This window comes from Zootoca vivipara, chromosome 7 (assembly GCF_963506605.1).
Source record: "Zootoca vivipara chromosome 7, rZooViv1.1, whole genome shotgun sequence".
NCBI classification, from domain to species: Eukaryota; Metazoa; Chordata; class Lepidosauria; order Squamata; family Lacertidae; genus Zootoca; species Zootoca vivipara.
In genome coordinates, this window is record NC_083282.1 from 94,276,444 (window position 1) to 94,337,546 (window position 61,103).

Below are 61,103 nucleotides of genomic sequence, written 5' to 3' on the forward strand. Positions count from 1 at the left end.
CACTGATCAAATTGTCCTGTCCCTTTTACAATTGGAAGCATCTGGAAAAGGAATAACATCCTTGACAATAAGTTCATTTTTATAGTGGCTATTCTTCCCCACAGTGATAAGTTCAAGTTTTTCCTATCCAGATCTTTCTCAATTTCTTTCCAAATTTTCTCGTAGTTGTCATTAAATAAGTTTGTTTTTCAGAGTCAACCAAATTCCTAAATATTTTATTTTTTCACCACCATAATGCCAAATACTTTTTCTAAATTTTCCCTTTCTTTGCTTAAGTTTTTCACAAACATTTTTGTCTTCACTGTATTCAATTTAAAGCCTGCCAGCCTCCCAAATTCCTCCATTTCCTTCATCATTTCTTTTATACTATCTTGTGGATCTTCCAATGTAATTATAAGGTCATCAGCAAAAGCTTTTTGTTTGTATTTTTTTGCTCCTACTCTTATTACCTTAATACTCCTGTTATCCCTTATACTCTTCAACAAAAACCCCAGTACCGATATAAACAGTAGGGGTGATAATGGACACCCCTGCCTGGTACCCTTCGTTATTTGCAGATCTTTTGTTAATACGTTATTTACTATTACCTTTGCCTTTTGTTCCGTATATATCACGTTAATACCTTTCAAAAATCTTCCTACCCCCATACTATCCAAATTTTTCTCCATAAACTTCCATGAGATGTTATCAAAAGCCTTTTCGGCATCTATGAATATTAAGGCTGCTTTCTTACCTATGTTAGTTTCCAGATATTCAGTTATGTCAATTACTGTTCTTATGTTATCCCTCATTTGCCTACCCGGCAAAAATCCTGTCCATAAGCTTTAATTAGCTTGTGTTTAAGTAAACAAAGTTACCGGTCCAGTCGCGCTTCCGGACGTAAATCTTCTCTTTCAGCAGAGCTTTTTTAGCACAGCGGCAAAGAGTAAAGCTTTATTTAGAAAAAACGTAACCTGGAGATAAGGCAGACATTCTTCATCTCTGGCCAAGTAAAAACTTAAACAAAACTGTGCCTCAGTGCACAAACTTGAGGCATGACTCCTACACACAGCAACCAAAACTAAGATAACGCTACTGAGAGAAAAAACGCTCCTAAGAGAAAGAACACATGCAAGAAACTGACTATTTATACAGGCTGTCTTACATTCCCGGATGCTTAATTAGGTTCAGCTGCTCAGTGTTCAGAGCGATTAGTGTAACTTAACCCTTTAATACCAACAAATCCCGACTGGTCCTTGTGTATGATCTTGTTTAACACCCCTTTCAGTCTGTTTGCCATAATATCCGCAAAATGTTTATAGTCACAATTTAGCAAAGATATTGGACCTTTGGATTCGTCGCCGGCTCGATCGGTCGCAAGAGAGCCAGCTCCGTGGCTTCTCTTGGCGTTCCGAGGCAAGGGGCCATCGCGACGGCTAAGCGACCCCCTAAAGAGCCATGGGTAGAGCTTCCCGCGGACGTGGCTTCTTGGCAGAGGCTCTCTGTGCCTCCTCTGACCCCAGGACCCCCTAATTTAGGGGAGGCTGCGAGCGGACGGAGTTGGAGGTGCGGGCTCCCCAAGACTTCTTGCTTTCCTCGGACGCAAAGCCGCTGGTACCGAAGGGCTTCGAGCGACAGATTTCCTCCAAATTCAAGCAGAAAAGGAACTTTGATTAGCCGTGAGTAAAAGGCTTTTAAATTTGGAATAATTTGAGCTAATCTGGACACGGGAAAACCCTTAGAAACGGAGGTCGGGTTTCCCTTTTAACGGCAAAGAGAAGCAGTGCTGCAGCCGCTTAAGAACTGACAGCTGACAGCTTTAAATCCTGCTAATTAAAGAGGAGACCCCCACTGGGACAGGGAACAGTGGAGAGAAAGGACTTTTGATATGTTGATTTTCCTTGAAAGACTGAATTGAATAAGAAATGGGAAATCATCTCTCTCCCTGGGGCGGGGCTGGGACCGGTCAGTAAAACAGTAATTGAAGTAGAAATCGTTACTTTGAAGCATTACTCCAGCCTGTGTTGACAGGCAAGCTAACAGGCAGACTGCCTTTTAAACCAGTGCTCCCCAACCTTTTTATTGCCACAGACCAGTCAACGTTTGATAATTTTACCGCGGCCCGCTGAGGGGGGGATTTTGATTGTTTATATTTTATTTAGATTGCTTTGATTTAATATTTTTAATTTAATTGTATTTAAACATGCCTTCAAAATAAAATAGTTACACCAAAAATGAATATAAAGTGATTTAACATTTTAACTCACTAGAACGCTAAATCAATGAGAACCCTGAGCTTGTTTCTTTGCAACGAGACGGTTCCATCTAGGGTAATAGGAGACAATGACACCCGAAGTGTGTTGCTTATGTCCAGTTTATTCCGTTGTTTTGTTTTGGTTGCTGTCAATGCAGAAAACCTCGCTTCACACAGATAGGTTGTCGGAAATGGCAATAGGGATTTAAGTGCTGTGGTGGCAATCTCAGGGTATTCCGCCATGACTTTAATCCAGAACACCGGCAGAGTTGTTGTCTCGAACGTAGTTTTAAGGCCGTCATTTGCAATCTCCAGCAGTTGTTCTTCTTCTTGCATAGACATGCTAGATTTGCCTGATTTGTTGGCAAATGGGTCGCAGATCCATTCCTTACCAGTTCGTGGGTCTTTTGTGGTTGGGAAGTAGCGCTCAAACTCTTTTAAAAGCAAAGACAGGTGCACCAACTGGGGGAATGAATGTTCAGGCTCAGTCTCGCCTAAAATCCCCGCCTCACTCCCCGCGCAGAGAAGCAGCAGCGAGAGGCGTCGCCAAAGCTCCCCGTCAGCGTGCAAAAGCCCCGGAGAGAGCAAGAGCAGGGACAGGAGCCTGCTGTGCAGAGAAGAAAAGCTGCAGCCGCTTACACGCTCTTACTTGCACGCTGTGGGCAGCTCTCCTGCTGCTGCCTCTCACTAGGGCAGGCTTGGGAGCTTATCTCCGCCCCGGGATAGAGCAAGTGGCGGGGGGGAGGAGGCTGCGGCTCCCCTCCGGGGCTGAGGTCTGTGGAGGAATGGCAGATGAAGATGTTGGACTGTATGGAACTTGCTGACCTGACCGGAAGGCTACGCGACCGGGGAGAGGAGAAGACGGAAGAGGAGTGGAAGAAATTTAGAATTTATTCTAAAAAATATTGTAGAATTGATATTTGAAGAGGATTATAAGCAATTGTGTAGGTTGTAGGTTAGGAAATAAGGGTGTAAAATTATATAGGTTAGATATGTAAGTCGGACAGTTGAATTTAAGGAAAAAATGTAATTATAAAAAAAAGATGAAAATTTGATTAGAACCTGCTAAGTTAGAGATGTAATGAACCGTTAGAAGGGATTCTCGTGGAGGTCTATTATTGAATTATGAAATTAGGATATTGGAATGCTGATTTTTATTTTTACTTTTATTGTTAATCATTTTTTTTCTCTTCCTTTTTTTCTTAAAGTTGGATGCAGGGGCGTACCCAGCACCCGGCAGGTTAGGGCTCCTGCCCCCCTCTAGAAGCAATAAAATAAAAATAAAATAAACACCCGACACGGCAGCTTGCCGACCAGCGCCCTGAAAAGCGGCTCCTGCCCCTCCCTCCCCGCCTGACTGTCGGGCAAGGCAGCGGCTCGAGTCGGAAGAAGCAGCCTCGGCAAAGCTGCTGTTCTCCCTTCGGCTCCTTCCCTATCTCGCAGCCCCAGCGGGGCTCCTTCCCTCCCAGCAAAGTGGCTTCCCCCCCCCCCTCCCCACCCGGCAAGGCAGCGGCTGGAGTTGTGAGCAGCAGCCTCAGCAAAGCTGTTCCTCTCCCTCCCTGACTCGCTGTCAAACTGAAGGAGGTTTTCCTGCAAGCTCTTCCTTCCTTCTTCAACCCTCCTTTTTAGTTCACATTGGTCTTGCAAATTGTGAAAATTATTACTGTATGATAAATGGCCTCAAAAGTTTTGCTTTTTAAAATATCTTTTTTGCAGCAGCTCCTCCTGTGCCCAGCCCATTGCTGTTCGTTTGAGCTCAACAGCCACATAAAGAAGAAGCTGTGAGCTCAAATCCAATTCACACCCCAAGTAGATTTGCCTGGGGGCAGGGATTTAATTTGCATCTTGCAAATCCCTGACATTCTTTTGTTTCAAAGGAAGAACCTGTGTATTTCAGTTCTTCACCTCAAAGAAATGCAAGCCCCTCTCTTGAGCTGGTTTAGGTATCCAAAGCTTGCCAAATTATAGCAAACTGTTATTGTCCTTTCTTAAGTGCTCCTCTGGTTCCTGGTTTATGCTTTCTGGGCTGTAGCTCAGTATAGATCAACTGCCTTGCATTGCCCTAGGACGGTTCAGTTGCAGGCATGTCCAGGTAGAGTCAGAAACTCCGGAAAGCTGCTGCCAGTCAGTGTAGACAATACTAAACAAGATTGACCAATTGACTTAGTATAAAGCAACTATAAACAAGCAGCTAAGCAGTTTACATTAAATAATAGGATGAATGGTTGACTCAGTGGATCATGTACCTGTGAGTACCATATTTACAGTTTATCAGGTAGTAATTGACAGCATGTACACGGAACAAAACTGAAAGGCTATGTTGCTGAAGGTTGGGTCTATGAGAGCATACTTATTGCTATGGCAGCAAAGCACATTATTGGTGGGGCGGGGGAGTGACCAATATGATCCAGGGGTTGGAGCAATTCCCCTATGAGGAAATGTTACAAAACCTGGGGCATTATAACTTTTAGAAAAAAGGCAAGTAATTGGGGGTGGGAATGAGAGATTTTTATCCTTCTCATAATACTAGAACCAGGGAATATCCAATTAAGTGGATGTGAAATTCAATCTATTTCAGCATTTTAACTTTTTGTATGTTTTAAAGGGGGGGAATCAAGTTTTGTAAGAACAGAAGGCACCTCACCTATCAAGTCTTTGCTGGAGAGAAAATATGTCTGAAGATCTGCATATGACCTTCTCCACCTGCCCCCCCTTTCTTATTTATCTTCTTCCCAGGAGGGGTGAGGGGTTAAAATTAGGAGCTGGGTTTGATTTGATCACTGGCAGTTTATTAACCTTTAAATCCTACCTAAGATAAAATGAATCAGCCCTATAGATAGGTATAGATAGATCCCCAGCCAAGCTCTCCTGGGCAGCCCCATTGCCACTGCAGAGCACTCCTTCAGCTCACCAGGTCTCACCTGGTGAATGGGGCTTGGGCTAGAGGGTGGTTTGGCAGGGCACATACCAAACTTTCTGTGGGACGGCCGCCCCTGGAGCCCTTTCCAGTGACTGCCACAGAGAAGCCTGTTTGTATATTTCTTGGAGTATTTTAATCATAGGATCACAGAACTAGATGGTTGGAAGGGACCCCCGAGGGTCCTCTAGACCAACCCCCTCCAGTGCAGGAATCACAGCACAAGCATCTCCCAAAACAAGTTTGCTCTATCTTTCCTGTGAACAGCCCTTCAGATACAACAGAATCATTCACATAGTTGGAAGGGAACCACCAGGATCATCTAGTCCAACCCCCTGCAATGCAGGAATATTTTGCCCAACATGGGGCTAGAAACCACAACATTAAGAGTCTCATGCTTTACTGACTGAGGTTTGTTTATGTTTCCTGTTTTATTTTCCCAAGCAGAGATAATGTGTAAGAGTGGTGTCAGCTCCCTAAAAAAAGGTCAGTTTCACCTGGGCTCCGTAGCCCCGCCCACATTCCCACTTTGTGGCCCCTCCCCTCCCGTGTATTGGCCCCGCCCCTGAATGACCATGGCTTGCCCCCCCCTAGTTTTGATCCTGGGTACGCCCCTGGTTGGATGGTTGAAGAGGATATACGTTATAGGAGAATATTATTTCTTTTTTCTCTTGTTTATAAGTTGGAAAATCTCTAAAAATAATTTTAAATTTTTTTTTTAGCAAAGATATATGTAAAGCAAAGTTCTTTACATTCATTACATCAGTGTTTTCTTTCAGTATTAAGGTAATTACGCATCTTTCCACGATTGTGGCACTTTTCCTTTTACAAAAACATCATTCATAACCTTTACTAAGGTTGGAGACACTTGTTCTGCTAAATCCTTGTAAAATTTGGCCGAAAAGCCATCCGGCCCTGGAACCTTTCCAGATTTTAACCTTTTTATTGCATCTTGTAATTCTGATAACGTAAATGGAGCATTTAGTTGGCTGTTTTCTTCAGTTATTGTCATTGGCTTATGGTTTTTAAGATATTTTTTCCATCTCTCATTCTCCTCCCCTCTTTGATATATCTCTTTATAGAATTTATGAAATTCTTTTCTTATTTCGGGTTTTCAACCACTGTCCTACCTCTCATTTTATTTATAGTGTTTTGTTTTTGCTGTCTTTTTAATTGCCACGCAAGCAATTTACCACTTTTGTTAGCATACTCAAAGTTTCTTTGTTTCATCCATTTTGGTTTCCGTTCCACCTCTTGGTTTATTAACATTGAGAATTGAGTTTGTAACATTGCAATATTATGTCTTATTTGTGTATTCCCTGGCTTTGAAATCAATAATTTTCCATTTTCCATAAGGTGTTTCATTATTTCCTCTTTTTTCCTTTCTCTTTCTTTTTTATGCTGTTTTGTTGAATTAGAAACCCTCTCATTACCGCCTTCCCGGCGTCTCATACCATATTTAAATCAGTACCCTTATTTATATTTAATTCAAAATATTGGTTAATTGTCCTTTTGGCCTTTTCTACCATACTCTGATCATTAAATAGGCCTTCATTCATCTTCCATCTATAAGAGGATTGTTCCTCCTTTAATTCCAAATAAGTTGGATTGTGATCTGATAAGGTCCTCAGGTAGATTTCTGTTTTATTTACTTAGGTCAGGGAATGTTTGTATAACAACCTTACATATTTTGCTTCCTGATGTACTTGTTGGCACAGATACTTACTTTATCAACTCTTCTCTTGTTGTGAGAGCATCAGAATATTGACCAATAATGGCCAACTGAGCATGTGATGTGACATCAGTAGTTTCAAGAGAGATCGAAAAATATTTACAATTACTTATATTTACAATTACTTATGTCTTTCTTTAATTGCACGTTTGTGTTCAGTCTCATTATTCAGTCTTTTATGATATTTCTACTGAGTGGTAACTCAGATATTCTCTTAATAATTGCATCTTTATTCTGCATAGCGTGAAATAGAACTGGTGTACATCTTAGGAGAGTTTTAGAAATTCTCCCTCACTGAATGCTTTTCCATGCTGAGCTATGGAGTGAGCAATGCTCAAACTTGCAGATGTTGAATTTAAGGATGGAATTCGATTGGCTCTTATAAAGGTGTAGGTGCCTGGAAATGTATTCATTTCATCCACACTTTTTTTTCAAGAGCTGGGAATGATTAGCTTCAAAATGTCTATATTCCACGTTCTGCTTACTACCGTTTCAGTACATAAAATGCAGAATGATTGCCATTTTTTTCTATAATGCCATACATCTCGGTCCATATCTCTTAATCACGTGTTTAGCAGCCTCCCCCTTTTGAAGGGTAGCCCATACATAATGAGAAAATGTAGAACTTAGACTTCCAGTTGATCGCGGTGCCATAGAAGTTGGAGATTCTCTCAGCGGAGAGAGTCTCGGCGCTCTAAAGGAGGGGGATACTGTCCCAGTGAGACAGACCCCTACAAAAACTCCAAATTGTGCGTTTTGGAGGCAGACGCTTGGCGGATGTCAAGAGCGGGCTCTCCCCTCCCCCGGCAAGGCTACCTTTTGGAGCCCCTGAGAGCGGGGGGATCGGAGCTGCGACGCGGCAAGCACACACCGCTAGCTTTGGAGCGCAAAGCTGCCGGACTTCGTGGCGGAGGTGGCCAAATCTTCCAAAATTAGAGACCAAAGAGACCGAACCGTGAGTGAACTTAAGATTTAATTAAATTTACAATTCGGAACGCGGGAAGGACGTTAAAGAACTTGGAAGTCCGTCCTTCCCGACACAGAAAGCGATTGAAGTGGCAGCAGCCGATTGCGGAACTATTACAGCTAAGCCCATTCCCCTTTTAAAAAGGACAAACCCTGCCAAAAGGGCTAAGGCAGGAGAAATTCTTAAAACTTTACGCTCAGAGAGAGAATTTAAAAGACTCTTTTCCCACCGCGCTCGCTCCTGTGAGCGGAGACCCCAGGAAGACAGACAGGCATTGTGACGTCACAACGGGCTTCATTGTGCTGCTGAACTGTTGAACTCTGCTTCCTCTTAAAAGGCTTTGAAGTTACCTACAGCAGACTGAACTGAACTGAACTGTTAAAAAGCATCAAATTGACTGGGAAACTACCTAATTTGTGCCTTATAGGTTAAAAGAGACTTTGTAACTCCTAATCCAAGGCAGACCTTTTAACATCACAGTAATCCAAGTTTATGCACCAACTACCGGTGCTGAAGAAAGTGAAATTGACCAATTCTATGAAGACCTACAACACCTTCTAGAAATGACACCAAAGAAGGATGTTCTTCTCATTACAGGGGATTGGAATGCTAAAGTAGGGAATCAAGAGATAAAAGGAACAACTGGCAAGTTTGGCCTTGGAGTTCAAAATGAAGCAGGGCAAAGGCTAATAGAGTTCTGTCAAGAGAACAAGCTGGTAATCACAAACACTCTCTTCCAACAACACAAGAGAAGACTCTACACATGGATATCACCAAATGGGCAGCATCGAAATCAGATTGATTATATTCTCTGCAGCCAAAGATGGAGAAGCTCTATACAGTCAGCAAAAACAAGACCTGGAGCTGACTGTAACTCAGATCATCAGCTTCTTATAGCAAAATTCCAGCTTAAACTGAAGAAAGTAGGAAAAACCACTGGGCCAGTAAGATACAATCTGGATCAAATCCCTTATGAATACACAGTGGAAGTGAGGAACAGGTTTAAGGATTTAGATTTGGTGGACAGAGTGCCTGAAGAACTATGGATGGAGGCTCGTAACATTATACAGGAGGCAGCAACGAAAACCATCCCAAGGAAAAGGAAATGCAAGAAAGCAAAATGGCTATCCAACGAGGCCTTACAAATAGCGGAGGAGAGGAGGCAAGCAAAATGCAAGGGAGATAGGGAAAGATACAGGAAACTGAATGCAGATTTCCAAAAAACAGCAAGGAGAGACAAGAGGGTCTTCTTAAATGAGCAATGCAAAGAAATAGAGGAAAACAATAGAATGGGGAAAACCAGAGATCTGTTCAAGAAAATTGGAGATATGAAAGGAACATTTCGTACAAAGATTACCATAATCAAGGACAAAAGTGGTAAGGACCTAACAGAAGCAGAAGACATCAAGAAGAGGTGGCAAGAATACACAGAGGAATTATACCAGAAAGACAATGCTACCATTCAGTGGATTTGTAACTGGCTTACTGACCGAACCCAAAGGGTGCTCATCAATGGCTCCTCCTCATCCTGGAGAGTAGTGACTAGTGGGGTGCCACAGGGTTCTGTCTTGGGCCCAGTCTTGTTCAACATCTTTATCAATGACTTGGATGATGGGCTTGAGGGCATCCTGAGCAAGTTTGCAGATGACACCAAATTGGGAGGGGTGGCTAACACCCCAGAGGACAGGATCACACTTCAGAATGACCTTAACAGATTAGACAACTGGGCCAAAGCAAACAAGATGAATTTTAACAAGGAGAAATGTAAAGTACTACACTTGGGCAAAAAAAATGAAAGGCACAAATACAGGATGGGAGACACCTGGCTTGAGAGCAGTACATGTGAAAAGGATCTAGGAGTCTTGGTAGACCACAAACTTGACATGAGTCAGCAGTGTGATGCAGCAGCTAAAAAAGCCAATGCAATTCTGGGCTGCATCAATAGGAGTATAGCATCTAGATCAAGGGAAGTAATAGTACCACTGTATTCTGCTCTGGTCAGACCTCACCTGGAGTACTGTGTCCAGTTCTGGGCACCACAGTTCAAGAAGGATACTGATAAGCTGGAACGTGTCCAGAAGAGGGCAACCAAAATGGTCAAAGGCCTGGAAACGATGCCTTATGAGGAACGGCTTAGGGAGCTGGGTATGTTTAGCCTGGAGAAGAGAAGGTTAAGGGGTGATATGATAACCATGTTCAAATATATAAAAGGATGTCATATAGAGGAGGGAGAAAGGTTGTTTTCTGCTGCTCCAGAGAAGCGGACACGGAGCAACGGATTCAAACTACAAGAAAGAAAATTCCACCTAAACATTAGGAAGAACTTCCTGACAGTAAGAGCTGTTCGGCAGTGGAATTTGCTGCCAAGGAGTGTGGTGGAGTCTCCTTCTTTGGAGGTCTTTAAGCAGAGGCTTGACACCCATCTGTCAGGAATGCTTTGATGGTGTTTCCTGCTTGGCAGGGGGTTGGACTGGATGGCCCTTGTGGTCTCTTCCAACTCTATGATTCTATATGGAGGTCTCGTACACCCCAGGTAGTGTGGTTGCTGACCTTGAGCCAGACATCTTGGAGAGTGAAGTCAAATGGGCCTTAGAAAGCACTGCTAATAACAAGGCCAGTGGAAGTGATGATATTCCAGCTGAACTATTTAAAATCTTAAAAGATGATGCTGTTAAGGTGCTACACCCAATATGCCAGCAAGTTTGGAAAACTCAGCAATGGCCAGAGGATTGGAGAAGATCAGTCTACATCCCAATTCCAAAGAAGGGCAGTGCCAAAGAATGCTCCAACTACCGCACAATTGCGCTCATTTCACACGCTAGCAAGGTTATGCTTAAAATTCTACAAGGCAGGCTTAGGCAGTATGTGGATCGAGAACTCCCAGAAGTGCAAGCTGGATTTCGAAAGGGCAGAGGAACCAGAGACCAAATAGCAAACATGCGCTGGATTATGGAGAAAGCGAGAGAGTTCCAGAAAAACGTCTACTTCTGCTTCATTGACTATGCAAAAGCCTTTGACTGTGTCGACCACAGCAAACTATGGCAAGTTCTTAAAGAAATGGGAGTGCCTGATCACCTCATCTGTCTCCTGAGAAATCTCTATGTGGGACAAGAAGCTACAGTTAGAACTGGATATGGAACAACTGATTGGTTCAAAATTGGGAAAGGAGTACGACAAGGTTGTATATTGTCTCCCTGCTTATTTAACTTATATGCAGAATTCATCATGCGAAAGGCTGGACTAGATGAATCCCAAGCCGGAATTAAGATTGCCGGAAGAAATATCAACAACCTCAGATATGCAGATGACACAACCTTGATGGCAGAAAGTGAGGAGGAATTAAAGAACCTTTTAATGAGGGTGAAAGAGGAGAGCGCAAAATATGGTCTGAAGCTCAACATCAAAAAAACCAAGATCATGGCCACTGGTCCCATCACCTCCTGGCAAATAGAAGGGGAAGAAATGGAGGCAGTGAGAGATTTTACTTTCTTGGGCTCCTTGATCACTGCAGATGGTGACAGCAGTCACGAAATTAAAAGACGCCTGCTTCTTGGGAGAAAAGCAATGACAAACCTAGACAGCATCTTAAAAAGCAGAGACATCACCTTGCCGACAAAGGTCCGTATAGTTAAAGCTATGGTTTTCCCAGTAGTGATATATGGAAGTGAGAGCTGGACCATAAAGAAGGCTGATCGCCGAAGAATTGATGCTTTTGAATTATGGTGCTGGAGGAGACTCTTGAGAGTCCCATGGACTGCAAGAAGATCAAACCTATCCATTCTTAAGGAAATCAGCCCTGAGTGCTCCCTGGAAGGACAGATCGTGAAGCTGAGGCTCCAATACTTTGGCCACCTCATGAGAAGAGAAGAATCCTTGGAAAAGACCTTGATGCTGGGAAAGATGGAGGGCACAAGGAGAAGGGGACGACAGAGGACAAGATGGTTGGACAGTGTTCTCGAAGCTACGAACATGAGTTTGACCAAACTGCGGGAGGCAGCGGAAGACAGGAGTGCCTGGCGTGCTATGGTCCATGGGGTCACGAAGAGTCGGACACGACTAAACGACTAAACAACAACAACAACTCCTAATTGAAACCTTTAGCAACAGGGTATTGGGATTTTAGCAAGTTCCAGCCAGGACTGTAACAAAGAGTGACCTTGAAACAGCAGCTGTTATGGCTGGAACTGCAAGAAAACAATCTTTCAAATCAATAATAATCACTTGAAAGTCCCTAGGGAAAAGGTTGGGGTTGGGCATCCCAGTTTGCAACGAGCCCATTGGCTCTATAATCATATTAATCATCCTAAGGTCATGAAGGAGGCGCCACTTGCCTGAACTTTTTTTAAAAAATAAATAAATAACAAAAACAGGTGTATTAAAAGCGCTTTGGGAAGGTTGAATATGTCCTGCATCCAATTGTTCTTTAACCAATTTCTTTAGAATTATAACTTTTTCTTGCGTGAGTGGCCACTGTTCAACAGCAGATTTTGAGCAACTCATAATAAATTTTAATCATCAATCACCAATTTTGTTTGAAATTGAATAATAAAATCTCTCCCCCATAGGTTAACATGAATAGGGAGAATAACAGGCTTTAGGGCTGCGCGATTCCCACCAGGGGCTGTTACCGTGAGCCACTTGGAACTGCGACGCGCTGTCTGAGAACCTCCGACACCCCACACCGAAGGGGGCCAATCGGAAGACCAGTGAGTGGCAGCCGCCACAGAAATGTCTGCTCTGGAATCTAACACCCCCTCAAAGGACCTGTTATTTTACAAATATACACGGGTCGGCTTGGACTTCTTTATAGTCTGTTACAGCCAGAATGCTAGGATGTAAAGAGTGAGGGGGGGTCAGTAGACCCGAAACCTCCTGTCCCTCGCACAATGGACGGTCCCCCAGCCGGCAAGACATGGAATAATAATTAACTGCACAAAAGATTCACCCTGCTTCAGTGTCATGGGCATATTAGTTTCAAATTGAATTTGGATGATCCCCTCATAATCCGAATCCACCACCCCTGGAATTACAAAAATACCTTTCTTCCCCGCAGAAGACCGAGGAAGAACCAAGCCTACAGTCCCCTCTGGAAGGGGTCCTTTAATTTGTGATGGCATGAGAATAACAACTCCAGGGAAAGGGATGTATCGATCGTCCTGATTAATTAGATCGATCCCTGCACTACCTTTCGTGGCCGCTCTAGCATTTGAAACATCAGTGGTGGAAATGGCAGCATTTGTCCTGGGGCGTGCTGCCCGCCCGCTTTCTAGTTTCCCTGGTGGTGCCCTGAATAATCTTGCGGGTTTTTCACATTGCGACAATGTTTAGCCCAATGATATCCTTTACGACAAATGGGGCAAACCTTCCTAGGTCTTACCGCTTGCCCCATTTCGTTGTTGCCAAAAGCTTCCCCTTCCAGGAAGCGTACATTGAGCGCGATAATGACCGGGATGATTGCAATTGAAACAATTCCCTCTGCCCCCCTGCCTGTAACCTTCCTGCCTGTTGCCTCTACGTAAAGCAGCAGCTAAAACATCCATTTGAATCACATTGGTTCCAATGTCTGAACATGCTTTTAGCATGCCAGCAAGTTGGTAAGTTCTGCGCGCAATCACAGACTGTAACACTCTGCGGCAATCTGCATTAGCCTGCTCATAAGCCAATCTCCTAAGCAGCTCCCCACAGGCTCCCCACAGGCTCCCCACAGGCTTCAGGGTTATCCACTTGTCTCTGAATTGCTGTCACGGTCCGGTCGGCGGGCGTCAGGACCAGAGGCAAGATGATGGTGGTGTAGAAGCAGGAACAGGTGCAGGGCTGAGGGTCCAGCAGCAGGCAGTTGCAGGGTCTGGGAGCAAGGCAGAGGCAAAGGTCTGGGAGTCAAGGAGCAAGGCGTCTGCAAGGCAAAGGTCCAAGGAGCAAGGCGAAGGCTCAAGGAACAAGAAGCAAGGCGAAGGTCCAAGGGTCAAGGAGCAAGGCGAAGGTCCAAGGGTCGAGGGTCAAGGCGTCGGCAAGGCAAGGGTCCACGGAGCAAGGATCAAGACGTCAGCAAGGCAAGGGTCCACGGAGCAAGAATCAAGACGTCAGCAAGGCAAGGGTCCACGGAGCAAGAATCAAGACATCGGCAAGGCAAGGGTCCACGGAGCAAGGATCAAGGCGTCGGCAAGGCAAGGGTCCGAGGAGCAGGAGGCCAGATGCAACCAGGCAGGGAAAGCGTTGCTGTGGCAAAGAGCTGGAGGGAAATGCTGGGCTTTTATCCCTCCCAGCTCCTGCCACCAGGTGCAGTGAGGTATCAAGTGGCCTCACCTGAGTGACCACTCCTTGCCTCTCCAGCACAAGCTGAGGTCTTCACCTGTGTGGCCACTCCCTGCTTCTCCAGCACAAGCTGAGGCAGGCCCCAGTCCTGCAAAGCACTACAGGCCCCAGAGCCTGACTCCTGCCCATACTCCTGACAATTGCATCCTGCAACCTATCCACAAAATCAGAAAAAGACTCTGAAGCTCCTTGTTTAATACTAGAGAAGGACCTTAAGGGTTTTCCAGAGTCAGGAACCTTGCGCAGCGCTTTAAGCACACACATGGAAATAATGGGGTAGGCAGCAGGGGAGGGGGGTGCCCGCAGCCTGCTGGTCTAACGTGGCAAAATTCCCCACACCATATAACTGGTCTGGAATGTACTGCCCAGCTCCATTATTTCCTGCCACAATAGCTTCTCTTTGATATTCAGAATCCCACACAACATATTGAGCCGGAGTCGACAACATGCGAAAAAGGTCTTTCCAGTCTTGCGGTATCAAATCATAAGAATTACTAACACTTTCAAACAATCCCATTGTAAAGGTGGAATGCAGCCCCGTTTCCTTCAGACTCTTCCTAAGTTCCCTCATAATCCGGAAAGGCAGTGCCGTCCAATGATACTGCACCTCCCCCTGGGCATGTAAGCCCTGTGTGACCAGAAAAAGCAGCAAGCCCTTCTTCCAGTTCTTCTCTAGTCAGCATTCCCAATTCCTGCTCTTTTAAATCTAAGCCGAACAGCACCCCCCACCGTCCTTTCCTGGGACAGTGGAGAGGTGGCCGATAAACCAGAGGATTCGGAAGGCAATGGCGAAGCCAGAGCCTCCGGAACTGGGGTTGGGAGGTCTGTAGCAGCAGCCTCCACCGAGCGATGAGATACAGAAAGGGAGGTTGCCTTATTATCTTCCATAGAGACCCCTACCAACTCAATCCTTTCCCCTGAAGTGTTGTATTTAGCGTGTTTAGATGGGCTGTCTTGTCTACCATAAAATGTAATTTTTCCAGCCACTCTGGCTGTTCCAGCTCAGCAAAGGTGAGCTCTTTTTGCTGGCCAGGAAGGTTTTTACTTCTTCCAAACATGTGACAAAGTGTTTTAGCACCTCGCCTCTGGACAGCCACCGGACCTTGTTGTGGAGCAGGAGGTCGGAATATGTGCTTTCCACCTCATCCAATAGCAAACGAAACCTGCGGTGGTTTAAGCCCTTTGCCATTATCTTATTAACAATCTGAATGACCACATCCATCACTTTTGTGCATTCGGGGGAAATGTTTGAGCACACAATGCCTCTTGGTGCAGGATGCAATGAAATGACAGCGTTCTACCCAGCGCCTTCTGCAGTAGAGCCACAAAGCCCTTCTGTGCTCCTCTCATGCTCGGTGCCCCATCAGTAGCCACTGAGACCAGGGTGGTTGGTGTTTTTTTTTTTTAGCACTTAAAAAGTCCAGGATAGCCTTACAAATATCCTCACCCCTTGTTTGGTCTTTTAGTGGTATCAGCTCAATCAGTTCTTCCTGTGGACCAAAAGAGTTCACATATCGGCAGAACAGCGCTATTTGTTCAATATCACCTTTATCTTTGGACTCATCACAGGGGATGGAGTACGCCACAGCTTAATTAATGTCTTGAATTTGCTGTTTATGTTTTCTGCAATTTTTAGGGTTCTGTCTTTAACAGTCTTTGCAGAGAGAGGCATGTCTTTGATTTTCTGCACAATTTCATTCTTGTTTTTGAAGTCCATGTATAGATGTTCCGAAATCTTAATGAATGCTTCTTTTATATACTCTCCATCTGTGAACGGCTTCCCGTGCTTGACTATTTCCTGAGCGGCTACAAAACTAGCATATGTTGTGGAATTTGCAGACTTCACCCACTTCTTGAAATTATTTTTGCTCCTATCAACCTTCCTCGTAAGTTCTGCAACGGCTTTTCATCTCTCATCTCCATCTGGATATTTTTCAGCAAAGGCTGTGTGTTTATTCTGGAAATGTCTTGCAATATTCGACTTTGTTGTTTGCAAATTTCTCACCACATATTAAGCATACTGGTAAACCAGTCTTGTCAGTACAGAATGCAAATGATTCTGTCCATGTATCATTAAACACTCTGTTTTCTTCAGAAATTTTTCTTTTCTTGCCTTTATCCATGGCTGTTGGAGTTCTTGGGAAAGTCCAGAAATAAACGATAAATTGCAAGAACTCAGGCCAAAAGAAGATGATTTCAAAAAAATCTTCACAAGGTTTTATTGATTTGATGCGGAGTTTAAATGGGAATCAATCCCAATGTTGAAGGCAAGTAAGGATAAATTCCAGTAAACATCAGGACAAGGCCCTGTTTCGACTATTCTTCATCAGCTGGAATATTGAGAAAGTTAAAATAAATCTTAGAATAATTCTCCTTGTGATGAAAATTCATCCAACTCTCTAAACATAAAGTTATATCATATATAAAGGACAGAGACTATATTTAAATGAACATAACTGGTATATCTGAGTGACCGACCTTACATCAAACTTAGATTCTGTTTTCTAAATAAGGGGTTAAATTGCTTATAATATACAAAGAAAGCTTGTCTGTGCTTTAAATAATAAATCCTCTTAAAAAAATAATCCTTATTTCAGGAATACATGTAATTTTCTAAATACAAAGTTATATTACTTGTAATAAACAGAGGTAGCTTACCAAAGATTCACAGGTCAAAGTGTACCAAGTATGTTTGCCTTGTTAGCTCAAATTGTTTGCAGCACTTAAATGATAGAGGAAATGAGGTTATAACAAAATTAAAGAGACAGTATTACATCTATGCATACTGAAAAGTGTTAAGACAATTTAAAGGCATAGGGTCATAGTTGATTTCAATGTTGCTTCAAAATGCAGGAGTCAGGAAGCCTGGGGTTCAAGAGTCAGGTTACCAGGAGTCAGGAAGCCGAAGCACAGCTAGGTGGGTAGTGTGCTGCTGTGGCAAAGAGCCAGAGGGAAATGCAGGTCTTATATACTGCTCCCGCCCTTGCCACCAGGTGCTCCAAGTCTTCTGTCAAGCCTCACTTGTGCGGCTGCACCTTGCCCATCCAGGCCAAATTCAGGAAGGCCCCAGTCCTGTGAGGTCCTACAATCGTTTTGACTTCTTACAGTCAGTTGCCCGGGGTCACCCAGTGGGCTTCCTGCAGAGTGGTCTAACTCCTGCACCACACTGCCAGAAGGGGCAGCAAGAGAGAAAGACCTGGTCTCAGGAGCAGGGACCCTTCTGAGGGCTGTCGCTGGAGAAGCAAAGTTGGAGCTCACTCTCTATTTCTCTTTTTTTTTTACTGAAGTTTTAAAAGAAAAAGAAAGCAGAAGAGAAAGTAGAGGAAATGCTGATGAAGGACTTTTTAATTAACTCTAGACCCTTATTCCACACAACAAAAGGTGATCTCTCCCAGGCCTCCAACCCTGGGAGGTATGCGTAACTTTCCTGCTCAATCAAAACATATTTCTGTATTCCTGTTAAGCTGTTTGGGTGGGCGCCTGCAGAAAACCACTGCCACTACCATTTCTATTAAATACCAAACTTTATTTGTTGCCTTGGCTTTCAGCAAAAAGTGCCAACAGTTAAAATGACAATATTTCAGGTGAACATTTTCTTTACTTTTTTTATTCGGTTTTTAAAATAGACAAATAAAAACATAACAAACGCATACATTATATAATGCTATAGGACAAAAGCATTATATATAATATATATAATACTGCATGTTTTTCTTTGACTGTCTCATCATGGTGATGCTGCATAGAGGAGATGGTCGTATGTTAAATCAAAAAGATTCAATCTGCATCCTGTGTTTGATACAATTCAATATGATTCAGTCATGTCATAGCCTTTCTCATTTAAATGATACCTTTCCATATGGATTGAATCTATACTTGTTTTATTAATTGTGGTTTGGTGGACTTCCGTCTACCTCGTAACGGTTCATTTCATCTTACTAGATTTCCCCCCTGTATTTAATATTTTCTCATCTTCGTAGGAGGAAGCAATATATCCCTATTTACAGAGTTATTCCAAACACAACCAAATCTTAGAGGTGGAACCTTGTTTCCTTAAGTAGTTGCTGAAGCATTCTCAATCTTTTTTCATATGATCTATTGACTTATTATTGATTCTGTCATTTTTGCGAGTTCCAAGTAGATTCCCACCAATAAAAGTTTTTCGCCTTGTGCTGTAACTTCCACTGCAATTAGTCTTCCTCCTTCCTCCTTGAATATCAATTTATGTTCAAGTCTCTCTTTAGCATAATTCACGTAAATGCGCAGCAAAGCAATCTTATTGCAACAACGCCGCAATTTACAGGAAGGAAATAACAGAGCATTGTGTAGCAGATCATATTGATGCTGTCTCAGAGGACATTTCCCTTTTTCTTTCAGGGTCCAGTGTGCTTTGAAGATGTCGCTGTTTGTTTTATGGACAAAGAGTTGGTGGACTTGGTCCAGTGATGCCAACTTTTCAAAGTCTGATTGTTACTTAAACTTCTAAAACTTTCCAGAAAACTTCTAAAATGAAACTACAACCCTAGTTTTTGTTTCTGGTTTGGACTCCCTGGTATTTAACTAAAATAAACAAAACAAAAAGCTTTCCCCGAGGAAAAATCATCACTTCAAGGGAGGTGAGCCACTGTAACAGTGAACTACCCTCCCTCCCAACACACACCTGAAGAAGTGCAGAATGTCTGCAGTCTCAAAAGAGCCGTATGGGTAGGAGAACCTTCTCATTCCATGTTCCTGTTACCACTACAACATTACGTATGAACGGGAGCTGCTCAAAATACTTATGAGAAACCCAGAGGGGCACAGTTTTAACAGTGTTCCAGGAAAACTCAATAGGTCATGTTCAGTGTCTGGAGCCTGTTTCACCTCTGTTAACTGACTCACTGCTCTCTCAAATACATGCCTGAGTGTTCATAATAAGCAGTGGCAGAAGGACCTGTACCATGCAAGCCAAGTACAAAATAATGGATAAATTGCAAGAACTCAGGCCAAAAGAAGATGGATTTCAAATAAATCTTCACAAGGTTTTATTGATGTGATGCGGAGTTTAAATGGGAATCAATCCCAATGTTGAAGGCAAATAAAGGTAAATTCCAGTAAAAATCAGGACAAGGCCCTGTTTCGACTATTCTTCGTCAGCTGGAATATTGAGAAATTTGAAATGAATATTAGAATAATTCTCCTTATAATAAAAATTCATTCAGATCCTAAACATAAAGTTTTATCATCTGTAAAAGACAGAGACTATGTTTAAATGAACATAACAGGTATATCTGTGAGTAACTAACCTTACATCAAACTTTAGAAAACAGAATGTAACTTTGATGTAAGGTTAGTACCTCTCTCTGTTTCTCACAGTCTGGAACAGAACAGAACGTAAACTTCAGTTTATTTTGTGCAGAGAACAAGCGTAAGGTTTCTTAAATTGTGTTCAGACAATATATTAACTTAGTTCCTATACCTTCCTATAATTTCTTCACCCTTGTTCACAATTCAAACCAACCTCCTCCCAGTTTCCACTTAAAACTGCTAGGTTATCTGCTGTTCCTCTCAGATGCTAACTGTTTCTGACTCAGATTTGTTTTTTCTCGCACAACTAACCAACCCACAGACTCCCTCGTCTCAACTCAACCCCAACTGAACTTCAACTGAACTAACTCTTTAACTCCCCCCCCCCCGGCTTCTTTTATAGCCTAACTGACTCCGCCCCCTGGGTTCCTATTGGTTAAACAATTAACTCTTTCACTCTCAGCACTAGCTGCATAGGGCTAACGCCACATACCCCCCCCCCTAAGAAGTTTAGATCAGAAGGGATAACTGATCAAAGTTACTCGCCTGATCCAGTTTTCTGTAGGTACAGTAACTACACATTTTCTAAGTTTGATACCCCTAAACATTTGTTAACATCTCAATACATATTTCCTTTTTGTGTTTTCAAACATGTACATAACTTGTTACAGCTTATGATTTCATATAAATACATTTCAGGAATTTATTTACTGTCCATGTTTACCCTTCTCCTTCCGGTTGCCTGGGTAAGGCATCTGCAACAATGTTCAGGGATCCTTTTACACTTTTTATTGTAAAATAAAAGTCTTGCAGTAATAAGGCCCATCTCATTAACTTACTGTTGCTCTTCATCGACCTCAGCCATATCAAAGGTGAATGGTCAGTACATAAAACAAATGGTCAGCTCCAGATGTACGGTTTCAGTTTCTGGAGTGTCCACACGATCGCAAGGAATTCTTTTTCTTTTCTTTTTAAAATTTTAAACTTTATTGAAATTCAAATCAAAAACATACTATTAAATATATAAATCATAACCTAAATCAAACAAAAGAAATCAAATTTATCAAATAAAGCAATTCCTTTTAACTTTATATATACTCTCCTTGTAAACAGACTTCCACTTGTCATCATTCCGGGCTAAAAAAAAATCTCATACTTCCATACTACTTCCCTTTTCCTTTTTTAAAATAATTTACTCCTTAATTCTTCTTAAAACTCGTGTTCACTTTCCATTTTTATTGGGATCAATAGGGAATATTAGAAATAAATCCAAGTCTTCACAGAGGGGCATTGCCTTTTTATATAATCCCCAAACTTTTCCCAATTCTGATTCAGTTTCTGGTTACTGCATCCTCTAATTGAATTTGTTAATTTAGCCAATTCTTTTTTTATTTTTATTTTTTTTATTAAGGATTTTCTTGGTTTACAAAGGTAGTACAATGTCTCATATTTTTCCCATGTATCGTTTTTACACATTAATCTTGATTGTTGAGACGTTAGGAAGAAAGGGGGGAGGGTTGGGTGGGCTGGGGAGGTGGGTAGGGTGGGGTGTCGATGTTTCTCTTTTTTCCTGGTATGTGTAGAGGTTCAGTGTCAGCGTTGGTCGTGCAGGTTCTCTGTTGTTCGCTTGTGCTCCTTTGTTGGTGAGAGAGGTCGGGGGTTGGCGTAGGATGCGCTTGTTCATTTGTGTTTGGCTGTGATGGTCTTTGGTTTCATGTGTGAGTGGGGTGGGTGGGTGTTTTGGTTAGGGTGGCCATATTGATTTGTATGCTGATGGTAGGTTTTTGTCATTGCCTTGTTGGGCTGTGTAGGTGATGAAAGGGAACCATATTGGGGTGAAGGTGTCTTCTTCCGTTTGTCCCCGTGTCAGTTTTAGCTTACTGTTGGTTTTTCTAGTAGGGCTGTTTCCCATACTACTTGATACCATTGGTTCATGCTTACTCCTGACAGGTCTTTTCAATGTCTGGTTATGATGTTTCTGGTTGCTGACAGTAGGTGGGTTATGAGTTCTTTGTATTCTGAGTGGGCATTGTTGTCTTGGAAGATGTTTAATAAGGCCAGTTCTGGGGTGAGTTCTAGCACTTGCTTAGTTATCTTACAGATTTCTCGTATGGTTATTGTCCAGAATAATTGGATTTTGGGGCACTCCCACCACATGTGGAAGTACGTGCCTGTGGAGGTGCACCCTCTCCAGCATTTCGATGAGGTTCCTGGGCGCATTAGTGCTAGTTTTCTTGGAGTTAGGTACCATCTGTAGGTTAGTTTCGGGGACAGTTCTCTTCTTTTCATTGATATGGATTTGAAGGGGGGTTTAGACCACATTCTGGTCCATTGGGTGGGATTTATTTCATATCCTATGTCATCCTCCCATTGTTTTTTTATTGCGTCTAGGGGATTCATGGGACTTTTGAGTAGTATTTTGTATATTGCGGATACCATTCCTTTGCCGTGTCCCTTTGTCATTAGGAGGAGGTTTTCAAAGGCAGTCGAGGGTCTAGTTGCTGCTGATTTTGTTGCTGGGTTTTTTAGGAGAGCCTGTATTTGGTTTTGTGCTAACCAGGGTATTTGGGTGTCTTCTAGTTTGTCCTGTATTTCTTGTGTTGACAGGGGTTTGTTGAAGTCTGTTAAGCGATATAGGCCTTTGGTTTGCCAGGTTTTTATTTGGAGGTTTTGTGCTGTGTGGTGGAATAATGGGTGGTAGGCCAGGGGAATTAGTGGGGATGGGGTTGGGGATAGTTTGTCTATTTCTGGTTTCCATGCTTTGAACATGGTTTGTGTGTACCTGTTAAGCGTTGTGGGGATTTTTCTTAACTTGTTTGGGAGGAATGGGTATGCTGTGGTACTGATATTTTCGATTGTCTCCCTCTCAAGGTGCATCCATTGTTTTGTCTCGTCTTCCAGTATATATGGTATTATATGGCATATTTGGTTGGCACTGTAATATGCTTGTATGTTGGGGATTCCCCAACCTCCTTCAGAGGTGGGGAGGTGTAGGTATTGTAGTGTAGTGGGTCTTCAGTGATTTCAGCTCAGTGCAAATAAGAAGCAGGAGGCGAGGATCTGGTACAACATCTCCTTACTTCACAGAACAAGCAAGAGCCAGAACACAGGGAATGGGGAAAACTGGGACTTATATAGTAACAGAGAACTAGCAGGGAAAAGATACATTTTGGCGGGAACCAATGGCAAGGATTCCCTCCAGCGTAAACCAATCCAGCAGCGGATCCAAATCCTGCACTCTGAACCAGCAAATGATATACGTTCCCGCTGGAACTTATGCATTCAAATAAACTCTGCAATACAATACAATAAACTCTATACTGTATATTATATTACAATACATACTTGGCTGTGCTATTACTTCAATACACAACAGGTATTTGGTGCTTATTCTTGGTTTTTTGTGTGTGAAGATAAAGGAGTGTAGTTTTTGCTGCCATCTGTGTAGTTGGGTTGGGAGGGTTTGGAATAGGTAGGTTAGTTTTGGGAGGGTGTTCATTTTGATCATGGCTATTTTGTCTGAGAGGGTGACGTTCATTTTGCTCCATCTCATTAGGTCTTTGTTTATTTGTTGCCACAGGGGCTTGTAGTTGTGGAGGTATAACTTGTTTAGGTTTTTGGTTATTTGTACCCCTAGATATCTAAACTTGGTGTGACAGAGTTTTATCTTGGTGATGTTAGTGAGTTTTCTTTGAATGTGTGTGGGGGTGTTGAAGCACATGGCTTCTGATTTTGTAAAGTTTACTCGTAGACCCGACACTGTTGTGAATGTGTTGAGTTCTCTAATTAAGGAAGTTGCTGTGTTTAAGGGGTCTGGTGTTGTGACCATTAGGTCGTCAGCAAATAGCCCTACTTTGTAGGTTCTGCCTTTTACTTCCACTCCCTTGATGTCTGCGGCTGCTCGAATTCGGATTGCTAGGGGTTCTAGAGCCAGGATAAAAAGGAAAGGAGATAGTGGGTGTGACGATGGGTCCCACTCTCCGTTACTATCAATGCGACACAGGAATTCAGAGGGGAAAACACCCACCCTCTTCTCCTGCCGCCTCAAAAATAAACCCCTTTTACTTTTGGGTTTCTCAGTAAGGAGAGCCTTCCAGCTTACATGGCCTGGTACCTTAAGAAACTCTAGGCTGTCCGATGGAATAACCTCTTGCCTACAGTACAGGGTCTCCCTCAGTTTGATTCCCCACTGTAAAAGTTTGCCCTTTTCACTCTGGCAACTTCTTGGCGCCTCAAGTTACCCTACTAAGCCTCCTCCGTTTAACTCCAGGACACAAACTGCCACCTCCCTGCCTGAGGTGAGTTTTGCCCTCTCTTGAGCCACCACGGCTCTGAGTCCTGGTACCCCGCTGGAATAATAAAGACGAACCTTTTTGGCAAAACAGAGATGAAGTTTTATTGTCTTAAAAGCATAAGTTTTTCTTTAACGTGTCATGTATTTATCTGCCTTGTTTCAGTTGTACAAAAAAAAAACTCAGTCAAACATTCAACTTCAAGTTTTCCTAAATCTTATCTAAATTCACAGACTCCTGACCTCTCCACTTTCTTCATATAACCTCACCACACCAAATCACATCACATCACATCACATCACACCCTCCTCCCTCTCCCTAACTGACCAAACCGACACTCCCTCCTTTTGAACCGGGCACAGTCCCGCCCCCATCAGAATTCTATGTCAGTCAGGCTGGAGGTGGCTTAACTCTTTGCCAGCCAGGTAGGAATAAACTTTTCAAAACTGCGTCAATTTGCCACAGTGGGCATCCCTGTTTTGTGCTTCTTTGGATTGCTATGGTATTTGAGTCCATATTGTTGATTCTGTATTTTGCTGAGGCTTGGGAGTATATTTGCTTAAGAGTTTGAAGGAAGTTGGGGCCAAATTTCATGCTGTTTAGAACCGCTAGTAGGTATTTCCATTCTAAGCAATCAAATGCTTTGAGGATGTCTAGGGACATTTTTAGCCAATTCTATATATCTGAATATTTTTTCCTGCCACTCTCCAATTTTGGGAATCTCTTGTTTCTTCCAGTATTTGGCAATTAAAATTTTTGCCGCCGCCATTGCATATAAAAATACCTTCTCATCTTGTTTATTTGCTCATCAACTATTTCCAATAAGAAAGATTCAGGATCTTTTTCAATTCTTCAAATAGCAAGGCATTCTTTTTTGATGGTCGAAAGATTTTTTCCTTCGGCAGTAGCTTTTTACTGATGTAGGCGATCGGATGCAGGTCTCCCTTCTGCCCCAGTTGGCGTAATATGGCCCCAATTCTGGCATTGGAGGCATCAATGAAGACAGTGAACTCTTGATTGTAATCAGGTGCAGCAAGAACGGATCCTGACGTCAAAGCTCTTTTCAAGAGCATCAAAACTCTTAACTCCCTCCCCCCAGGGCTTGTTTTATAGCCTAACTGACTCTGCCCCCTGGGTTTCTATTGGTTAAACAATTAACTCTTTCACTCCGCACTAATGCCACACCCGCCCTTCCAGCACATTCGGTGTTGCTCAGAGCAACTTCACAGCAATTAAAAGGGTGGGTTTTAAACAGGCATCGCGCCCACCTGTGATATTTTATACACATTTGTCTGTGCTCACATCCCCCACTCCCGGTTTATTTAGTTTGATTCAATAAAATGGATGGACTTGGTCCAGTTGTAGCAGGGGCTCAAAGGGCCCCAATTAAGGTAATAATGTAATTCCCTATAAATCCTGGAATATGCTTATTAGTGAATTATGGTAACCTGTTGCTTTAGAGAAACTGATGATTCAGCAAGAAGCCGTCCCTACTGGGATAGAAGGTCAGCTAATACGTAAATCACAAAGAAGCAATTCATAAACTAGAACAGGGGTCCCCAGACTTACCGTGCGGCGGGCCGGAGGGCGGGGGAGTGCGCGCCCATGCGCACACGCACACGGGCGGGGGAAAAATCGCTGAAAATCGCTTGTGCGCATGCGTATGGGCCTCCCCCGACCCGGAAGTGCACCAGAAATGACCTCTTCCGGGTCGGGAGAGGCCCATACGCATGCGCACAAAGGATTTTCGGCGATATTTTAGATCGTCGCTGCACCGCGCGCCGTGAGAGCGGGCGGCGGCAGCGGGCGGCGGGGGTCGTCGCGGGTCGGATTGGAAGGCCGATTGGGCCGCATCTGGCCCGGGGGCCGTAGTTTGGGGACCCCTGAACTAGAACATAAATAGTTACATCCACATGTAACACAGGTTCCCATACATGCAAACTAACAATATGTAACAGATCACAGTAAGAATCAAAGTTTAGTTAGCAACGCTTATTGCGCATGCGTATTAGATTACGTAATGACGTACGTATTAAATATGAAATGAGGTGATGAATATTAAATATTAAAATGATGTAATGATTTATGTGATTGGTTAAATTGAAATCCTTTGTCTGAAATGTTATAAATACCCCTGCCCGACCTTTGGGCGGGGTTCCAGTATTCCGAAAAGATTCGACTGTAACCTTATTGCTTTGCAATAAACATAATGGACTCCTAACTCCTCTTGTCTCTGAGTTTTAGTGGCTAACTCAGAAGATAAGCCATTTTTGTCTTACAACACAGTGATGCCAACTTTTCAAAGTCTGATTGTTACCGTAATGTCTCCAGGAAACCCTGGACTTCGGCAGTAAGGAAGCAATGCTGCTAAAACAGTCTTTACTAAACTGCAGTCATAGTTTATTAGTTTATTAAAGAGTTACACAGGAACGACATCCACCCTGCAGCCCTAACTGTTCACCTACATCACAGTTACTTAAACTTCTAAAACTTTCCAGAAAACTTCTAAAATGAAACTACAACCCTAGTTTTCGTTTCTGGTTTGCACTCCCTGGTATTTAACTAAAATAAAGAAACAAAACACAAAGGTTTCCCCAAGGAAACTAATCAAGGGAGGTGAGTTACTGTTACTTTTCCTTTTACTATAGGAAAAATAATCACTTCAAGGGAGGTGATCCACTGTAAGAGTGAACTACCCTCCCTCCCAACACACACCTGAAGAAGTGCAGAATGTCTGCAGTCTCAAGGAGTGGGGCAGCCCCCCTTTTATGGCCATGGGGCAGCTAAGTTAGGGACATCTGTAACAGGAATTTTGTCTCCAAAAAAGTCTTTTATAATAAAATCTTGGAAGGTATTTCCATTACATCTTCAGGCAAACTGTCAAATGAGTGGTGTATCACCACTGCCAACTTTGATCAGCCAATGGCTGAAATCTGTGTCAACTGAGCGTATATTCTTTTTAAGTTTAAGTACCGTACTTGGAAATTAGTCCACAGTCTATTATTCTTAACACAGGCCTCAACAATTTTTGTCCGGTCACCGTGAGATACCACGGGAAGTGTTTGCCTGAAATCTCCTCCAAGTAAGATTACTTTTCCTCCAAATGGTTTGCTGTTTTCCATTATTTCTTGGAGCAGTCTGCTAACCACTGCAAGAGCTGCAGAGGGGGCCATAGTACATTCATCCCAAATTACTATTTTTGAATTTCTTAAACGTTCAGCATCAACAGAATTGAGTCGTATATTTGATGTTGTATTCTCAACATCAAGGTAACTTGAATTGGGAGTGGTATGTTCTTCCACCCTCAAGAAGATTGGCTGCTATACCTGTGGAGGCTACAGGTAGTGCAATATTTCCTTGTCCACGAACTGTGCTGAGCAGGGTCTTGTAAAGATATGTTTTACCACTACCTCCTGGGCCATCTATGAAAAAACAGTGGTTGCTAAGGTTGTCATTTTCAGTTGCTTGCAATATTGTTTGTAAAGCTGTTTTTTGTTCTTTGTTTAATGTAATTGTCATTTCTTCTGCTTTTTGTTTTTCAAAGACTTGGTTGTAGTTACTGCAAGTAAGTCTGAATTTGGTAGTATAGGTGGTAATCCAAAATCTTCACATTTCCCCCCATGGAGCAGTAGACTGTTACATATTTCCTGTAACGCGATAGAACGGCATATTGTGCATTCATCGTTGTGATGGATAGGTTTTTGAAAGATATCTTCGGTGAGCTACTGTTCATCTTTTACAAAAAGATCATACATGTTCTGTAGGGAGGCAAATACACAAATGTACGCAAATAACTCTCTTAGTTGTTTTGGCAAGCTTTATTGGATAGCATCTTCTAAAGTGTTCTCCCACACTTGATCATCATTGATGAGGCCTCTTTCTTGCGCAGCATCTTGGAAACTGGGATAGATATTTCCATTGACAGTTCTCAGATCTTCAAATGATATTGCACCGGGAACATGGTGCAATGGGAGACGCATGCAGTAGCGTTCTGGATCTGATGATAAATTGACAGAATACATTCGTCCAATGATTTTGTCTGCACCCCGCTGTCGTAATTTCCATGTACTGGTTTCAGAGTCAAATACATAGTGTATTGGAATGTCCGAATATAACATTTTCCTTGCTTGCTCTTGCTCCTGATTTAATTTAAACCAAGCCGTCAGGTTGCTTTGCTAACACTAGTGGAATGATCACATCCCTCCCTTTGCAGAGATCAGAGGTAAATCCATCTCCTTGTTGAAGTTAATGATCTGTTGAGTCTTTGAACATTTATTTTTCCTGTATATATTATTCAGTCTTGTGTCAATTGAGAATTTCTTGCTGAAGCTCTCTGGGCCGCTGCATTGATGTCATTTGGATTGAGAAATACAGATTGTTCATCAGGCCGATGCACTGCTAACCTATGGATGGTATGTGATTGGTAATGCGTTTTGTCGCGGTCACTCTGACCTGCACACCACCCCCGGACGTTTGACGGTCTATTGATGATGTGCCAACGACAAACTAAATACTTTCAGTCACTCACACACCTCAGACCAGGATATTGTAAAATAAAACAAGATGGTTTATTGTATGTTCTTAAGCGTATTGGTTACTGTACAAAGCTTAAACGGTTTCAAATCACAGATGGTTCCTATACCGGCCTAATACATCTAAATATGAATTACCGGCCTATTACCTCTAAATATAACTAATAATAATTATCACTAATCTCATAACACTGTATCCTGTCTGACTATCTCACTATCTAACAGCCACCTCAATAATAACCAGCTCTTATTTTCACACCAACTCTAACCTGACTGACTTCAACCAATAACTCCCTTCAACAACCTCACTGACTGACTCCAGGGGTGGGGTTTTTATACTCCCCCAGAGCCCTCCCCCCTGGGTTCTTAGGGTTCTAACAGGGTTAACCCTCTACAGCCTGGCTAATTTTTAAACTGATCGCTACACATTTCAAACCCATTGAAACGCCATGCTGCTTCTGGAGCGCGGACGTATCTGGAATCCAGGAAGGTCTTAGTTTCATCATGGTTTAAAGTGCCTTGTTCTTGAATCGCAACATTTGCACAATCATGATCTTTGTACACATATTTAAAAAGGTATTTGACACTTTTTATGGAAGCACAGACTTCAACATTAATGTGGCAGTTGTACTTGAGGGCAAGATGTGGATTATATGGTATAACCCAATGGTTATCTATTGTCCTGCCATTCACAATTGAAGTTTGGTTTGTGTTTCTTCTATATTTTGGATAACCATTTGTATTTGCTGATGTTTTTTCCTGGAATGGATTTGGAAATTCCTTAGTGCATTTGTCATTTGACATACATGGTGAATTAGGGTTGAGTGGTCCGCATGGTCCATGAATCATATGTTTTGTAACAATTGCATGAAAGCGAGGAGTGTTGGTTATATTTGGAATTTCAGCAGATACAATTTTGTCTATCAGATCTTCAGTTTTGGGTTTGCAGTCATCTTTAAGAATAAGTAATATGTGAGCATATGGCAAACCCCTCTTCTGAAATTCTATTACGTAGACAATTGCTTTTGGTACTCCAAAAATAATGTTTTTTACAGAGATCATCAATTAAAGCTTTCAGTTTTAGATGAAATACTCTTGCAACTAAATCAGGTCGAGCATCAGTAGTTTGGCCATGTTGTAGGTTTTCAACAATCTCTTCCCATTTGGGGTTGCACGTCATTGTAATAAAATGATCAGGTTTGCCATATTTTCTAACAATTGGCATTGCATCTTGATAATTTTGGAGCATGTTTCTTGGCCTACCTGCAAATGAGGAAGGTAAAATATATGTTTTTCCAGGAATCAGGCCTTTCTGATTGGATTCATTAATTAAGTGGTCCATCAATCCTGAGTATTTTTCAACTCGCAATTTTTGCTGATTTTGTCGTACGTAGTTGAGTCTGTTGGATTCAGTTTTATAGTTGACTAGCTGACCCGGCCACGCGTTGCTGTGGTTTTTTCCTGTGATCCTCCCCCCCCCCAATCCTGTCCCGATCCATGACGTATCCTGCCCCTCCTCCCTCCACCCCGGCTCATTCCTGTGTTTCGGTAGGATAGCCTTTCCTCTGTTGTCCCTGGGGAGTGTTGGCCCCTCCCCCATGTATCTCCATACCTTGGCCCCCACCATTGGAGAAGGAACTGATAGTTTATGGGTTGGGTTTGTTTAATTTTTTTTTAATGTGATAGTACTTGTGGGTAGACAATATTTTTAGTTGTTCCATTTGTTGTGAAGATGTAGAGCAGGCACCCCCAACCTTCGGCCCTCCAGATGTTTTGGACTACAATTCCCATAATCCCTGACCACTGGTCCTGTTAACTAGGGATCATGGGAGTTGTAGGCCAAACCATCTGGAGGGCCGCAGTTTGGGGATGCCTGGTGTAGAGATTATCTGGTTTGCCGACTCTTGAGCATGTAACATATAGTTGTCCATGTGAGAAGCAATCCGATTCTAGGTATAATCCACAGAATTGTAATGATTGGCCTTGTGATTTGTTGATGGTGATAGCGAATGCTAAGCGAATAGGGAATTGCAGTCTTTTAAATCGAAAGGGAACATCTGTTGGAATGATCGGAATGCGAGGAATAAGGGCATCTTCACCTTTGTTAGGTCCTGTTAAGATTGTGGCTTCTATGACGTTGGGTAATAAGTTTTTTACTGCTAGTCGTGTGCCATTGCAAAGTTTAGGCTGGTTTATATTTCTTAACATGATGATTGGTACACCAATTTTTAAATGTAGTAAGTGTGGTAGTATTCCTGGTAGTTTGAGGGAGTTTAAGAATTCTGTAGAATAGTTAAAAAGAAAAGCCTAGTGGAAGCCTTGGTTTGGTGTGGTTCCCCCCCCCCCCCGGCCTGTCAGGGGCCTACATAAAAGAAAAGCCTAGTGGTGGTTCCCCCCCGGCCTGTCAGGGGCCTACATAAAAGAAAAGCCTAGTGGAAGCCTTGGTTTGCTGTGGGTCCCCCCCCCCCCGCCTGTCAGGGGCCTATATAAAAGAAAAGCCTAGTGGTGTGAAAATGGCCGCTTTGGAGGTTTGATTAGCTTGGTTGATGATGATGTCATTTGGTTTGTGGGTGTGGCTTATATTTCACAGGAAGGGAGGGGGTGGAGGAGGGTACTACGCCACTTGAGGGCGCTGTTTGACTTGGTGGAAAAGCAGGTCTGTACCTGGGCAGGTGTGCGACTTGAGGGATTTTTGCCCCCAACAACGCTCTAGGAGTGGCCTGGATCGTTGTGTCAAAATTTCAGGACGATCGGTCAAGCGGTTACGGAGAAAAGTGTCAAACGGAATTTCACGATTTTTACATTTTTATATATATAGATATGCATCAACTATATACTGTTGTGTAAGGCGGCCAGCATTTAAGAAGGGGTTAAAGTTGTCTCTGATGGAAAGACGATACCCGTAATATTGCATTTGTGTAACTCGAATTCTAGGATTTCATGTTTGATTTGTTAAACATTCTAACGCTTGAGGTCTGTGTTGCAAAGGTATATCAATTCCCCAGCTTTGATCACGATAAGGGAAGAGTAATGGATAAACCATGGGTTCCGGATTGGGGTCAAGGACACTAATCCTTTGTGTTTTTCTTTTATTTATATCATCTGTACTTGCTTTGCAGTGTATTAGAAGATCTCTTTCTTGTGGTGGTTCGCCATCATCTTTTTGAAAAATGAAAGCAACCTCATTATGTTTTGGTGCATTATAGCGTATTTGGTCATTTCTATGATCTTGCACTATTGTCATGGTCACTTCCTTAATAATGTTTCCCGTTGTTGCAGCATCCTCCTCATATTCTTTTTCAACTTGGTACAACATTTTGCAGGCCTCTGCAAATGGATTTGTTTGAGCAATGAGTGTGCTTAGTGTTTTTATAATTTCTGGATTTATTCCAGTATTTGCTGAATTTTGCATTCTTTGCTCTGCTGCTTCAGAAGGATCTAAAATATATAATTGAGCAAACTGTCTCTTTTGTCCCTGTTCTGGGTGCAGTGTGCCTGCTCTGTGACAAATTGATCCGTGGATCCGGAAACAATATGGGCCATTGCCAGGTGGTGGAATAATGTTTTAGCTTGCCGGCCAGGCTGCTGAAACTGCCTGCAAGGAGGTGCCAAGATGGCGCTGTGGGGCGGTGGCGTGGGGGCCCGGAGTCCGTGGCGGGCAATGGCTTTTCTTCCAAGCAGGTAAACCGGGTCTGGCGGCTGGTAGCGGGCAGGAGAGAGTTGGGCTATCCCATTTGGCTGGCGCTGGGTGGACACGTGGAGGCAGCGTGGCCGGCATAGGGAGGTGGCGCCGGCCAGCACGGCCGGGAAACCGGACTGAGCATGGCCCTGGGGTTGGGAGGCAAGGAGGGCAAAGGCAGCGCTGGAACAGGGCAGGAACGGGTACCCTCGAAAGGGAGCTTCGGGGGCAGGAGGTGGAAATGCTTCACAGAACATCTGGCTCCAGCTTTTGCGAATGGTGGCGTGCTGGAGAGGCCCGCGGGCACCCGCCGCCACTTGTAACGGCCGCTGCCGTGCACACCCACCGCTTCAACAGTTCCTTCTGGCCGTCCGAACACTGTGTTCCAAGTCCCAACGGCTGTCCGTGGGGCACATGCGCAGTAGCGCAATCCCACGGACACTGACTGGACGCAGAGACACTTGGATATTATTATAGGGGATTCTAGCGTTGGAAGCATCAGTGAAGACAGTGAACTCTTGATTGTAATCTGGTGCAGCAAGAACTGATCCTGATGTCAAAGCTCTTTTCAAGAGCATCAAAGCTCTTAACTCCCTCCCCCCAGGGCTTGTTTTCTAACCTAACTGACTCCGCCCCCTGGGTTCCTACTGGTTAAACAATTAACTCTTTCACTCTCCGCACTAATGCCACACCCGTCCTTCTAGCACATTCGGTGTTGCTCAGAGCAACTTCACAGCAATTAAAAGGGTGGGTTTTAAACAGGCATCGCGCCCACCCGTGATATTTTATACACATTTGTCTGTGCTCACATCCCCCACTCCCAGTTTATTTATTTAGCTTAAATCAACAAAATGGATTGACTTGGTCCAGTGATGCCAACTTTTCAAAGTTTGATTGTTACTTAAACTTCTAAAACTTTCCAGAAAACTTCTAAAATGAAAGTACAACCCTAGTTTTCGTTTCTGGTTTGGACTCCCTGGTATTTAACTAAAATAAAGAAACAAAACAAAAAAGCTTTCCCCGAGGAAAAATAATCACTTCAAGGGGGGTGAGCCACTGTAACAGTGAACTACCCTCCCTCCCAACACACACCTGAAGAAGTGCAGAATGTCTGCAGTCTCAAGGAGTGGGGCAGCCCCCCCCCCTTTATGGCCATGGGGCAGCCGGGGTGAGACTGAAACTTGTAGACATGCCTCAAAAGCTGGATGTTGGGAGATTCGGGAAAGGTTTTACAATAAGCCCTCCTTCAAGCAGTGCAGTTAACCTATGGAACTCATTCCCGCAGGACGGCTTTGAAAGAGCAATGGACAGTCGAATGCAGGAGGAGGGGGCCATTGTTGGCTACAAGCTACGATGGCTGTGCTCTCTTTCTGGGTACCAGTTGCTAGAAACCTCAGGAGGGGAGATGGCTCTTGCGCTCGGGTCCTGCTTGTGGGTTTCTCAAAGGCATCTTGTTGACCACCGGGAGAATGGGATGGTGGACTGGGTGGTCCATTGGCCACTGGATTCTGACCCCAGGCCTGCTCCCATCCAGGGCTGTGGTGGACGGGCTTGCCTCAACGGTGTTTGGAGCACTTTCTGAAAAAGCTGGTCAGGCCGTGTAGATGGCGGCTCTTGGGGTCCCTATTTGCTAGCATTCCTTTGTGGCTTCGCCACCCCCACCCCCCACCCCGAGCTCCATTGAAGGACGTGTGGCTGCAACTTCTCAGCTGCACTGCAAGGCGCAAGTTTCCATGTCTGCTAGTCAAACAGCCATTCAGCTCAGCCCTCTCAAGGCCACTCGACTGCTTCATTAAACATTAAATATTCCCCCTCCCTCCCCACTCAATGACATATTGCAATGAATATGCTAGTTTTAATTGTATTTTGATTTGATTTTTTCTAAAGAAAACACTTTTTAGTTCTATTTGGTGCTGCTGATTAGCAACCTTCCGTGGAAGCATAATCAGGCAGGACAGAGGAATGAGGAAGAGTCTGTGTGGGTCTGTCCTCTGCAAAGCAAATTTTTTAAAAATTTTTTTCATATTTTATTACTTGTATCTATAAAGTGAAGCTTTTCATCAGTTTTGCATCAAAATCACAGCTTGTCCTGCAAATGTCCTCAGATTTTAAGTCCAGGCAAAAGTTTTTCTAACAAATTCATTGTGCCTTAGGTCCCAGTGCAGTTCAGCATAGCATCCCCCTGTGGACATATTGCCAGACATGAAACAAATTGAGAGCCGTTTCATGCAAAATGCTTCCCCTTAGAAAAATCTCTGTGCATTGGGTCCTTTGTGAAATTGAAAATAACACCCCCCTCCCTGACACATTGCCAGAAAGAAATGAACTTCTAATCGCTTTGCTAATGTGCGTGGCTTCAAAGGCTTTGGTTTTTAAGGGCAGATGGGGGGGGGCAAGTGCAGATAAGCTGAAGGGCTACCTGCCCACAATTGCAGAGACGAGAGGATGGGGGTGCACCACTGTAATAGTGAGACCCCCCCCCCAAAGGATGCGCAAAACGGCAATCAGAGGGACAACTGCCAGTTCCTAAAACGCAGCCGTGTGGTTTCTAGAGCAAGAAAACGGTGACTGCCAGAGTCTTTTCTGAAGCCCTTTTCCAGGGGCCATTCTCCAGATGAGTCTCTCTCTCCCCCACCCACACATGCCCTGCCTAATTCCAGGGGGTTATCCCCCTCCTGTTGTGTTACCTGAAGGCAAAAATCATTGACAAAACGGGTCACCTGCGCGCTCTGCCTCCGGCTGCCGCACAGCTCCGACTCCTCTCTCTGCTCTTCAGCTGCCTTGTAGTCCCAGGGATCGGGGCAGCTGGCCTTCTACGGCCATGGGGTGGACCAGAGTGAAGACCGCTGCACTCAGGTCTGCTCCCAAGTCCCGTCCGCCTGGCCTGGCCGGAATGGCCAGAATTCAAACCAAGGTTGCCGTGGACACCCAACATTCTGCTCGGTCGCCATGGAGAATTCTCACCCAACTGCCGGCCACCTCTGCAGCGTTGCCCCCAGGGATCCGGCCCGTTGCGATGGGCCACAACGGCCACCCACGACAGGACTGGGTAAGTGGCCATGACGAGGCCTTAAAGACTGTCAATGGGATTGTAATTATGTGAACAGCTTGAGTGACAGCATGGAGCTGAGTCAGGAAAATTGCAGTTTCCTTTTTAGTTTATTTTTTAAAGCTCTTTCACATTTCCATTTTTGTATTGTGGGGTGTGTGGGTCAGGCCAAAGGGCCCAGCATGGTCCGCCACATCCCCACACAGCGGGTTGGGCTAGATGACCCTTGGGGAGCCCTTCCAATTCCACAATTCAGTGCTTTTTTCTGACCTGTGATTCCTGCCTTGGAGGGGCTGGACTAGATGAGCCTCAGGACCCCTTCCCATTCTATCATTCTTTTCATCTTTCCTGGGTCTTCCAGTCTCTGCATTTTATTTTAATTTTTTTTTAAAAAAAAGAACAGTATAATTGAACAACATAAAAGAAAGCATTAACAATGAAAATTCCATATATACATATCTAATTTATAGGTATTATTATCCAAATGCATGTATGCTTATTTTCAACCTACTGTGTTTTGCATAAATGTGTTCCCAATATACTTGCCTGTGCAACGTCTGTGTCTGTAAGCAATACTTAATGCATAAGCGCTCTCTCTCTCTCTCTCTCTCTCTGTATATATATATATATAGCAAGGACAATTGGATGACAGCAAGACTCTAACATGAAGGGGTTGCTGTTTGTCACAGTCTTGGCTGATACGTAGCATTGTAGCTATTTGGGTGTAGGGAGTGTTACCTAATGGTGACCTAGGATTTCCCTGCTGGTCCTCCCCAAGGTCAGGGTTGAAATCCTCCCATCTTCAAGATGCCAGTGTGAAGTACCAGCACCATGCAGCCTACACAGTGTTAAGAAAAAGTTTATTTGAATTACTTGGCAAGAGTCAGATTGGTTTCTGGCAAACACTTACCAATCCTGTGCAAGGTGGTCTCTGCGTTCTCCTAAAAATGAAAAGGAAAATTTGCTAAATTTGTGTGCAGACAGGGGTGCTGAAAAATTGCAACACCACAGACCTGTGAGTCTTGTCTCCCAATGAATGAGACTGAAATATTAATCTTTGTCCTTATTTTGCTATAGTTCATCTTAACATAGACGTGAAGCCTGAGACTGGATACTTCTTTCCTTTACTTTGATAGGGTTTCAGCTTCATACTAGAAGATGGTAACATTTCTTAGCGAGATTTTTCCACTCCATCATGCTAACCACTACACAACTTTCTCAGGCAGCTAGAAGGGAGCTCTTTCTCTGTGGGAACACTCCTCTCTGGCCCTCGTCCAGCCCGGACACAGAGATTTAGCTCCAAAGGCCTTCTTTTTCCATTCACTTTTTATTGATGTTCCAAATTTTTAACAAATGGATGCCAAATCAAAACAAATTCACTTGTTCCCCCCCAAAACACTGGCTTCCCATCTATCCTTCTCAGATGTGTCCATAACTTCCCCTGTTGTAGCTTATCTTACAAATTTAAATCTTATTTCTCATCCGTTTCTTATAAAATCCCTTATCCATCAGCTGTCATTTTTTCAACTCCTGCTTGCAGAAAAAAGTGAGGTTACCCATATTTTTACCACTCCGCATTAGACAGTTATTGGTGGTTGTTGTTTAGTCATGTCCGACTCTTCGTGACCCCATGGACCAGAGCACACCAGTTATTATTATAAGTTAAATCTTTCATCTTTCCAGCTTGCCTGAGAAAAGCCCTGATTAAATGTCTCTTTTTCTCTCCCTGTCTCCCTTCCTACCGTGTTTCCCCTTTTTTAATACGTAGTCAGAAAGTAAGCCATGGCAGGGTTTTTAACCATTTGAGAGCTATAAGACATACCCCGAAAATAAGCCATACTTCCGCACCAGCTAGCAGGACCCAGCATGCCGGCCGCGACAGGAGGAGGAAGCCTGCCGGGTCGGGTCAGTGCCCGGAAGCGGCGGTGGCTGCTTTAGTGCCAATAAAGCGTGCAGCAGTGCCGGACGGAGCACCAGCCAGCAGGACCCAGCTCCTGCAATGCCGGCCGCGGCAGGAGGAGGAAGCCTGCGGGGTCGGGTGGGTGCCCAGAAGCGGTGGCGGCTGCAGCGCTGACAAAGCGTGAAGCAGCACCGCACGAAGCACCAAGGGCACGAGCGGCAGGAGAAAAGAGAGAGAGGCTCGTTACTTGCGGCACTTTAAGAGAAGCAGCCAGAATCGATCTCCACATTCCGAGCCTCCCTTTTGCGCGTGCGGGCATGTTAAAGCCCCGATCACTTCACTCCCCACTTCTTCCTCGCCATCCCTCCCTTTCACGCGTTGCCTTGACCCCGCAGCCCCCCTCCCTGGCCATCTTCCCCTAAGTGCAGCGCTGCTTCGTGAGCGCTGCAGCCGCACGCTCTCTGTGTGTGCTGCAGCCGCACGCCCTCTGTGTGTGCGCGCGTCTCTTTCTTTCTCTCCCTGTGCGTCCGTCTCTCTCTCTGTGTGCGTGTGCGCGCGCGTCTCTCTCTCCCCCGTGCGTCTCTCTCTCTGTGTGTGTGTTTGTGCGCGTCTCTTTCTTTCTCTCCCCGTGCATCCGTCTCTGTGTGTGTGTGTGTGCGCGCGCGTCTCTTTCTCTCTCTCCCCCGTGCGTCTCTCTGTGTGTGTGTGTGCGCGCGCGTCTCTTTCTTTCTCTCCCTGTGCGTCCGTCTCTCTCTGTGTGTGTGTGTGCGCGCGTCTCTTTCTCTCTCTCCCCCGTGCGTCTCTCTCTGTGTGTGCGCGCGTCTCTTTCTTTCTCTTCCTGTGCGTCCGTCTCTGTGTGTGTGTGTGTGTGTGTGTGTGCGCGCGCGCGTCTCTCTCTCTCTCCCCCCCGTGCGTCTCTCTCTGTGTGTGTTTGTGCGCGTCTCTTTCTTTCTCTCCCCGTGCGTCCGTCTCTCTCTGTGTGTGTGCGCGCGCGTCTCTTTCTCTCTCTCCCCCGTGCGTCTCTGTGTGTGTGTGTGTGTGCGCGCGTCTCTTTCTTTCTCTCCCTGTGCGTGTCTCTCTCTCTCTGTGTGTGTGTGTGTGTGTGTGTGTGTTTGCGCGCGCGCGTCTCCCCCCCCCACAGAGAAAAGGTTCCGCTTCGGCTCGTCATTCAGCCGCGCGCACGCGCCAGGGGCATGGGCCCAAGCCTCGTCCCCCTCGCGCTTCCCTCACAAGCATCTCAGAGCGGGACGGGTCACGGCCTCCCTCCTTATTCCTCGGCCGGCGTGAGAGAGCCCGGGGAGCAGAAGGATCCCAGGTTTAACCCCCAGGTACCCCCAAGTTTGAAATTCTGGAGAGCTGCTGCCAGCCTGGTTGACAGTAAAACCTGGATAGCACAGTAGGCTAGAGTGTGGTGTTTATAATGTGCGCGGAAGAGAGCACCGAGTGTCCTGAGCCAGTGGGACCCAGTTGTACCAGCACTTAAAAAAAAAGACACCCCCTGAAAATAAGCCACCGTGTGTTTTTTTGAGGAAAAAAAGTTATAAGACGGTGTCTTAAAAAAGGGGAAACACGGTAGTATTCTCTTTCGGTTTATATGGGTGGTGCAATTCCAGCAAGAAGCAGCAGAGGTAAGAAATGGATTTCAAGGAGTCAGATGCAGATCTGTGGGTGCTCTGGTTGAGCCAGAGGCAGGGGGGAGGAATCAGATGGGGAAGGGGTGTCCTGAAAGTGCCTCCCTCCCTCTCCCTCTCCCTCTCCCTCTCACCCTGCACACAGAGAGCGAAGCAGTTGGTTCAGTGCTTGCAGGCGGGTGCAAGATGTGCTTTGTGCAACCAGGCTGAGGTTCTGCTCCAGTCCAGACACACACACACACACACACACATACACACACAGATTGTGTGTGTGTGTGTGTGTGTTACAGAACAGGGCTAGGCAACCTAAGGCCCGGGGGCTGGATACAGCCCAATTGCCTTCTCAATTTGGCCCGCGGACGGCCTGGGAATCAGTGTGTTTTTACATGAATAGAATGTGTGCTTTTATTTAGAATGCATCTCTGGGTTATTTGTGGGGCATAGGAAATTCTTCATTTTTTCCCTTCCAAAATATAGTCCGGCCTGCCACATGGTCTGGGGGGAAAGGCTGAAAAAGGTTGCTGACCGCTGTTACAGAAGAACAGATGTAACCCGAGGTACCACTGTAATTGAAATCAAGAACAGAATCCTAAAACCCCAGGTCAAGGGAAACTGATCATAGTATTCAGTTTCTGTTGCATTTAATGTATAAAGCAAATCCTCTCCTAAGCAAGAGTGGAGTCCCTGCTTTTTCAGATCTAAGCCCTGATATCTTGTGTTCTGCTTCCCGTCAGGAACAAGGATGCCTCCATCAATGCAACGGTAGAGGGCACCTGTCTCTCCACCGCTTCAGACCAGGATGCTCCTCGGGGGAAGAGGGTCAGTATCTTCAGTTGCAAGATCCACACTTCTCATCCCAACCTGAACGTTAAAGGGGGGCTTCAGGATGTAAGGGGGTCCCATTTCTTTTGTGATGTGTCACTGTACATTGTTTTGCCTTGCAAGGATGCTATTAGCCATGGTCCTTCTTGCAAGACCTCCTACCACAAATAAAGACCCAGCATAAAAAAATATTTTCATAAAAAAATACATATAAGGTGCCTGATTTGGGGGGGGGTGGGGGGCTCGGAGTGATACTGCCGCTGAAAATCTTTACAGCAAGTATTTGAAATGTCCCAAAGGGTAAACAATAGGCTGGGACAAATTAAATCTTACACCAACTTTGTAAACATTGAAGATCACCATTATCAGGGCAGGCTCACTGTTCTATTCTTCATGTTGCTGCTGCTGCTGTTTGTTTGCTTGACATTCAATTTATATACCACCCTTTATCAAAAGATCCCAGGACAGTGTACAACATTAAAAACGTATTACATCAGAACATCAGTGATAAAAATATAATAAAAAGCATACTGGCAGCCTAACAATAAAATAACATAATAGCAGTCCTCTTCCCCCACACTTTCACAGGCCATAGATTATTTAATAGTGACAGGCCTGAGTAAAGAGGAATGTTTTTGCCTGGTGCCTAAATAATAATAATAATAATAATAATAATAATAATACCGGTAATAATAATACTTTATTATTTATATGCCGCCAATCCGACTGGGTTACCCCACCCCAGCCACTCTGGGCAGCTTCCAACAAATCAAAACACAATACAACATCAAACATTAAAAACTTCCCTAAACAGGGCTGCCTTCCGATGTCTTCTGAAAGTCAGATAGTCGTTTATTTCCTTGACATCTGGTGGGAGCCCCTGATGCTTTCCTTCTCTCTACAGAGCCCTGCACAACAGCCTCCTAGCTATCGTTGAGCCATTCATCCGGTGTGCCGTGGGGGGAAAGGTAGGACCCTTCTAACTCTATGGTTCTATAAGTAAGGACAACCTTGTACGCAGAACTTGGCCCTGCCTGGATGCTCTGGCTTGTGAATTGTACCCCCATGATGGGAGACTTTGTCTAGGGACCTCCCATCAGGAGATGGTAACCCGGTTTTCAGCTTTAAAACAGGCTCACCAAAAAGCCTTGAGGCAGGTGAAGTGCAGAGCGGCCTCTGGTCCTGCCCCTGACTTCCACCCACGTGAGACGCAAAGGGGCTCTTTGGGGGGGGCGCTTTTAATGCAGCTGGGACCTCCTACACTAGCAGGTTCCCAGCACACTTTCTGCTGCATGGGGTCAGAAGGAGCAACCTCACTCCCCACAAACACACATTCAGTGAGCGCAGTTTGCAGGTGAGAACAAAGCTCAGGGCTGCCTTAGGGCCAAATGAGACAATTTGTGTTTGGTTTTCTTGTGCAAATTGGCAGCATACTTCAGGGGGCATGTAGCTCCTGTTTGACCACGCAGTGCCTCTAACCCCTTTCTTCCCTGTGTATCTGCGCATTAAAGAGCTTGGCAGAAACTGGAGGAGTTCTTCACCCAGCAGCAAGGGCCAGGACACCGACCAAGCCGATTTCCCAGGGTTAAAGCGTTGGCCAGCACAAAACCGCAGTCAGCATATCCTGGTGTGGGGAAAGGTCAGTGATCCCATATTACTTTCTCTGGAAGAACATATTCCCTCATGTCTGGGCTCTGAGATCTTCAGGGGAGACCCTTCTCTTGGTCCTGCCACTCTCACAAGCTGGGGACGTGGGAGAGGGCCTTCTCAGTGGAAGCTTGGGGCTCCCAGACAATTCTGGCACTCCCTCCCTAGAGAAGAATATACTGGCTTGCTCCTTGCTCCCCTTCTGCCCACAGGTGACAGGGCAGCATTCCAGGGTTAGTCTGACCAAGGCAGAATAGAGGGGGGCTATAGGACTTCCCTTGATCTGGACACACGACTTCTGTTGATGCAGCCTGGAATAGGATTGGCTCTTTTTGCTGCTGCATCACACTGTTGACTCTTGTCCAGCTTGTGGTCCACCAAGACCCCAAGATCCTTTTCACATGTACTGCTAGCAAGCCAGGTGCCCCCCCCATCCTATACAGAAGATGGGGCAGCTGATACAAGTTGCACTGCATGAGAACATGATACAAATCCCATGGACAGGACAGAGAGAAGTGTATTGGGGATGTTGCCCGAGAGAGCAGAGAGTACAATAAACAAGGAGACCTAATCCTGGATCTTATTGACTGTCTCTCCCTCCCCCTCCCCCTCCCCCCCCCCTCTCTCTCTCTCGTTTGCAGATCAAAGCTGGAAGCAGAAGGGGAAAGTGTGAACTTCGGCGCCAGTGGAAAACTCAACATTATGTGTTGAAAAATCTGTGTAATGAGGCAATGTACATTTGCTTTGGGCTTTTATCTCTCGATTTGCTCTATTTGTGGAAGTCGTGGTGAAGTAGAGAGACAGTGTGGTGTAGTGGTCACAGCACCGGCCTAGCACCTCTGGGAGAGAGCAGTTTTCAGATCCCCCCCCACCTGGCCATGAAGGTAACTGGGTGTGACCTTTGGGCCATTCATTCTACAATGCTCAGATGAACCTACCTCGCAGGGTTGTTATGACCATAGGGGAGAACCATATATGCCACCTTGAGCTCCTTGGAGGAAGGTGGGAGATAAATAATAGCACGTAGTATATCTTTTGGGGGAGCACTGAAGATACTTTAAATCCAGCAAGCTTCCATGGTGGGACCCTAAGAAGCTGCCCCCCTGCATGTGCAGATTTTGCTCCTGCTTTGGGGAAGATTTCCCTAGTCATGGAAAGTTGTTCAAAAACAGTGGTTCCCAAACATTTTGGGGGCCCCACCCCCTTGGTTCCAAAACCCCACCCCCTGGGGCCACTAAATTACCCTTTAAAATGCATTGCTCACAATAGTGGTTTGCACAGCTGAGGAAGGACGACAGTAACTCAATAAAATTCAATAAAAACAGTAAAAATTACTTGCGCATCTATTCAAAATCAAGTGAAAACATTTTTAAGAAAGCTGATGAACTGGATACAATGAAACCAGCTTTTCAAAGTCCAATAGTCCTCCCCCTGCTCTTAGCTCCCCGCCAGGTAATCCCACCAAGGCCCCCACTTTGGGAACCACTGTTAATGCTGTGCTTTAATGTTGCAGACCTTGCAATGAAGGGCAGGTAAATGAAGAGGAACATGAAGAACTTTGGGGTCCATCCTGGGAGTCCATCGCAACCCACACCCACCTTGAATTGGCTCTGGTTCTGCCAGCAGTCGGCTGCCCTGGCTGTGCAACCCACTTGCCCCAAGGTTCTGCCTTCTTGAAGGGTGTTTGCCCATATTATCCCAGCAAGGAACAAATCCATTTTCCAGTCACAGGTAGTTGGTCACTAATGCGAAGGCTTTGAAAGGGGCTCTGCAGCAGTTTAGGAAAGTCATTTGAGTAATGGGACCCCCCTGCTGTTGCCAAGGATGCTCTGCTCTGGCAAATCTGCATGGCAGTTTCACATAAAGAGGATGCCTAAATCATGAACAGGACAATCCCATCACTTCTGGGGAGAAGGGACTCCTCCCTGTCTGCTACTCTTCCTAATCTGGGCATCCTGACTCCGTTAACCATCCCCATTCTCATTCTTTACTTTCTATATAACCACCAATTTAATAATTTAGCCAAGTATACTTGAAGGGTACATTGGATAACTCATTACTGCCGCGCTTCAAACAACAGAAGCAAGCAGAAAGATGCAGCCACCATCGCCTGCCTCAGGTGTCGCCCAGCCACCCAAAATTCACTCTCTTCTTTTATATCACTTTTTAAAAATTAAATTATTTCAAGTATATAATAACAACATCTGTATATGTAATATGTTTCCAGTCTCCTTCGTTTTGATTTGCAAGGCCCTTGTCAAGGCAGGCAAAGGCAGGTTCATTCTATTGTGAAAATGGATATAAAGGAAATTTCCATCTCTTCTGATGAGATTGTTGGAAGATTCAGGGTGGATAGAAGGAAAGGCCTTCATGAACCACATAGGTAAACAGGGGAACTCCCTTCCACAGCAGGCAGCGGTGACCACCAAGTTTGCACAGCTTTAAAAGAGGACGGCAGATTTGTGGGAGAGGAGAGGGCTGTGGATGGCTATGTTAAAACCAGGGATTGGGGGGGGGAGTTAAACGACTCCCCAAAAGTCCCACGTCCTCACCCACAGCCTCTAACTAAGGCCAGGAAATGACCATTGACACGAGCACCATAGAAGACAACAGCAAAGAGGCTCAGAAAAGCAGTCTATAGAATTGTAGCAATAAGCAAATACCATATATTGGACTATTTCCTCTGCCTATCCATTATAGAAAACTGTAGAAACACCAAATAATCGCCAAAATTCAACAGTTTGACGGATATCCTTGGTTCCAAAGGCTAATGACTCCTCTGGAAGAGGGGAATCCAGGGCTCCCCCTGACTCCATAATCCCTTAAGGATAGGGTCCCATACTCCTTCCCCTTCCACAAGGTGTGAACTTAGCCACACAATAGGAGGCAGGAGGCAGTTAAGGGCAGCACTTATACCCGGACAGAAGCCCATCGGGATGGTGGGTCGAATCCTGATACTTTCAAAGGAGAAGCACAGGAAAGCCTTGCAGCTTGGGGTATTTGTGAATGCTTTTAATCTTGGGAAGCAGGTATTTAAAAGGAGTCAGGAGTAAGGAAGATGGGCTCATTGTTCTACATGCCAAACACTCCTGCTTTGTGACATACTTGTGATGTATCAGTGATGCTGTTGAAAGATGTATTGTGGGAGATGGGGAGAGGTCTTAAAAGTTTGCGCAACCCGATGCTCGGGGTTTCTATTCTTGGTGTGTTTGAACCTTGTTGCAGCAAATACAGATCAGGTCTACTGACGGCTCTTTTGGTTCTTTAACTTGGCTGGAGACTCCTTTTGCTGACCGGAGGGGCTCACGGGGAGGGGCACCCCAATGAGCTGGGCAGCAGAGTAAATCCGCACCCCAGGATCTTTTCCCTTCTCAGCTACTAGCCAGGGAGGCTGTGCTCTGCCTGCACAGCCAGAAGCAGCAATGTTTCTGAATGCCCATTGCTGGGCGGAGGGCTCATAGGTGTGTTTGTGTCTCACATTCAGACATACAACATGCCACAGTTACGCAAAATGAGAATTAAAGCAGCAGAATGTGCTCAGATGAATGTTTCTGAATATATTAACAAAGTTGTGTTAAAGTGTATATATCATTACAGATATGAAATTCTTCATATTATCACGTATGCTTAAATTGTTGAGCATTAGTCAAATGTATTTTGCATCAATAACAATTTTAATGTATAGGGGAAAAGAGGGACATGAGGATATATACTTCATGCCCACCAAACTGTACTGTAAACTGTGGATTCTGTTCTGCCATATGCCTCGTTATTCATATAATTAATAAAACCCCACCAAGCGGCATAAAAATGGTTGTTCCTTTTGGCCTCTTGCTGCTTCTACTTTTTGCGTCAGTTTTTCCAATAACGCTGTTTGCCAAATTGCATTATACCATTGATCTATAGTCAATAATCAAGATGCTGGACTGGAAGGGCCATTGGCCTGATCCAGCAGGCTCCTCCTGGGTTCTCACGAGGGGGCTGTTGGCTGCGGGTTTCCAAGAGCATAAGAAGGAAGGAAGGAAGGTGGCTGGATTTTTCCATGTATCTAATTTCTGTCTAATTTAGTCATTTCATCTAACTGGTGGTATTGTAACCAATCCATAATAGGGCTCCTTGCGGTTTCCATTGATTTCAGTTTGGTTCCTCCCCCCCCCCCCCTGTAAAGTCCAGCAATTCCCTGTCCCCACTGTCTCTTTCTGCCCCCTCCCTTTTCTTTTCTCCTCTGCCCCCCACTTGAAATCTGGCACTTGGCCTTCCTGGGTGTGTCTGGCAGCCGTCAGGGTCAGGGCAGGGCAGAGCCACCTCGGTCTGGTTCAGCAAGCAGAGTCTCTTCCCAAGAGAAACTCTGCTTTTCTCCTTTCTTTAGATACAGCAAAGAAAATGGGTTCTAATAAACTCTTCCAGGTGTTGAGAAAACATAGGCTCTCTTTTCTTCACGAGCAGGATTTATTTAGTGTGGCCCAAGGACCACCTTGGGAAGAAAGTGATGCATGCTGAACAGATCCAGAAGAGGGAGACATGAGACCAGAGATCCCGATTAGGAAGGAGGCCCTGTGTCACATTAACAAACGCGCCACCTCCTGTTCACAAGTGCTGGTTCTGTGCCTTGTGCTCCCAGTGGAGCAGGCTGCTCTGAGTTCTCATTGCCTCGTCTCAAAAAAGGACATCCAGGGACCTGAAAAACCCATAAAAGAAAAGGCTGCCCCCAATCATCAAGGGGGGGGGATTGATACAAGCCATTCCCTCCCTGTGAGTATTTCCACTCTTACTTAGCAGGGCTCCCACAAGGCTAAACCGTTTTGAGCTTTTTAATTTGAGAATATATTCACTGTTTGCTTACTTACTAAATCTGTATACTACCCTTCATCTGAAGATCTCGGGGGCGATTCACAGGATAAAAATACGAGATAAAAACACAAAATGCATAATAAAAACAAGAAGCAAACTCCTCTGTCTTCTATTTTGTTACAATGTGGAATCGCCCCGTGAAGCCAACTTGGCAGAAGGTGCTCAATAGATAAAGTACACACACAGACACACTCGTGTGCAATACACAATTAGCCTACAGAATTCATTGCCACAAGATGAGGTGATGACAGCTAGCGTATACAGTTGTACCTTGGAAGCCGAATGCCTTGGGAGTCAAACACTTTGGCTCCTGAACGCTGCAAACCGGGAAGTTAGTGTTCCGGATTGTGAATGTTCTTTGGAACACGAACATCCAGCACGGCTTCCGATAGGCTGCAGGAGATTCCTGCAGCCAATCGGAAGCTGTGCCTTGGTTTCCAAATGTTTTGGAAGTCGAACCGACTTCCGGAACGGATTCCATTTGACTTTCAAGGTACGACTGTACGGTGTTTTAAAGAGGCTTGGAAGAATGAAGGAGCAGGAGGCAAGGCTGCTGAGCAGGGTCACGGGGAGCTGGCAGCAACACACTACTGGCAAATGGAACCTCCTGGTTCAAGCGCACTGTACCCCTGAGCATAGCTGCCAAGTTTTCCCTTTTCTCACGAGGAAGCCTATTCAGCATAAGGGAATTTCCCTTAAAAAAAGGGGTAACTTGGCAGCTATGCCCCTGAGTAGGGACAGAACTGGAAAAGGCTCCTCTGATACAGAAGAATTTCCTCTTAAGCAGGACACAACCTGGTTCTAATCTTTTTGTTACTTAAGGTTCTGTCCACCATCCTATCTCCATCTATTTTAAGAGGTGTGAAAAGCAAGGATGAGCCTGAGGGGTTGCACATCTGCCATTCTTCCTTGCCCCTACAGATCTTGTCGCCAAGTTCTTACAATTTTTTTTGGGGGGGGGGGTTGCCATAGATCACTGGGGTGGGGTGGGAGCTTTTGATGGTCAAGACTTAATTTGCAGGGCTTTTTGTGCTCTTACTGGAATTATGTTTTGTTTCTTTATTGTTATACATTATTATGAATTACCTGGGGACTGTTTAATCTTACCGTATGCTTACTGAGGTTTCCTAGTGGGGTGTGTGTGTGTGCGTGCGCGCACACACGCACACTGTAGTTTGTGAATTTGCGCCCATCACACCAAAAATTGGGTGAAGTCATGCCAAAGTCACATTTTAGTCCGCCACCTCAATTCAAAATTACTCCTGGCTTCCAAATTCAGTGTGAAATTCATTTAAATGTAAAATCACCTAATTCGCTGTTCCCAAAACAATATACGCAAACACAGCCGTCTTTCCAAATCTGCACTTCTCTGAATGCTGCAGTGCAGTTTTCTTTCTTTTTTAAAAATAGTTTTTATTAAAGTTTTTTTGTTACAAAAGAAACAGATAAACGGGGAGTGGTACATTATAGTTTACATATTTGCAGTTTTCAAGCCAAAGAACATTTCAAAAATGAGTATATTGGGGGAATATGTACATTGAAAGAGCATGCAAAGCTGAATGTACATATTCCCCCAATATACTCATTCCGGACCTCCGGAATTAATTAATACAGTGGTACCTCTGGTTAAGAACTTAATTCGTTCCGGAGGTCCGTTCTTAACCTGAAAGTGTTCTTACCGGGTAACCTGAGGTACCACTTTAGCTAATGGGGACTGCCGCACCACCACCGCATGATTTCTATTCTCATCCTGAAGCAAAGTTCTTTACCCGAGATACTATATCTGGGTTTGCAGAGTCTGCAACCTGAAGCGTCTGTAACCCGAGGTACCACTGTAGGGGCTAGTGCTTGCAAAATGCGTAGACAAAACTGCATGCAAGAATTTGTATTACGGGAGGAATGCACACTAATAAGCTGGTGAAAAATTGCAAAAAGAGAGCTGTGCAAGGACTGAACTGAAGATGGGAAAGAGGAGAAAAGGTGGAAAGGCAAGGCTGGTTCATTGATCCCTGCTGTTTGTTACACACCAACAGAAATGCCTCTGTTGAGAGTTTCCCCTCCCTCCCTCCTTTCAGCCACACATCCCGGTCTCAGCCAGGTGTCACATTTTTAAGACTGGAGGAGTTCAAATGCAGAGCAAACAGCTCTTTCCAGTTGCCAATGTTTTGTTCTTTCTTTACCCTGAGCTGCGTTGGCAACAGCAACCAAACAGCTGAAATGAAATCAGTTTGATCTATTTAATCTACAGGAGACACTGGGACAAAGCAGGCGTGTGTCCGTTGCGCTCTGTGATTTCTGCCTCTCTCCATCTGCCGTCAGAAATTTGGGTTTTCTGCCAGCCCCCTGGACACGCATCCAAGCCGTTTACATCCCCAAGCCTCCCGCTCATTGACGAGTGGCTTGCGGTGCCGCGGCTGGCTTGGTTGCGTGCCAGTGGCATCGCTGCCGGTGCCGAGTGTTGCTTCTCGGGGTTTCAAAAGCAATGAAGGCATCCTGGCTGGCCTTGAAGCTTGACTTGAAGCCAGGCATACTTACGCACCCAGTTATGTTGTTAACCCACCGCTTTCCTCACTGCCCGATTCCACAGCAGCATGGCTAGGGGTGGGGGAGAAATCCAGCTTCGTGTCTAGTTCGTTTGCGTTGCTTGAACCAATTTCAAAGCGGAACACAGCTATGCTTCGGAGTTTGCACTTCTCTGAACTTTGCGGTGCAGTTCTCCAACCAGTGCAGACACACAAAATATAAATTGGTGACAAAAGGATACCGAAAAGCATTATACTAGAGAAATATTGCTTGCAAAAATAAAGTACAAGGAGGGTTCTAATGTGTATGGTGAAAAATGAGTTACGTGTTTTAAAGGGCTCTGGTTGGAGAAAGTTCTGGATGTGATACGCAGGAAAACAGTACTATAGAAGGCAATGAATATTCTGTCAACAGCTAAGACTGGACTTCTCCAGAGGAAAAGGAGAGAAGAGACAGGCTTGTGATACTGAAAATCTTGGCATCAGTCCAGTTTCTTTTCCATATTTCCGCACTTCCATTTTACATGCATGTTCATATCCCCAAACCTAAAGTCTGAAACCAGAGCAGCGCTCAATGGATCCTGTCTCCCCTCCTGGGAGGCCCATTAAGAACGTCATAACAGCAATTCAGGTTGCATTCACTTGTTAATCCATGTCATGTTATGTTGCTATCGAGATCAAAATCACCATGGTGAAGTCTTTGGAAAGTCTTTGGAAACACATTTCCCATCAAATTTCTGCACAAATCATCATTTTGATCATTTATGCTACGATGCGTGTTGTGCGTGCTGCTGTTCGGATCTGGGAGGCGCCTCGAGGGCTTTCTGGTGAGATTGCAAAGCAGCATTCCCCGGGGATCAGGATCTGCCCTTGGGACTTTCCCAATACCACATCCGCTCTCCCCAGGTTACACCCTCCGGTGAATAATGTGATTGTGCTTCTTGCGGCCAGGCAGGGTGAAGAGATGTGTGGGTGTGCAGAGGAAACCTCATGAGTCTTGTGTGAGTGGAATGCAGCTATTGTTGAGGAAGTTGGGTATGTTCACCCTGGAGAAGAGCAGACTGAGGTGTCACCTGAGAGCAATCTTCAAAGATCTGAAGAGAAGTTGGAGCAAGAGTTTTCTGCTGCTCCAGCAAGGACTCGAACCAATAGATTCAAATGGCAAGAAAGGCGATTCCGGCTGAACATTGGGAAGAGCTTTTTGAGGGCAGGAACTATTCCGCAGTGGGACGGACTTCACTGGATATTTTTAAGCAGAGGTCGGATGGCCATCCGTCTTGGATTCTTTAGCTGTGATTCCTGCATTGCAGGGGGTTGGACTAGATGAGCCTTGGGGTTCCCTTCCAACTCTACTATTCTAGGCCTTGGCGAGGTTTGCCACTGCTTGGATGGGAGTCCATTGCAGACATTTATGGAAAGTAATGCAGTGCAGATTGGGAGCAGCTGCCTCTGGGTGTGTATTTGGAAGTGAATCTAGTGCGTGCCGAAACAGTCAAAGAGACTTACCCCAGGTTAAAGGCTAGCATACTTGTTATAGCATGAGGTTAGGAATTCAATCGCACTTAGTCAAATGCATGAAGTGAAATCTTCATTGACAGGTATATAAAAGAGAATTGTAAGGTGGGGGTTGAATAGCAATGAGATGCAAGAAGCACAGTCAGTGATCATTAGGGCTTAAGTTATGTTAAACAGGCACGCGTGTCACCATTTTTAAGTATCAGATTGATGATCATTGCTGAGATTCTCTTATTAACACCCGTTGTGGAGCAGGAAATAGTCTTAGATGACACAAAATCTATCCTGGCATTCATTTGAAAGCTAATTAACACATCTAGTTTGATTTTTTTTGACAAAACATTTGTCTCTGTTTAGCCAACAATTCTTGGTATTCAACTTCCTGGTGAATGGTGATTCATATTGCATTGCTACATGACACCATTGCAATCTCCAAGCGGTGAGAGACTGGGGGTTCCAGACACGCAGGTTTCGTTTCCTTGGAATGAAGGTCAGCATAGAGTGACTATGGTGTCTTTAGGATTATATTTGCACTCATAAGCAACCTGAGGGGCCCCCTCACAACATTAACACCCCAACAGATTGTACTTCTCCATTTGTCGCAGCTTTGGATCCAGCACAGAACAAGCAGGTCTCTGTGTCCAGCTTCCAACCAGCTCAGCTCACACCCCGAAACTTTGGCTCTTCTCCTACCGGTACCTAGCAGCTAGGTGAGGTGGGTGGAGGAAAATCCCCTCCATTAGCCTGGAGAGCTTCATGCCTTGGCTGTACTGTAGCTCTGGCAAACTGGCTCCCTCTGGGAATGCTGATGAGGCTTCTCTGATGAGTGGCCAGGCAAGCTCATTTTCTTACAAGGAAACTTGTCTGACCAAATCGGCAGCCACTTCAATTAGATTGTAACCATCACTAAGTACAGGAGCCCAAGAACTGGAAGGGCCTCAGGGCATCATCCTGACCCCACATGCAGATCTTGAGCTGAGCCTGGGAAGCCAGTCTAGTGCCAGTCTCTTGGAGCGGCAGCCCAAGCAGGTGGTGGCCTCTGCAGAAGACGGAAGTGATGCTGGGGCTGAGCTCTGTCCAAAGTCAACAGCAGCAGAACAAAGAGGAATTTGAAGCAAGACTCTCCTCCTCTTCCTCCTCCTCCTTGCTCACTGTTGTGTGACATCCTACGGAAGTTCTGAGAGACTTGAGAGGAGGACCTGGGGTCCCTTGCAGACAACGCCTCGGTCTTGGCCTCCAGGGAAAAAAGGACTCCTGCCAAAATAAATCCCTCTGCAAATCTCCCCTTAACACCCATTTCCCCAAGGCACATCCTGGCAAGCAAGAAGCATTGACATTCCTGGTTCTGAGCCGAGACCTGACGGGGTCACCGTCGGCCACATCTGTTTTCCATATATTGGCTCGCTTCGTGCGTAAAACAAGGGCGGAGGGTCTGATTTTTACAATGAACAACGTCCCTGCGAGGAAGGGCAGCCCAACACGCCCATGACTGAGTGGACATAAGAACAGAGGAAGGTGTCTTAGACTGAGTCAGGTCATTGGTCTGTCTAGCTAAGTATTGCCTAAGGGGTGTCAGGCAGGAGTCTCTCCTAGCCCTACAGAGATATCATATGCCAGAGGGGATTGAACCCACAGCCTTCTGCAAGCAAGGCAGATGCTGAGTTAGGGCCCTTCCCTAAATCCGGAAGCTTTACTTCCCTCCTGGGGTAAAGCTAGTAGCCCCACAGAGGAAAATGTATCTGTAGGCAAAGAAATCTATTTCTGTTGCTGTTCTCACCTGAGCCGGTGTGGTGTTCTTTGTGGAAAGGCCAGGAGTTGTCCCCCTTGAGCCCCAATAAGGATAAGGACCAGGCACGGGCCAGGAGGTGCTGGGATGCCCTGCTGTAGCTCCAGCGTGTTTGAGTTCTCGAGTCCGGATGCCCCTTCATAGGAACACAAGCAGAGCCTGCTGGGGCAGAGCAATGGCCCATCCAGTCCAGCATCCTGTTCTCACGGCCCAACTAGATGCCCCAAAGGGAGAAGCACAATCAGGATACAAGCCCAAGAACCCTCTCCCCTCCTGTGGTTTTCAGCAACTGGGATTCAGAAGTGTTGCCGCCTCCAACTGTGGAGGTAGGGCAAAGCCATCCTGGCTAGGGGCCATTGATAGCCGTCTCCTCCATTACCGGCAATTTGCCTAATCCTCTTTTAAAGGCACCTGGCTTGGTGACTATCGCTGCCTCCTTCCTGCAGGAGGGAGTTCCACAGTTTAACCCTGGGCTGCATGAAGAAGGGCTTTCATTTATCTGACCTGAATCTTCCAGCATTCAGCTTCATTGGATGTTCACGAGCTCTAGGGTTAGGAGAGAGGGAGAAAAAGAATACAAAATCATTCCAGTAGCACCTTAGAGACCAACTAAGTTTGTCATAGGTATGAGCTTTCATGTGCATGCACACTTCTTCAGAGAAGTGTGGGGGGAAAGTCATTATTCACTTTCTCTGGGCCATGCACAATTTTATAAACATTTATGCTGTTGCCTCTTACTTGCCTTTTCTCTAAACAAAAAGTCCTAAATGCTGCAACCGTTCTTCGTAGGGGAGGAGTCTCTTCATTCCCTTGATCATTTTGGTTGTACCTTTCTGAACCTTTTCCAACTCTACAATATCCATTTTTGAGGCAAGGCAACTAGAACGGTACACAGTGTTCCAAATGTGGTTGCATCATAGATTTGTATAACGGCATCATCTTGCTTCCGACTCCTTTCCTAATGATCCCCAGCACGCAATTTGCCTTCCTCACAGCTGCCTCACACTGGGTCAACATCTTCATCGCGCCGTCTGCTGTGACCCCAGGGTCTCGTTCCTGGTCCATCACTGCCCGTTCAGACCCAAGAGTGTATATGTGAAAAAATCAGGGTGGTTTCTCCCCCCCCCCGACAAATGATATTGCTGTTCTGGAATCTGGAAGCCCCTTCAAATAAACCTTTTCTTTGATTCTGGGCAAGGTTATTCTGCTATTCCAGGCAGAAGGAGGGAGGTGGCCGTCAATATTCTCCCTGCCAAGCAGTGGGAAGGCTGTGTCACTCCAAAACCAGCAGAAGACGGCTGTCGGTGACAGCCAAGACCTGCTGCCCTAACAGGTCATGATCCGTCAAGGCCCACTGTGGAGAAGGCAAGCAAGCAAGCCAGGGAAGGGAGGCCGCTACTCCTTGGAGCCTGAGGGGTCTCCCTGTGGGTGTCAAAATGCACCTGGGTGTTCCTTAATTCAGCATTCAGCGTGGGGCAACAGAGAGAGCCTTTCGGAGCCAGGGCTCAGGCTGGCTTTTGCATCCTTTGCAAGGATGGAGACGCTCTGTTTTGCTCACTTCACATTTGGCTGGCGCTGCTGGCTGGCTGATCTCATGGCCGAGGGGCCGGTCCACGCTGCTCCTGGAGAGGAAAACATGTTGGCAAGCCAGCAGCACATTCGCTTGGTTGTTCTACAAGGCAGGGACCAAAACAAGCTCAGCTGCCAGCGTCAGCCGTGGCTGAAACCTTTTCCCTATAGATTTTTGTAGTGTGCGCGTGGATGCTTTTGTTTTCATGGATGTGGGTTTTGTACATGCAGATGCTCTGATTTATTTTTTTAAAGGACTTTATTAAGTAGTCAAAATGCTTGACAACAAAACAAAGAGTCAAGGAGTAACTTGCTGCTATAAATCCATACTACCTGATGAGAACAACAAAATAGGTTCAATCTAAAGTCGGACTAGAAAAAGAAGATTTTTTGTAACATAAGCATGGATTAAGCAAGGGGCACATGATGCCTGAGCTGTTGGGGTAAGAAACTGGACAGGGCACCTTGTGGGGCACAGGGTGATTCAGTGGGGTGATGGTGAGGACCCCACACCCTCTGTCAGTGCCAGAGCCAAGATCTGCTCCCAGCAATGCAAACATGATTCAGCTGGACTGAGAGGCATATCTGTGCAAATGTCAATACTTTGCTCAGGTGGTGCCAGTCTGGTGGGAGGGTGGGAGCGGAAGCCTCACAGTTGACACACGGGGACTGAAAGCTCTCTGTGGGACAAGTCACAGCGAGGGTGGGGGCCGCAGCGCTGCAGGGCAAGCTTTTGCAAAGGGCAGCTCCAGATTCCCAGGGAAATAAAAGCAAAAATGGAGGATTATTTATTCTCCCGGGAAACCAGAAAGTCTGAGCCCGAAGTGCCGCATTTAGCTGATGCTGCAGTGTGTCCTCAAAAGCAGAAATCAAAGTCCAGCTGGAAGATACAAAGGCAGCTTTCCTAAACTCAGCACCCTCCAGATGTTTTGGAGTACAGCTTCCATTGCCCCCTCCCAGCACAGCTTCCCATCCACAGCCCCTGCCTGGGGGTGGTGGGGTTTGTTGCTGTGTCTCAAGGGTTGAAAACCCGCCTCGCCTGCAAGAGGCCCCAGGTCCAATCTCCAACAGGACTGAGAAGATGTTTCTGGATCAGGCCAATGTCACATCCAGACCTGTCTCCTGTCTACACAGGGGGTGACCAGGTGCTTGTGGGAATCCTGCAAACAGGATTCGAGGACAAAAGCAATTCTCACTTCCTGTGGTTTCCAGCAACTTGGATTATGCCTCCAATGGTGGAGGGAGAGCATAGCTATCATGGCTTAGTAGCCATTGATAGCCTTGGATTGGAGCTGACACAGAATCAGAATCATTGAGTTGGGAGGGACCCCAAGGGTCATCTAGTCCAACCCGCTACAATGCAGGAATAATAGCTAAAGTATCCCTGGCAGATGGCCATCTGACCTTTGTTTAAAAACCTCCAAAGAAGGAGAGTCCAAAACCTCCTGAAGGAGACCATTCCACTGTCAAACAGCTCTTAACTACAGTGGTGCCTTGACTTACGAATTTAATCCGTTCCGAAGGCACCTTCGTAGGTCGAAAAATTCTAAGTCGAAAAGCGCCATTGGAAACACGATTTCCCACAGGAATGCATTGGATACAGAAAAATTCATAAGTCGAAGCAACCCCATCTAAAAATTCGTAAGTTGAAAAAACCCTATCTAAAACCGCCGCGGTTTCCGTTCGGATGTCGAGAAATTCGTAAGCGTGCGGCCATTTGCCCCATTCGTAAGTCAAAAAATTCGGTTGTTGAGTTGTTTGTAAGTTGAGGTACCACTGTATAATAAAGTTCTTCCTGATGTTTAGTCGGAATCTCCTATCTTGTAATTTGAAGCCACTGGTCCAGGCCCTCCCCTCCGGAGCAGGAGAATACAAGCTTGCTCCCTCTTCCATGGGACAGTCCTTCAGAAACTGGAAGGTGGCACTCATTTTATGGGAATGTTAGGGATGTGGATTAGGATATATTATTAGATAGATCCTATCCAAGCTTGTGTTAGCAAGCTTCCAATATTAGCAGAGTGACATTCCCCTTTTGTGCGCAGCAAAGCATGTGCGTTAGATTCGCTAGAATCTCTATAACAATATTACACTTTATAGTTCAATATTACACTTCCTGGCAAAGGTCCCCTTTGTCCCTCTTAAAAGAAATACACAACACAGTGTTTATAAAATAAGATAGAGTTTACTTACAGTTTCATCCTGAGTTACAGCATAATCTCAGAAAGGCAGGCTTGCTTAGAAAAGTTACAAGTATATATACATCTAGAGACTACTTAGTAAAGTAAGACTCCATTTGGTCTCACTCTTGGCTGCAGGCCTAGAGTGAGAACCATGCTAACTGGAGATTCTCTGGAGATGTGTCCTCATCGAGGGAGGAAGTAGCTAAGAGAGAGAGTGATTGCAGGCTAGGGCTTTTGTCTAATCCAACTCATTTGCATGTCTGAGGGAACAGGAACTGACCTGTAGTCACGTGTCCCTCCAGGTGAGTTCCTGTTAGTGGACACTCTAGGAACTGTTGTGACTTGTCTGCCCCAGTGTTCCATCCCACAAACCCCTTCTCAGGCAATTCACAACATTCATTACATACAAAACAAAACATAAGCAACTTTATTCAGGTTACAGGTAGGTAGCCGTGTTGGTCTGGATCGAAGTAAAATAAAAAAATTCCTTCAGTAGCACCTTAAAGACCAACTAAGTTTTTATTTTGGTATGAGCTTTCGTGTGCATGCACACTTCTTCAGATACAGTGAAATGGAAGTTTCCAGGCACTTATGTAGAGAAGGGGTGGGGAGGGGTGGGGATGGGGATGGGGAGGGGGGATCATGCAAAACCATTTGCAGTCGTTTGCGGTCATCAACAGCTATCAGTCAGTCAATCACCCATTTCCACCACCCTTCTGAGTGATCCCCCCTCCCCATCCCCATCCCCACCCCTCCCCACCCCTTCTCTACATAAGTGCCTGGAAACTTCCATTTCACTGTATCTGAAGAAGTGTGCATGCACACGAAAGCTCATACCAAAATAAAAACTTAGTTGGTCTTTAAGGTGCTACTGAAGGAACAACTTTATTCAACCACCCAAGAGTCCCAGCTTGACACGCAGGTTCTGGAAACTCTGTCTTGGCAGGGGTTTTGTTAGGATGTCTGCTGTCATCTCTGATGTGCAGCAGTACGACAGTTCGACAAGTCCATCTTGTATCATCTGGCGAACGTAGTGGTACCTGACCCCAATGTGTTTTGAGCGTGCTAGGAACTTCTCACTCTGCGCCAGCTTTAGACAGCTTTGGTTGTCCTCCAGCAGGCTTATAGGTTCCTTTCTCTCCACGCCAAAGTCTGTTAGGAGTTGGTCCAGCCAGGAAATCTCTCTGCACGCTTCTGTAGCCGCAACATATTCCGATTCTGTAGACGATAAAGCTATACATTTCTGTTTATAACTGCCCCATGTGATAGCTCCGCCCCCATACATAAAGACATGCCCGCTTGTGGATTTATAATCAGAATTATCACCCGCCCAGTCAGCATCAGTGTACCCAATGAGCTTAGGGTCACTGACAGCTGGTAACTTTAATTTACAATCCATTGTACCCTTAAGATATCGAACCACCCTTTTCACACCAACCCAATCATGCTCAGTGGGACTACTCACTTTCCTGCTGAGAATCCCTACTGCATTGGCTAAATCAGGTCTGCATGTGGTAACTAAATACAAAAGTTTACCAATTGCTGAACGATACTCTGTGTTGTTTGGCAGCAGCTTCGAATCCTCTTGGTTCTTTAAGAAGTCTGTAGCCATCGGGGTGTCGACGGGTTTTGCATCCTGCAATTGCATACTCTCCAACAGTTCAATTATCTTTTGCTTCTGATTAAGTAGAAATGAACCATCCTGTTCTCTTTCCACTTGAATCCCGAGGTAATACTCAACTGGTCCTAATTCCTTCACTTGCACTTCCTTGTTGAGGTGCTGGACTACATTTTTATAATCCCTGTCATTTGACGTTGCGATTAAAAGGTCGTCAACGAAGGCAAGAATATAAGAAAATTGTCCATTACTCTGCTTAGTGTACAAACACTTGTCAGCTTCACCTTGCTTGTACCCAAGTTTCACCAGCATTCCATGCAATTTCAAGTTCCAGGCTCTGGCTGCTTGTTTTAAACCATACAGTCCCTTTTGAAGCTTGCAAACTAAATGTGCCTCATTTGGCTTTATAAAACCTTTAGGCTGCTTCATGTAAATTTCTTCAGAAATTTCCCCATGCAAAAACGCAGTAGCTATATCGATGTGTTTCACCTCCATCCCTTTTGATGCTGCGATGCTTAAAAGTAATCTTACGCTACTGTATCTCACTGTCGGTGCAAAGACTTGGTCATAGTCGTGGCCATATTGCTGTGAAAAACCTTGTGCCACTAGTCTTGCTTTGTAACGTTGCACCTCCCCTTCTGAACCCCTTTTAACCTTGAACACCCATTTGCTCCCAATTGCTTTCTTACCAGCAGGTAATTCTGTGAGTGTCCAGGTCTTGTTCTTGTGCAGTGCGTCAATCTCCTCCTGCGCGGCTTTCCTCCAGAGACTGGCTTCGGTGGCTGGCATCTGCTCTACCTCTTCCCAAGTGGAAGGTTCTGGTGGAGACGCCGACCCTGCAAAGTAGGACAGTCGTAGTGGCGGAACGCCCTTGTTGGTTCTGGATGAGCATCTGACCTCTGGTTGTGCAACCGCATCAGCATCCTCATCCTCCTCCAACGCTGGCATGTCCACGTACAGCTCCTCCTCTTCGTCTCTGGTGCCGCCAGGGGTCTGGACCTCTGCGTCTTCTGGGGTGTCGCCTGTAGGGGGTGTTGTGACACTAGAAGGTATATTAGTTCCTTGTGCTAAAGGAAAACTTATAAACTCTTCATCTGGTGACTCTCTAGAACAGTCAATAACAGTGTTCTTTGTATCAAACTTTCCTAGTTCATCAAAATGAACCACATGGTATGGGTCTACTCTGCCACTCTTTGGATCTAGAACTCTATATCCCTTTCCTCCAGGAGCATATCCAACCAGGATACCTGCTTTTGCTCTGGAGTCAAGCTTGTGTCTGCGCTCTTTGGGCACGTGGTAATAACAGACACTTCCAAACACACGTATGTGCTGCAGACTTGGGACTCTCCCGTGCCAAAGTTCAAATGGTGTGCATTCTGCACCCTTTGTAGGCAATCTGTTTTGCAAATAAATCGCCGTATTCGCCGCTTCACCCCATAGCTTCTGTGACAAGTTGGCCTCTTTTAACATGCACCTTGTCATCTCCATAATAGACCTAAACTTTCTCTCAGCAATGGAGTTCTGTTGAGGCGTGTAAGCAACTGTAGTTACATGTGCTATGCCTTCTTGTGCCATGATGGCCTTCATCTGCCGTGAGCAAAACTCTCCACCATTATCCGAAATTAAGGTGGAAGGAGCTCTCTGGAATTTGTTCTTCACCATGTTTAAGTACAGTTTGAACAATTCCGGTGTCTGACTCTTTTCTTCTAGAAAATATCCAACACAATATCTTGAGAAGTCATCTATAAATATCAGAATGTACTTATTGTTTCCTAGGGAAGGTACATTCAGCGGACCACATAGGTCAGTATGAACAGTGTCCATGACTTTTGTGCTTCTCTTCTCTGTACAACGTGGGAAGGAAGGCTTGACTGCCTTTTCAGTTATGCAAGTTGTACAGTTTGGCATTGGTGTACTGCAATTCTTTACCTGTAGACCTTTTACCAGATTTTCCTTCTGCATTTTCAGGATAACGTTGGTGTCCCTGTGTCCAAGCCTTTTGTGCCAGAGTTCCAGATCTGGTTGATCCTTTTTGCTGGGTTGTGCAACCCTTGCAGACTCATTCTCTGAAATATCAATCTCATACACATCATTGATTAGTTTGGCTTGAATAAACACTTCACCATCTTTTATCACATTGCATTGTCCATTTTTAAATATAATTTCAAAACCTTTCTTGTCCAAGCTAGACACACTTATTAGATTACAGTTCAGCTTTGGTGCATACTTAACATTACTCACTGTAGTATCAAAAGACTCATTGTTCACTTTGAAATTCAAGTTCAAAGATCCTGCACCTATTGACTTTATAACATTTCCATCAGCAATTTCAATCTCAGACTGTTTATTATTGTCTATTTCATTGAAATATTCCCTTTTATAACAGAAATGGCTGCTTGCTGCACTGTCCAGAAGCCACTTATTGCGCTTTCCTTCACAGCTCTGGAAAGCTACATTTCTTTCTTGCAATATCATTGCACGCCCACGACCCCCCTTCTTTTCGCCTTTTGGTGGAAAGGGGCGGGATTCATTCTTTGCAGATGCTCCATACTTGCGCTCAATATCCTTTAAGATTTGCGCTGCATCATCTCTGCTATTAATTGACGTCAGATGCTTATTGCGAAGTCCACTCAAAATTATGTGTCTGGCCTCGCTGTTCATGCGTTTCCAAGTTGCTATCTTTGCTAAATCCTCTTCTGTTTCGCCAGTAGGCATAGGATTTTCAATGGCATCCAAAACATTCCTTGCATCTAAAAATGCTATCAGGCGTCGTTTCCAAAATACGTAATTGTGGTCATCTAAAGCCATTAATCCTAGGTTAACTCCACTATTAAAATCTGCAAAAGCCATCTTGGAATCTCAAACTTCTAAAAATTTCTCAAAATTCAAAAATTTGCCAAAAATTCCAAAATCAAAATCTCTAAAAATATCTCAAAATGCAAAATAATCTTCACTGCCTCTGAGTTCTCAGTGCTGTAAACTCTGAGGGAGGGGAGGGGTAGCTAATCCCCTAGGCACACTGGAGAACAATAGACCATGTGCTTACCAGGAAGTTCTAACTGAAAAAATCCTACTCAGTTCAAAATCACAATCCAAAGCAATCCTTCAAAAATACACAAAAATACGCAGTCCTGGGCCGTAATAACCCTTTATGGGAATGTTAGGGATGTGGATTAGGATATATTATTAGATAGATCCTATCCAAGCTTGTGTTAGCAAGCTTCCAATATTAGCAGAGTGACATTCCCCTTTTGTGCGCAGCAAAGCATGTGCGTTAGATTCGCTAGAATCTCTATAACAATATTACACTTTATAGTTCAATATTACACTTCCTGGCAAAGGTCCCCTTTGTCCCTCTTAAAAGAAATACACAACACAGTGTTTATAAAATAAGATAGAGTTTACTTACAGTTTCATCCTGAGTTACAGCATAATCTCAGAAAGGCAGGCTTGCTTAGAAAAGTTACAAGTATATATACATCTAGAGACTACTTAGTAAAGTAAGACTCCATTTGGTCTCACTCTTGGCTGCAGGCCTAGAGTGAGAACCATGCTAACTGGAGATTCTCTGGAGATGTGTCCTCATCGAGGGAGGAAGTAGCTAAGAGAGAGAGTGATTGCAGGCTAGGGCTTTTGTCTAATCCAACTCATTTGCATGTCTGAGGGAACAGGAACTGACCTGTAGTCACGTGTCCCTCCAGGTGAGTTCCTGTTAGTGGACACTCTAGGAACTGTTGTGACTTGTCTGCCCCAGTGTTCCATCCCACACATATCACTTCTCTGTATCCTCTTTTCCAGGGTAAACATACCCAACTCTCTCAACTGTTCCTCATAAGGCGTAGGCGAGGGCGGGGATACAAGAAGATTCCTCCCACTCCAGACTTCAGAATCAGCCCTAGAAATTTACCAAAGAGTCTGGTGGTTCCTGGGGGTGGGGACTCTGCATGAGTCTCTGTTTCTGCTTTAATGTCCACAGCGTGATCTACAGAGCACCTGCTGAGATTTAGAAGAATTCTTGACTCAGCTTTTCTCAGATTCTTCAAGTCACATCACCCTCCAGTTG

The 61,103-nt window shown here is 44.9% G+C and overlaps 1 long non-coding RNA gene across 1 annotated transcript; it reads left to right on the plus strand.

Annotated features, from left to right (window-relative positions):
* The first annotated feature begins 25,618 nt into the window (after window positions 1–25,618).
* On the plus strand, window positions 25,619–44,797 carry LOC118077729 (uncharacterized). Its single transcript, XR_009557967.1, has 6 exons — window positions 25,619–34,999; window positions 38,476–38,527; window positions 39,265–39,349; window positions 40,257–40,320; window positions 40,864–40,991; window positions 41,641–44,797. It is a non-coding gene; the product is annotated as an uncharacterized LOC118077729 (long non-coding RNA).
* Window positions 44,798–61,103: the final 16,306 nt, after the last annotated feature.